General features: G+C 36.5%; 2 protein-coding genes across 2 annotated transcripts; one reads left to right on the top strand and one right to left on the bottom strand.

Moving 5' to 3' along the window:
* Positions 1-14,685: 14,685 nt before the first annotated feature.
* LOC127108029 (2-hydroxyisoflavanone synthase) lies at positions 14,686-16,487 on the top strand. Its single transcript, XM_051045391.1, has 2 exons — positions 14,686-15,633; positions 15,716-16,487. Exons 1-2 carry the CDS (start codon positions 14,731-14,733, stop codon positions 16,388-16,390), a joined length of 1,578 nt encoding a protein of 525 aa, XP_050901348.1. The 5' UTR covers positions 14,686-14,730; the 3' UTR covers positions 16,391-16,487.
* Positions 16,488-38,573: 22,086 nt separating this feature from the next.
* Positions 38,574-43,064, bottom strand: LOC127102921 (protein MAIN-LIKE 2-like). Its single transcript, XM_051040238.1, has 4 exons — positions 42,378-43,064; positions 42,250-42,293; positions 38,680-38,751; positions 38,574-38,590 (listed from the first exon to the last, which is right to left on the bottom strand). Exons 1-4 carry the CDS (start codon positions 43,043-43,045, stop codon positions 38,574-38,576), a joined length of 801 nt encoding a protein of 266 aa, XP_050896195.1. The 5' UTR covers positions 43,046-43,064.
* Positions 43,065-72,089: the final 29,025 nt, after the last annotated feature.

Here is a 72,089-nt window from a genome sequence, read left to right as displayed (position 1 = left end):
ATGTTGACGGGGTGGTGGATTTCTTCTGATCTGAGGCCTCCTCTGCCTCCCACTGATTACTGTGTTGGTCTCACGATCCTTCTTCTTACCAAAGTTGCTACCATATCTCTTGCTTGTTGACGCCTCATCTCTTGACAACCGTCCTTCACGGACTCCTTCCTCAAGTCTCATCCCCATATTTACCATTTCAGGAAAATAACTGGGGGCACTAGCGATCATGCATCCATAATAAAGTGAACTCAGAGTTTTCAAGAAGATTTTTGTCATTTCTTTCTCCTCCAAAGGAGGAGTGATCTGGGCAGCTAACTCCCTCCATCTTTGTGTGTACTCTTTAAATGTCTCTTTGTCCTTCTGTGACATAGACCTCAGTTGGTCTCTATCCGGTTCCATGTCCATATTATACTTGTATTTCTTCACAAAAGCCTCTCCCAATTCGTTGAAAGTGAGAATGCTTTCACTATCCAACCCCATGTACCAACGGAGTGCAGCACCAGTTAGACTATCTTGGAAGTAGTAAATAAGCAATTGATCATTGTCGGTCTGAGTAGACATCTTGCGAGAATACTGTAGCGGTGTATTCGTCACTTTATGATTTATTGATTAAATCAAAAGCAAAGCATACAAAGAAATCGAGTCGCCACCGCACTTTTATTTATCCAAAGGATTGGCTAAAAAGCGAACAAAAGCCTAAGAAGTTTTACACATAGAAAACTAATGAAAAGATCAGAGAATCTGGGTAAGGGGTTAATTACGCAATGGGAAGGTGTTAGGCACCCAAAACGTCCTAGGTACTCCTAGGGAGCCCTTTTCACACTTGTTGTATAAAAAGTTTATTTGTTTATGACATATTGTGCAAACATGATTGGGAAGATGAGAAAAGAATGTACAATTTATTATATTTGTGTTTGAACGGATGAACCCGTTGCCTACGTACCTTCCATGAAAGGTAAGGATCAAAACGCCGTAGTTCGGCTAAAAAATTTCCAAAAGGTAGGTGAATTGATTTTAGAACAAGAGCACTAAGGCTTTTCATTATCAATAGGAGAAAACTCAACCAAGACCAACAATCCACCATGCGAGGATAGCTTCAACATACTAGTGAGGGGTTAACCCTATAATAAGTATGGAAGACTCACAATCAACTCACTAAGGATGCGGTGAGATTTATATCAACCACTATGATAATTGAAACCTATGGCTAATGTATGAAAACATATCAACAATGGACAAAGCCACAAAACAATTGAATGGGTGTGATTAACCAATTATGAGTATTTACAAAATATGGTCAAAGTATGATTAGAATTCAATTCAAAGAAGTGTTATGAAATGGAGTTTGAAAAAGTCAAAGGCCTAAAGCCTAGGTTTCTAATTTGAAAAGAGATGAGAATGTTTGCACAATAGTTCAAAGTTTTTGAATTAACACTGTGAAAAGGGAGTTTTGGAAACACACACAAAAATGGGAGGGTGAGGAAGTAAAACTTCTTAGATGTTCACCTCTTGAAATCATACGGAAGATGATTCAAGTGTGTCCTTTGGAATAAGCAACAAAGCAAGTAAGCAAATGCAAAGCAAGGTGATACCGGATGCCAATCAATGGACTTACACCAATCTCACAAACAAAGGTGGATACCGGATACCAATCAATGGATTTACACCAATCTCCTAAAACAAAATAATGATACCGGATGCCAATCAATGGACTTACACTAGTCTCACAAACAAAGGCGGATACCGGATACCAATCAATGGATTTACACCAATCTCCTAAAACAAAACAATGATACCGGATGCCAATCAATGGACTTACACTAGTCTCACAAACAAAGGCGGATACCGGATACCAATCAATGGATTTACACCAATCTCCTAAAACAAAACAATGATACCGGATGCCAATCAATGGACTTACACTAGTTTCACAAGGCAAAACAAAATATGGATCTCAGATGCCAATCTATCTGGGCTTATACCAATCTCCAAAGGATGATCATAGGAGTACAAATGCCAACAACATGGACTTACAATTGCATCCTCACATACAACAAACAAACAAGAGCAATAAGCAAAGGGGATACTAGTTGCCAACAAATGGTCTTACACTCAATCCCTTCCAAATCATTGGATCAATGGCCAACAACTGGACTTACAACTGATTCCTCAATGGACAAACAAAGATGTCACAGAGATATGAAATGATGATCATGTAATAATGAATAATTAATGATGATAAATGCACAAAGCACACAAGCAAGCATGCACAGATGAATCAAGCAATCAATCAAACAAAGTCAATTAGCACCCACTATACACAAGCAATTAGGCTCAAGCAAGGGTTAGACTTTAAAGTCAACTGGAATGGGGTAAGTTGTGCTCTTAACCTTAACATTGAGAGTTAAGGTGAATTAGATGAAATGGAGATGAGGGGTGTGCCTCATAGCTTCTATCCCTGGCCTGGGAGAGCTTTGAATATTAGAAGGTGTGGGAGTTCAGAAAGTTGGAACTCTCTCCACAAGTGAATGACTCTCTAGATCTTGGGTTAAGATCCACAATGCATCAACATGTAATGTGAGCAAAGGGATGACACACTGAATAGTAAGAGATGGACTACACATCTCTTTTATCTACCAATTGCCTCATATGAGGACTTTTCCTGCTTGGGGACAAAAAGTAAACAATCACAAGCATTGCCTCTTAAGGAGGACTTCAGACAGGTGCCTGGCCACATAACAAACCAGGTCTTCCAGACTACATGAAGAAAAGAGATTATACCTAAAGTGGTTAAGCAACCAAGCAAAAGCAAGTTCAAAGTGAACTTAAGCAACTAATGTACCTGAAAACAATCCAACAAATCAGTATACAACTCAGATAAACAACCAACAGTTAATGCAACAGACAACCAATCTAGGCAAAGGCATAAGCCACAAGTCAATCTCAATTGAATCAACATCAACCTACAAAACACACATTAGTAATCAAAAGCAAATACCAAATGCTATCAAGATGAGGCATCATCAATTGTGTAACTTGCATGTGCGACCTGAAACAAAGCTTCAAACATGAGAGGCAAACCACTAGGACAAGGCCTAGGGTCAAAGGGGGAGAAATAATTCAAAACAGAACATGAAAATTGACATGAATCAACTTCAATCAAATAAGAAACTATTCCACAAAGTCACATGTCAATATCAATTACCAAATTCATTTCACACATCAAGTAAGGCAAAGCATGCAAGTTGAAAGCTCATTGAAGCAAACAGAATGATCAAATGCATATTAATTCAAAAATGACTCAATAAATCTCCAGAAAAATCAAGGCTAAACAGGACACATCAAATGATCGACACACCAAAAATCAAGGCATTTGGACAAGTATAAGCATGGCAATCAAATTCATCAAGTCAAGGTAAGCACAAACAAGCTCAAAGAATGCACAATTGATACATCAACTTAAGGCAATCCTAAAACAGAGATGACAAATGATAAATGACCCAAACCAAAGCCACAATAAACTTCAAAGTGTCTAGAAACAATGTGCAAAATTTCAAGTTCATATGATAAAGCATAAGCATTTCACAAATCATTGAAGTTCATGACTATTCAAAGGTCCACAAATGACAAGCTAGAAAAGAAAATCCCAAACAAATCAGAAATGAATCCAAAAATTCCATAAATATTCATGATCAATCCTAACATCCAGAAGAAGCATCATGCAAAAAATCACATCATTTGGCATTTAATTGGCATGGTAACGAAAATCAACAAGTTGAGCAAGCAATGGTGTGACACACATTGTCACACCTACATTACCCAGATGATATCTCAATAGCCATAAATGAGAAAAATGCAAACTCAACACCAACAGGTCCCTAAAGATGTCTAGTGTAAGCATGTCAATTTTCACATTCATTGGATCAACCATCATTATTTCACAACGAAAATGGCAAGCAAGGTACAAGATAGCACATGCATACATAAACCCTAGGCCAAAACATTTTTCAACCGAGCACAAATTCTGGAAAAATACTCATAAAATAGTAGACATCATGAGGAGCAAAGTGCAAAAAATCTCACATCAATTGGATCATTATTTATGGAGTTATGATTTTTTAAGTGAAGAGAAAAATTAAAAACACATAAGAACATGGTATGAACATGGATAGCATAAATGAGCTAAAATGCAAAAAAGCCAATTTGGAAATGTCTCAGGCTGGGATCGAATCACACGAATATTCAAATTGAGCGCCAGTTAAGTGAAACGCACCGTTTCACTTAACTGAGGTGGCACGGCCAAGCGCTCTCGTCCACTCAAACTGCCACACACGCGATGACTTGGACCAATACATGTCCAGAAACATGAAACTGCATGCAAACCACGCTTGGACAGATCAAATGAGTTCTGGAAATCTAAAACCCTAACATTCATACAATATTCATCGTGTTCATCATCCTCAAGAACAAACATGTCCAGAAATCCACAATACACATATCATTGGACTCGTCTCACATCATACAACACGGATCCATAACTAATTTAACCTAATTCAGCACATGTTCAAAGAATCGAGCAAGGAAAGTTTCACCTATCAAACTTATAATCATCATAACTAACTCATTACTGCATGAAATTCAAAGATCTAAAGCTCAGCATGATCAGCATTAAAGGATCTAAAGCATGCATACATCAATTTCATGAATCGTGAGCATCGAATTCTGACCTTAATTGAAGTGCAGAACTGAAATTAGTGGATCTAGGCCTAGAAAAGCTGAAACAGATCTTCCTCAACTCTTGAATGAATGAATGGATGAAGAATTGTAGCTCAACAATGCTTAATCTGGCCAGAAACTTCAATTGCCATGGATGAGCATAAACTTCAACAGCTTCGATTCTTGATGAATTCTTCTGGATCTTGCTTCAATCTACTTCCACGATGCTTATGGATGATGAACAAATCAAGAACAAGGCAATGTTTATGAAGAATTTTGATGAAAAGTTTGAGAGAAATTTGAGAGAAAATTTTCAGATCTGAGATTTGTGAATTCGTTTCTGTATTCTGTTAGGATTATCATTATATATGCTCTCCTAATGATGCTTATTAATCATGCTTAAGCTAATGCCAAGAGATTAGTGAAATGGAAGTGTTTATGCAAATTGGCCAAAACACCCTTATGTAATGCATGCCAATGGAATAGTACCCGAGTTTGGCTTGAAATGAGTTCAAAAAACTGTTTGGAGGCAAATGCAATTGGTAAAAGGTGAATGCAATGCATAATTTTCAAATTGGAAATTTCCCTCCAAAATTCAAATGAAATTCAAATGAAAATGCCAATATTTTTGTGATGGAAATGCATGGTATGTGATGCATGTTTTGGATAGTAGAGATCAAGAGAGAAATGTTCCAAAAAGAACCACTTCAATTGGCCATTTGGTTGAGAAGTTATGCATGTTTGAAGTTCAAATTTGCTTGGCCATGATTGATCTATATATTTTCAACCACAAATGAGAAATTCATGTTCTTGGACTTTTTGGAAAGGTGAGAGCAAGATCTTCAACTTTCATGTTGGACAAAATTTCATTTGAAGCATGCTTGATGATGTAATCTTGAGGAGAAGACCTTTCCATTTTTGGCAAATTCAAATTATAGGTCACTTTCTATTTTTGGAAAGTTTTCATCTGACCTCAAATTCCTCAATGTTGATATTTGAAATGTCAAATGAGACTTGTATGGACATGAATGAGGTCTCTCTAACCATCTCCCACCTTCAAATCCATGATTGAATGCACAGTTGACTTGTGTTGACTTTTCTAGGGTTTCAGTTGACCTGGCTATGCTCAGATGAAATCCAAGCCTCTACCACTTGAGATCTTGATTCAAAATGATGCCATGGCTCATATGAACTCTTGTAAATGATCATGGTGCCCAAATTCTTCAGAATGGCCACCATCTATAGCTCAATGACTGCCTTTGACTGTCTTGACCTAAGATTGCTTCATCTGCAAGTAACAAGGTTAGATGACAATATTTTTGTACTTTTGGTTAGTAATCAAGTGAAAAGCAATGATATACAAATTCAAAACATGCTTGGTGATCAAGAACCACTCTCAAAGGATAACCAAACCACAGGGAAGCAGGCAAGGTGCACAATGGTCCTTGAGGCAATGATATGATATGATATGATGCCATGAGGGATCTTAGGGACAAAATTGGGGTCTTACAAATACATCACAAGATGACTGAGCGGACAAGAATTCCCCTTATACTTTTCAAAGTCAGGCACTTTGAACTTCACCAGGATTTTGACGTTGGGCACCAAACACAACTCGACAACACTCTTTCCAAACAAATCTTTACCTCTCAGCGTCTTCAATTCCTTGCGCAACTCAAAAAACTGATCTTTCATCTCGTCCATCTTCTCATAAACATTCGGACCCTCAGACGGCTCGGAATGATAGATGGTATCCTCTACGCGAGGCAAAGTGTGAACAACGGGAGGTGGCACAGACATGACCGGGCTAGATGCCGACATGGAAGCAAATGTAGGCACAAAGCCTTCGGGCACAAAGTTGGGCGGCATTCCCCATGGGAATCTGGCAGGCATATTCGGCGCGAAGTGGGCGGTAGCAGCAGGCAGGGTAGAGGTAGTCACCTCTGAAGTAACAGCCCTCGCGGGAGGAGTTACGGGTGTTGGAGAAGCTTGATTTTGAGCAGCAAGAACTGACTCCATCATGGCAGTCAGGCGGGCGATCTCGTCCTTCAGCTCTTTGTTCTCTTTCTCCAAATGTTCCATGTTTTTCTGATGATTGGATCGGGTATTATACCGGTGAGTCAGCTTGGCTAAAGCACAGAAGAAACACCATTCAGTCATCTGGCGAAAACCTGCTTATGCAAATGATGCATGAAATGCAATGCTTGGTTATTTTTATTTTCAAGGAACTTACTATATCATTTGCAAATATATAATATTTAAATGGAAATTGCAACAATTTGATATGACCAAAAATCTCTTTTTATTTATGTAAATTGGAAGGATTACACTTAGTACAATTTTAGAAACCAAATGAAAAAGATACAAGAGATAAGGAGACTAGTCATCATAAGGATTCCTAACAACAATGTCAGAAGATCTGGATGAAGGCGCGTACTTCCTTCGAATGCGACGGATCTCGGTCTCAATAGAAGCCTTCATCTTAATCTTCTCGAGGATAAGCTGATCAACAATCTTCTTCCAAGCAACGGAAGGCTGAGGCATGCTAGAAGATGAAACCTCTGGCTCTCTCTGTCTCTTCGTCACTCGGTCTTCAAGTAGCTCGATAAGTGCATCTTTGTCCTTAGACTCCAACTACAACTCTTCATGCTTCTTTCTCAAAGCACGAAAACGCTCTTCCCACATATCCTTCTGTAGCGGGAAATTCATGACATCAAGCTATTGACAAGCTAGAGGTCAAATAACAAGAGTCGCCATCACGATTTTATTATTTCCAAGGGAAAAGGGAAAAAGTACGAACAAAACCCAAAAGTAAGAAGTTTTCAAATCAAAACTAATAAAAAGTCAGAGATCACAGGTAAGGGGGTTGGTTATACAGAGGGAAGGTGTTAGCACCCAAAGTATCCTAGGTACTCCTAGGGAGCCCTTTTTGTGTGCATATGTACTTGGTATAAAGTGATGTTTACAAACAAATAGAATGGGGGGATGAGAAAAGAATTCATTAATTATATTTTTGTGTTTGACAAGACCTTCGGTCTTGTGCCTACGTACCAACATAAAAATGAGGGATCAAAACCTCGTAGTTTGTGATACAAATTTCAAAGTGGATGCATTACTTTTAACAAAAATTAAGTTTGAAAGGCACAAAGGCCTAAAAATGGTTTGAATGTGTTAGTTCTTTTTTTTGCTTTTTGAAAGTTTAAGTCAAGTATAATTAAGTTTATTTACAAGTTTGATTTAAAAAAGAAGTTTGAAAATGCAATGGCATAAGGCCAAAGTTTCTATCTTTTTGCAAAAGTGGTCAAATTTTAGAACAAAAGTAGTTCACACAAAGAAGATTTTAAAAAATGGGGAGAAGATGAAGAGATTATCCTATGCACCAAATTAAAAGTTAAGAGTTGAAAAGATCTGACCAAGTGGGTAGCAATCCAATAGACAAGAATGGCAATAGAAACCCAGAATTCCCTTGGACTTTTAGAATCAAGCAACTCACAAATGCACAATTATATTAACTTGAAGAGCAAGGCATCAAATAAATATGGCCACATCCAAGCTTATCCATTCCATGATCTTCTTCAAAATAGCCCATGTAACAGATGAATTCCACAAGTCACAGATTCAAAATAACAGATTCACAATGATCATGTTGTAGATGAACTTAGGGATGTCTTCAAAGATGTATCAGATGAAGTTCAAATTGCAAGCACTTGATTTCTCAGCAAGTTGGCATTGGCCAAGTCCTTTAGCTTAGGAAGGTTTCCTAGATTCTAAGTCCATTTGTCCAAGATCAAGTCAACAGTCCACTCAAAAGTTTTTTAGGGTTTTTGTTATTATTATGTACATTAATGGTGAAAGACCACATAAACAAGCAAAGTATACACAAACAAAATATATCACACAATATGGTCCAAATGGACAAAGTGAAAATTGCATTAACATAAACAATTAGAATGATATGAACAATGGCAAATGAAATAGAGTGCTAAAAGTAAATTGCATTAAAGTAAAAGCTTGAAATTAAAAGTTAGTAGTTAATTGGTTAGAAGTTAGTATTATTTTGCTTTTTCTTTTCATTTCAAGACATTCTTTGGAGAACACTCTATCCACTTATCACAAGCATGAATCCTTGAGCCAAAACATCTTCCAAAGGAAGGAAAGAAGGCCAAGTTTCCATAAAATACCATGAAAGAGGGGAGACTTACAATCTCACTAACTATAATGCTTATGCCTTTTATGTCACAAATTTAGCGCTATGTTAAGCAATCGTAATTGCACTTATGTAGATGTCACAACTATTTGAGGTCGGGCAATAGAATTTTGGTGTTAATGCATGTTAGATACATAGTATAATGGACTATGCTCATGAAACATACCACACACAAAAAGAATATGCAAAAGGTGTGGCCTAGTCTCATCCATACTCATGTTAATTTTTCAACCATCTAGCATTAGGACTTTGAGATGTCAAAGGCCAAATGGAATGAATGAATGAAGAAGAGGAATGAGATGAAGAGGGAGGGGAATGGATCAAAACATAAATTGGTCAAAGGAGGACTTTTACCAAATTAATATCATCCATTCATTTTGGGAGATGGAATGTACATTCCATCAATCCCTTAAATCCAATGATATTAATTTGACAAAGTTAAATCAACCTTGACCAAGGCCCAACAACAAGAGTTAAACATAAACAAGTCATCACAACTGGTCAACAAATTTATTTGGCATTTTATTCAAATTAAAATACTAAAATAATGCATTTAAATTAAATATGGTTTGTCCAATTCCTAAAATCTCATCAAAATACCAAAGAAATGGCCATGAGATTTATCATAGGTCAAACAAGGTCAAAGGACCTTGGAGAAAAAATTTCATAAATTTTGGACATTTAAAAATATTTTTAAACAATTAAAAACAAATGAAAAATCAATTAATTCATGAAAAATATTAATAATGATCCAAAATTTTAATTCAAAATATGAAAGAGAAAAATATTTGAAATTTTTTGGTGAAAGTCCCATATTTTTTGGATCAATATTGAATTTAATATGAATTATTGAAAATAATGCAATTAAAATGAAAATTAAAATATCACAAAAACGTGGACCACTTGATCTCCCTCATTAATTAAGGTGGCAAATCGAGTGGCCAGAAACGCGCTATGCACGATGGACATGAGTCAGCGCGCCATAACATTGGTATTTAAAAGGGACGATCGTGATTAAAACAAATGAGATGGATCCTATGGCTGTGAGACATGCCAACGCATGGCCGGAGCTGTAGCTCTGGTCTTCTTATCCGGTGGACCTCACCGGACTGGTCCACCATCAACTATCACCAAAATTAAAAACAAGGACATGATTTCAAAGTAAAAATGGCACTGAGCTCGAATCTGGCCTCAATTCACTCTAACTCCAAGTATATTGAGAGATACATGGAGTTTAAATTTGAGGTATATGAACTAAGTTGCTTCGATTTGACCTCAAAGCAACTAAATCTTCTTGCCTATATTGGTAGGACTTCAGACAACCAAAGAATCAATAGAATTGAGCAAGAATTTGAGAGAATCGAAGAGATCAAAATTTTTGGAAAATACCTTCAATGGAGGTCTGGATTCAATGGAGGTCTGGATTCAATCGATCTTGATCTTGCTTGTGCTTGATCTCACTCCACTTTCTTGCAGAAGAAGGATTGGATGCTTACGAGGCTGTGGATTCCTGGAGATTTGAATTTCAAAACAGTGGAAATTCAACCTCAAATTCAAATGAATTTCTCAGGTTTATCCTTTGCAAAGTGAGGGTTAGAGGTGGGGGATCCAAGCTGGCGTGAATGTCTCTTCATTGCTGAGCATATGAGGCTCTATTTATAGCTGAAACCATTGATTTATGCACACTTGAAATCACTTTCCAAATTTGGTCATTGATGATGCATGGGTGCATGGGCACGCATAGGCCCATAAAATCATTGCCATAAGTCCACAAATGAATGTTAGATAGTCTGAATTCACCTTGGATTGCAAGGCAAATGTGCATTTGGATTTGATGTTTGATCCTTGCCAAGTGATGACACCATGTTCATGCCATGCACATCCTATGTATTCCTTGTCCAAAATGAATGAATTTGAGCTCTTTTGAAAGGTGAGATCAAGAGGAACAACTTTCATATTCAACACTTTTTCATTTGGAGCTTGGAACTTGGAGAAATTTGAGGTGGAAATTTGGAAATTTTTGACATATCAAAATTTTTCTAAGTGTCAAGCCATATGTCTCAATATTCCATCTTACTTAACTTTTTATATGAGCTTCAAATAAGAAACGTGTATTCATAAACATTGTATCTCTCTCAAATACCTTCAAAATGGTCACCAATTTCATGTCATTTGGATTTGAAATGATAGAGTTATGCATTTTTGAAGTTTGGAAAAATCACTTGGTCAATGGTATAGGTCAAAAGTGACCTATAATGTAGCCTCATATCACATGCTCAAAAAAGTTGAATTAGCTCCCACTCCAAACATCAAAGTTGAAGTAGACACATTGAATTTGATTGTGAAACTTGGAAATCTTTCATCTCATAAAAATTGAGCAAGTTATGGCCTTGGGAAGTTGACTTTCAAATTAGGGTTTAGACAATAGACCTATAATGTTTCAACATGAAAGTTGTTTGGAGTGTCATTTAGAGTAAGTTTTATCTTGCAATCATTTTCATATGGTGACAATTGTAGGAGATAGGGTCTAGGGAGACCCAGTTTTGATCAGATGAATCCATCTGGCCAACCACCATCAACCAACTTGCTAACTTCCAATTCTCTTGACTTTCTTGGCTCGTGGTAGATCATATATGCATAAGATGATGAATTTTGAAGTTCCCCTCGATAAATTTGATCAATTGGTGAGATAGCTTATTGGAGAAGTTACTCAAGATACCCAGTCAAACTAGGGTTTCCAAGGCAAATCACCCTCAAACTCTTGAAGAAAACTTGATCAATATAAATGTAGAGAACATTGGGACTCATATATGATGCTCATAAACATTATTGGATCAATTCTTGGTTGTGCTCTTTGTTCATGAGGGTCTCAAACCCTAGATGTGAACTTGATGAATCAATGGAATCATGCATTTCCTACAAAAGGGATGTCTTTAAAATGAAGGAGGGGTAAGGAGGATGCCAAGGTGTGATCCCAATACTAGTGCTTATGATGAAATTACATGAGGGATCTTAGGGTCAAAATTGGGGTCTTACACCTTCGACCTGCTTCCCGCATCCTTACTGAAGTTGTTCTTATGCTGCTTTGCCTGCACACATTCTTCACACACTTAGTTTGGAATGTCGATTTCTGGTAATCCTGAAACCATATTTCTTCTCTTCAAATCTATGATGTCTTTAAAATTGAGATGGCCAAGCCTGTAATGCCATATCCATTCATTTTTGTTGGCTGTTATGGCAAGGCACTTATGCTCCATCACATTTAGTTCAACCTTGAAGGTTATATTCTGAGACATTGGAGCCTTCAAGATCAACCTTCCATTTGAGTCGAGAACTCTCATCATCTTGTCTTCGATCGACACCTTGTAGTTCTTTTCGACCAACTGCCCTATGCTGAGAAAATTACTCTTCATGCCTGGTATGTACAACACATTTGAAATTACTGACCTCTTTCCATCTTTCCTCATAATCAGAATATCACCAACACCTTCAGCTGCTAAAGTGTTGTCATTTGAAAATTTCATCATGTTCTTCATTGAGGGCTTTATGTTGACAAACCAATCTTTTCTTCTAGACATGTGTGATGACCATCCTGAGTCCAAGTACCACTGGTCCTTGAATCTCTCTTCTTCTTTTGTTGTAACCATTAGTAACGTCTCTTCTTCTTAGTGTTTCGCCAGCTTTGCATAAGTTTCTTGATTCTTCTGCTTTTCTGGACAGTCACTAGAATAGTGACCATACCTTTGACAATTGTAACACTGAATGTGACTCTTGTCTGGATTTTGACCACCACCTTTTCCTCTACCTGCAACACCACCTCTTTGGTTGCCTTGGTTCCAGGGTTTTCTATGATTCGACCAGTTTCCTTCTTGTTGATTTCGACCAGTCGAATTGTTGTAACCTTCTCTGCCTTTACTTCCATTCCAGCTTCCTTTGCCTTTTCTTTCTTTTGCGGATTGAGCCTGCAAAGTCATATCACTCATTGACTTTCCTACAGCTCTTTCAGCCATTCTTTGTTCATGAGATTCAAGTGTCCCTTGACGCTCTTCCTTTGTCAGTTTTGACAAATCTTTCGACTCTTCTATGGCTACTACCACGTGGTCGAACTTTGGAGCCAACGACCTCAAGATCTTTCCAACAACAGATCTTGATGTCAACACTTCTCCACATACCTTGATTTGATTCACGAATTTCGTAACCTTAGTGAAGAAATCAGTTATGCTTTCATTGTCTTCCATCTGAAGCAATTCATACGTTCTTTTGTGAGTTTGTAACTTCACCTCTTTCACCTTCTTCGCGCCTCCAAACGATTTCTCCAGAATTTCCCATGCTTCTTTCACTGACTCTGCATCACTAACCTTTTCAAAGTTATCTGCATCAACATATTGATGGATTATAAAGAGAGCTTTATAATCTTTCTTCTTCAATTCTTTATGTGCAACCTTTTTTTGATCTGTCGCGGCTTCTACAAGCATTGTCACTCCTTCCTTCACAAGATCCCAAAGATCTTGATAACATAACACAACCTTTATCTACTTGCACCAATTCTCATAATTGTTGTTCTTGAGAATCGAAAGATTTGTTGGAAAATGTCTGTTTGGATGATTCGTTGCCATGGTGTTTTTCTTCCCATGAATCGATAAAATCGGAACTCTTGATACCAGATGTTGGAAATCCCCCAAAACCTATGGAGAATTTCAATCAATCTTGATGAACAATATTGTTATTACCCACACAATAGCAATGAAAAGAGAAGAACAATGGAGAAAGAGAAAGTGTATAGAATGATGAAGGAGAAGAAGAATATAAATTCTGCAGAGTTTCTCTCTGCCCACAAACTGTGGAAACTTGTTATTCACTTTGCAACTGCAAAATACTGTGAATACAATGTGTTGTGAATACTCTATTCACCTCTATATGAAAATAAGGGTTACTCCCTCTATTTATAGATATAGGTTAACTTGGACCTCAAGGCAAAACCCAAAACTTTAAAAATCCAAAATAGTTAACACTATTTAACACAATAGGTGGTTGAACACTTCCTTACTCTATCGAACAACCTGCTTTGACACAAGGAATTATAATTCAACATGATCAACCCATCATTCATTTATACTTGAAAATTAGTGTGTTTATAGGTGTTTTTCACATTTAAGATTGAATGTTTATAGGTGTTTTTCACATTTAAGATTGGATGTTTATAGGTGTTTTTCACATTTAAGATTGGATAAAACGCATCCTTATAGGAGATTGGAATTATGACATTAATATCAATCCATTGCATATAGATGAGTGTTGTGATTAGAATATGAAAATATTGGCATGTTGTGCAACAATGCAACCAATGTACATAAATGAACTTATTACGGTTACTGAACAAAACAAAATAAATTACTATCGAAATAAAATAAAATAATTTTTTTCCGGCCATTATGCAGGCTTTCTATATCTGTTTTGCTGCCTTGCACTAAAACCAAAATAATTTTAATATGTTTTCTTTTTCAACAAACAAAACAATTACTATCTAAATAAATTTATAATGATAGTAAAAACAAAAACATCTTAATTCTAAAAACGGACGAATTAGAGTGTGCAAACTAATCATATTTTTTCTGTGTTAAAAGCATCTTCTCAAGTTGTTTTGTTTGGATCCGCTGAGATAGAAAAAATGGGTGCCAAACGTCAACAAGAGGGAGAGTATATTGTTAGAGAATCATGCGGTTGTTGGCCTATAAAAAGGGAGTATTGCATTGTCATTCTCCTCAGGCAAACACACACAAATCCCATTTCGCAGAGATCAACAAAAAGCTGCAACCATGTTGGTTGAACTTGCACTTGCTTTGTTGGTGATTGCTCTATTTATACACTTGCGTCCAACACCAACCGCTAAATCAAAGGCACTTCGCCACCTTCCTAATCCACCAAGTCCTAAACCTCGTCTTCCTTTCCTTGGTCATCTTCATCTTTTGGATAATCCTCTTCTTCATCATTCTCTCATCCGTCTTGGAGAACGTTATGGCCCTTTGTACTCTCTTTACTTCGGCTCCATGCCCACCATTGTTGTATCCACTCCCGATCTCTTCAAACTCTTCCTTCAAACTCATGAAGCTTCTTCCTTCAACACAAGGTTTCAAACCTCTGCTATCAGACGGTTAACCTATGATAACTCCGTTGCTATGGTTCCCTATGGACCTTACTGGAAGTTCATTAGAAAACTCATTATGAATGATCTCCTTAACGCCACCACCATCAACAAGTTGAGACCCTTGAGGACTCGAGAAATCCGCAAGGTTCTTAAGGTTATGGCCCATAGCGCTGAAACTCAAGAGCCACTTAATGTCACTGAGGAACTTCTCAAGTGGACAAACAACACAATCTCTACAATGATGTTGGGTGAGGCTGAAGAAGTTAGAGATATTGCTCGTGATGTTCTTAAGATCTTTGGGGAATACAGTCTTACCGACTTCATTTGGCCTTTGAATAAGTTAAAGCTTGGGAACTATGAGAAGAGAATTGACGACATTTTCAATAAATATGATCCTATCATTGAAAAAGTTATCAAGAAACGACAAGAGATTGTAAATAAAAGAAAAGAGAGAAATGGAGAAATCGAAGAAGGTGAACAAAGTGTAGTTTTTCTTGATACTTTGCTTGAATTTGCTCAAGATGAGACAATGGAGATCAAAATTACAAAGGAACAAATCAAGGGTCTTGTTGTGGTGAGTTTCTTTTTCTTCTAGTTGCTTTGTTTTTATATTTTAGATAATACTATAAGATTGTATTTCTCTCTATTATATGCAGGATTTCTTCTCTGCTGGGACAGACTCCACAGCTGTGGCAACAGAATGGACTTTGGCAGAGCTTATCAACAATCCGAGGGTATTGAAGAAAGCTCAAGAGGAGATTGATTCTGTTGTGGGAAAAGATAGACTTGTTGACGAGTCAGATGTTCAGAATCTTCCTTACATAAGAGCCATGGTTAAGGAGTCATTCCGCATGCACCCACCACTACCTGTGTTCAAGAGAAAATGTAGTCAAGAATGTGAGATCAACGGATATGTGATCCCTGAGGGAGCATTGATACTTTTCAATATATGGGCAGTGGGAAGAGACCCTAAATATTGGAAAAGTCCATTAGAGTTCCGTCCCGAGAGGTTCTTAGAAAATGGTGTTGGTGAAGGTGAAGGAGGTTCAGTTGATCTGAGGGGTCAGCATTTCCAACTTTTACCGTTTGGGTCAGGAAGGAGGATGTGTCCAGGAGTCAATTTGGCTACTGCTGGAATGGCTACACTGCTTGCATCTATTATCCAATGCTTTGATCTACAGGTGCCAGGTCCACATGGAGAAATATTGAAAGGTGGTGATATTAAGGTTAGCATGAAAGAGAGAGCTGGTCTCACGGTTCCAAGAGCACAAAATCTCATATGTGTTCCCCTTGCAAGAGTAGATGTTGCAGCTAAACTACTTTCCTCTTAAAACATATACATGATGCTAAGGAGTCATGTCTGATGTTTTTATGTTGTAATATTATTTTCAATGACATATCAATGATAACAATAAACCCCACACACTATACATATATCTCAACTAGAATCCTTTTAGTATTACAAGACTTATGGCGGGTGAGATGATGGGTCTGATGCACATTATTTTTAATCATACGAGTTTCATGCACTAAACACCTGTTTTCTTCAACATGCATTATGACTCTCTCTCCACCATGCATTAGACAATTTCATGGTTAACTGAATTTTCTTTCATGTTGTATCCACTGATTGCCTTGCATTCTTCTTCTCTTATACATTTCCCATTTTGAACTTGTACATCCCAGGTAGGTCATCCCGGTATGGGGTTTAACACAAGGGTATCTCGTCTCTACCCTGATTAGTGAAGCCCTTTAGTCGACCTGGGGCGGGAAATCATCGTGTCCGAATACACCTTTATAAGCAATTAAAATATGGCATGTTTTTCTTATGTCCCCAAATCATACAACCTACAAACATCAGTGATGATCATTAATGGGTATTCAAATTGTCTAAACCTCATTCATCAATGTATGGTTTATATAAAAAAGTATAGCTCTAAAGAAGACTCAAGTCAAATACATAAAAGGCACCCACTGTGACTATCTTGTGGTCATGTCTGACCAAGTTCAGAGGAGTTATCCAATTGGTGTTCTTTACAGGAACATTTGACGGCGAACGTTGGGTCTAAGTAAAACTTTCCCAAACCACACAAAATTGTGAGTGGACGCACTCGCCACCCCTACTGGACCAGAACTAGCAGCAGCAACCAAGAATAAGTAACTGCCATGGAAGAACTAATCGTTGTCATAGAGAACCTGCGTCAGCAAAACGAACTGTTGCAAAACATCGTTCACACCCTTCAACAAAATCAACAACGTATCCAACCGGATGATGAGGATTCGGAAGACCCAATCGACACTCAACCAATATCAGAGGAGATTCGAAATGACCAGGTTACACATAATTTCAAGCCACCACTGCTCGCCACGTTTAACGGTAAACACGATCCACAAGAGCATATTTTGATGGTCAACACCCAAATGACAATCATCAGGGCAATAGATTCACTTAAGTGTAAGTTCATGACGGGTATCTTGAAAGAAGCCATCCTACGTTGGTACACGAGTCTTTCCCATTTTTCAGTGACTAGTAATCAGGACATGGAAAGAAAGACGATACACAAGTTTTTCACCAACAAGCATCACAAAGTGTCTACCACCAACCGTTTAACATCCGCCTGGACCCGGGAGAATCTCTCCGAGAATACCTGGCTCGATTCAATGACGAAATAACAAAGGTGTCCCATCCTATCATACTCTAACTTTGTCTTAAGAATTTTTCATCTCTTTAGCTTTAGGCAGATAGAGATCCTTTAAGATTGACACCATTTATAATTAATTTCTCCTTTGTCACATTTCATACCTTAAATCATCTTCACATACCATTCCATTTTTATCATTATAAAATCAATTCATTCTTCTCCTTGTACCCTTTATTTTTGGGGTTTTGTATGTAAGTTTACCTTACTTGTATGCATATTTATTGATCATGGTTGTTGTATACCATCTTTTATACAAATCTTTTTCAATGTTATCTTTGATTTCAATATTTATCTTAATGAGTTTGAATTGCTATAGACATATACGGTTCGAACTCGATCTAAGATGAACATCTATTAGATTCTAAACTCTAGACATGGATTTAGGTATAATATCCACAGTGAGTATCTAATCTTAATGCTTCGTATTATTTTATAGGCTGAGAGATCGTCGATTAGACAATACGTTAGAACTCTCATCAGTGTTGCAGACATGGACATTGATGTGAGAGATACATAATGATATTGATAAGTGTTTTAGGTTGTTTACAACTGATCGATAGGTTTAAGTATTTGATGGGAGGATGAAATTCAATTCCTGACGAGTTCTCTCGACTCAGAAGAATACATTTATTTTTGTTCATATGTTTTATTTCTTTTCTGCATTTTACTTTCAAACCTTTCAAACCCAATCTTAGTGACGTAGAGACCGTTGAACGACATTCTTTCCCTCACACTGATCCCTGTGGAGATGATAAAACCCCGAATATTTTCAAACTTAATTTTTGCTTATCGCTTTACTGCATTCAACAAAATGGCGTCGTTGTCGGAGATTGGTGTTTTGATATTGATCGCATTGCAATAGTTTCTATGTTTTTAAGCTCTGTATATACTTTTTTTATTTTTTATATTAACTTGTTTATATTGTATACTTGTAGAAATACTAGTAAATGAACTTTTCTATTTTGTGTCAATGCTTACTTTGTATATATGATTGTATAGTTGTATAAATATTTGTATAGTAACTTGTCCACTTTGTATATATGTGTTTTGATTTTGTTTTCCATATTTATATAGAATTATTTTTCATACTTGTTTATATTTGTGTTCTATACTTATTCACACTTGTTTTTCATAGAAATTTGTACGTATGTGTTTCTATAGCATTTGTGTAAATTGTTTGTATATATTTGTTTTCCATTATGTTTGTTTAAACGATGTATATATTTTGTTCTCATAACATTTGTTTAAGTGTTTGGTTAGGACACTTTCTTTAGGTTTGCACTTGAGACGAAGCATCAGTGTGTCAAAGAGGAGGTTACTAACCAAAACACAATAAAGGTGTCGAGCTAACGACGTAAAACAAGCGCTTATAGGAGACACCCAACGGTTTTTTATTTTGTATAGTTTTCATTTAGTATTATATAGTATAGTGTGATATTGGATGAATTATATGATAGGAAGAGATAATTTTGAAAAACCAAGTTTGCCTGTTCGCGCTTAGCGCGCACAGAGGACGCTTAACGCACCCTGCTGTATGATGAAAAGTCTCTCATTTTCCATCCATTTTCACCAATTTTGGTCTTTGTGTTTCGTGTTTAGTTAGTTTTAATTTAATTTTGTTAGCTTATTAGAATAAATTTTGTGTTTGTCGTAAGTTTTGTTTTTGCTTAGCTTGAGGATGTATTGTGTGATTGTTCAATTTTGATTGTTTCAACAAGGAAGTATTATGGTAGTGTGAACAGTTTAAAGAAAGTTGCATTGTCGCGGTTTGTGTTTATTTTTTTTATAGAACTTAAAATGCTTATGAACCTTAGGCTTTGTATAACTTACATGTCATTTATTCTTTTGCAGTTTTTGTTCAATTTTGAATCACTTTAGTTCATAACCAATGTGAGGAACCTTTCTATTGTTTACTAAATTTCATGGAGACCAACATTCTTGTTTAACTCGTTTTAATTATGTTTAATCTTTCATTTGTGTTTATTTGTATGATAGCACTAAAATGATCAAGGCATTTTGTTGATTTTGAGCACAACCACTTGACCAAATAGTCAATTTACCTTGTAAGTGAGCGAGCATTTGTTCACCCCTTTGAACCTTATGTTAGAATCCATGTTGTTGTTGAGCTTATTTTCGTATGGATTATAATATTTTTCTTGAACCATAACCATGATTTGTGGTTGAACTTTTACCATTGCCTTAAAGGTTGGGAGCATTCACATTGCATAATTGGTTGTATTTAAGTTGGGGAGAAGAAAGGTTTGTTGCTAAGAGGTTGAGAAAAAGAAAAAGATTGAAAAGGAAAGAAATAAATGAAAAAATAAAACAAAAAGAAAAGAAAATCAAAAAGGAAAAAGGAAAAAGACTTGAAAAAGGAAAAAGACTTGAAAAAGAAAAAAAATAGAATAGCATTGTGCTAATAAGTTGTGTTGATTGGTGTAGCAATTTGGAAAAGAGAAAAGGGTGAAGGAAATTCGTGAATACTTGAGAAAATGAGAAGTGATCATTCTCATTGGATTATGCAAAGTTTTTGTTTTATTTACCTTGAGAAGAACAATTATTTGTTATCCAAGCCACATTACAATCCTTTAAAGTCCTTGTGATTTTTGCTTTTATACTTTTAATATGAGTTTTTTTATATGAATGCATAATTTGAATTTATGTTAGCAAGATTGTTGTGTGTGACTTTGTCCCTCATATTTGTTTTTCATCCCTTGATGAATTTGTGTGTTAGGTGTGATTCATTGTTGAACATGTATTGCTTTTGGGTGTTCGACATGTGTTTTGTACTTATAATTTATTTTATAGCCATTGTGTTGTTGTAGTTTAATGGTAAGCATTGTCTTGCGTGTACTTTTGATATTTGTACCATACATTTGTTTCCATTTGTAAAGACTTGTTGATCATGATTTCTTGATAATTGTTTTTGTTTCTTTGAGTTGATTGATTCTTGTTTGAGGACAAAAAAGTCTAAGTTAGGGAGAGTTTGATGAGTGATAAGTTGTTGATATTTTGAGTGTGAAATAATTAGCACTCATCGACTTAATTCATTTGTTTTTCATTAATAATCCTCAGTTTTGTGAACATTGTGTATAATTTACGTATTAGTGTAAATATTATGTTATTATGTAATTATCATTGAGTTTGATTATTTTTATCTCATTTTTGTAGGTATTCAAGCAATTATATTTTGTCATTGTAATATAAAGCATTGAATAATCTTTCCAACGCTTCTAACCGTGCATAAATCGGAGTTTTGGTTCTCAAGTTATGGAAAAAATAAGATTATGATTTTTCGCATTGCAGCAGAGCGCGCTTAGCGGGATCTGCTACCACTAAGCGCGATTTCACTTTCCAGCATACTATATTTTCACATTTTTTTCATTCTATGGTCATGGTTTTGGTATTTTTTCTCCCACTCCATCACCAACATTTTTTCCGAGTAGATAGGCTTAGAAACAACATTAGAGATTGCATTTTGATGCTCCATAGTTGAATCTGCATCAATCGGCATTGACAAATCGAGAGATTCCTCTTCATCTTCATTCTTCTCTTTGTACCCTTTATTGTTGGGGTTTTGTATGTAAGTTTACCTTGTTTGTATGTATATTTAATGATCATGGTTGTTGTATACAATCTCTTATACAAATCTTTTTCGATGTTATCTTTGATTTCAATATTTATCTTAAAGGGTTTTGATTGCTATAGACATATACGGTTCAAAATCGATCTAAGATGAACATCTATTCGATTCTAAACTCTAGACATGGATTTATGTATAATATTCATAGTGGGTATCTAATGTTAATGCTCCGTATTGCTTTATAGGCTGAGAGATCGTCAATTAGATAATACGGTAGAACTCTCGTCGGTGTTGCAGACATGGACATTGATGTGAGAGATACATGATGATATTGATAAGTGTTTTAGATTGTGTACAACTGATCAATAGTTTTAAGTATTTGATGGGAGTATGAAAATCAATTCCTGATGAGTGCTCTCGACTCCGAAGAATGCATTTATTTTTGTTCATATGTTTTTCATTTTACTTTCAAACCATTCAAACCCAATCTTAGAGACGTAGACTCTGTTGATCGACATTCTTTCCTTTGAACCAATCCGTGTGGAAACGATTAAACCCAGAATTCTTCTAAACTTAATTTTTTCTTGTCGCTTTACTGCATTTAATAAAACCCCATGGCAAACATTATTGCCTCATGGCGAACACCATGAGTGAAATATATGCAGAACGTGGGGTTTAAGATCCATCGCGAACGCCATGGCCTCATGGGAAACACCATAAGTTTAGAAACCTGGTCCTTTGACTTTTCTTGCTTGCGAGGTATCGCCCATGGTTGCCACATCATGGCAAGCGTCATGGTGAACTCCATGAGTATAAATCTTGGTATTTTCTCCAATTTTTGTCGTTTTCGTCCCGATTTATCGCACGAATGCTCCTATCTGGAAAATACCTAAAACAAACACAATATACCATCATAACTCCATAAAAAGGAGACAAAATAAACTAAAATGTCATGTGCGTTGAGTCAGAAACGTGATGTGTTTCGTGGTTATCAAACTTTCTCATACTTGAACCTTCGTTTATCCTTAAGCAAGTTGCTTGCTTACATGATTTTTTTTTGAAAACGCAGCATTATAGTGTAAAGACTTAAAAAACCATAGCACTCAAATACTCATACGTGGCTACAAAATCCATTTTGGCCAAAATTAACTTGATAGGTACTAATTGTTCACCAAGGATATCGTAAAAACACAATTCCATATTTTACGGTCAAAAGTCTCCCTCCTATGCAAACTAATCTGAATCATGATATTATGCCTAAACCTAACTCATTCATCCCCTTTTTCATCCTATTTAATTCTAGTGCAATCATATTAAGCATGTTATCCTTTCACACTCATAGTAGGAAAGTTTGTTAGTGACTATGATCTGGTTTGATCAATCTGCACATTTTGGCTTTATTCATTATTAACTATAAGGATAAGATACTGTTGGGCTAATGATCGGGTGATGGTCACCTAACTTAGAAAGAACATTCCCTTTTATTCATTTATATTTTAAGAGCGTGATCATTCACTTATTTGCATCAACTTACCTATGTAAAGTATGCTTAGGATGGTGTTGACTGCTTACATAAACTACTCAAGGATTACTAGAGAACAAAAACTCAAGGTTATGGACATAATAGGTATTCAAATTGATCTCTATATTTGGGAGGCTTGAGGCGTTGGGACGATACCAATTTTGCAATAACTTTCCCATGTCTCCCCAATCTAACCTATATTTCATTTGCATCCTATATACTTTCTAATCATGTTATCAATTTCAAGTCTTATAAAAAAATTGGTATGGCTCAAGAAACTGGGAAATTCAATAAATAAAAAGAAACCACGCATAAAGACTCAACAACACATGCATTGACTCAACTAACATAATAATCAAACTAGAAAGCGATAAAATCCTAATTAACATGAATAAACTAGAAAACGGTAAATCTAACTAGAAAATAATAAAAGGAAAACAATAAAGTTCGCCCTCCACACCTGAACCGAACATTGTCCTCAATGTTTCGATAAAAATAGGAAAAGAAAAAAGAACCTGGATGAGAGAGCTCAATGTCGGCCACGACCTCGGCCACGACCTCGGCCTCGACCTCTGGGTTGTCCGTAGTGGAGAGGTGGATGAGGCATACCCATACCACACATATAATGTAATGTATCCTCGATTAGCTTGTCACAGTAATGCTGGTTTTGGAACTCTCTGGAATCTCTTTCTTTTAGCCCTCCCATCAACCCCTGCAGCTGGTCAGGAAGGCATGATATCATGCTCTGGTTCTGCCCCTGGGCATCTTGTAAATGCCCTTGTAGTTGCTGAATCTATTCTACCATGGCAGCCTGTGATGTTTGTATCTGCTGCATGTGATATGTCATGGTGGTCTATGATACTCGAAGGTGATGTACATGATCCATCAGGGAAGCCTGACAAAGGAGCAGGGTGGTATTCAGGTTCGAGAGGGGTTTGTGGTGGTGCTGGTTCCTCTCCCTGACCTTCCAATTGGTACATCCAGTTATCACGGTTGTGGACACTTGTTTGTTCATGGTTCTGGAGGACAAAATAGTGGACAACTTCATTGTTAATCTGTAGCTGGAATTCATTAGGCGTCTTAACTCTTACTAATTGTCGGTTCAGGAAGTGGTCAATATCTAGCAGTGTAGGACCTCCTAGAGGTACTAGATGTGCCACTTGGTTACGGAGTCCTATAGCTAAGGCTATGAAGGTGACAATTCCATCAACAAAAATATCTCCTCTTGTCAAATTTGCTACAACGTCCAGATTGGCAAGCAGGAAGGCTGCAAAATTGATAGGGTAGGATTGGAAAACATTGAACATGATAAATAGTTCTTCCTTACTGACGATGTTAGTGTTATCACTCTTTCCAAAGAAGGTTTGTGCTAAAACCATATGAGAATACCTAATAGTTGGGTTATGAATGGGAGTTTATTTTGCATGGTGATGCTACCCTAGAAATTAGCAAGCTCATTTTTGCATGAAGATGTCACTGGGCACCTCAGTGAAGGTATTAGGTCCAATCTGAAATCCTAATAAGTCGCCTATCTTAGTATGGTTAAATTGATAATCATGCCCAGACAGCCTAAAGACGGTCTTACCCCTATATATGCCCACTCTTCCATGTGGATAGTAATGAAAGGAACTAAGAAACTCGAGATAAAGGTTTTGATAGGTGGGGTGTCTTGCAACTGAGAACTGGTCCCAACCAATTTGATTGAACATATATATGAGGCTGTCACGTAGGCCTAATGAAGCTAGGGATTGGAAATCAGGGTACCTAGTCAGAGACATAATTCTCTATGATAAGTCTTCAAAGCACCTCCTCTGAGTGCCATTGTTGAAAATGATCCTCTGGTTGTAGACTTGTTGCATTCTCGAATAATTGTTAGTGGAAAAATGTTATGGAGAATGAAGGTGACCTGAAAGTGAAACATGAAAAATGTCAGTGATACTCAACAAAGTTTTATTTACCGCTTATTTTATTGGGGAAAAGGGAATTGAAAAGAAATATATGGGTTGCCTTCCACGCAACGCTTTGTTTTACATCGTTAAATCAACGTGTTTTACATTAATTCTTCGGGTAGACTAGCAGGTGGCTTATGTAGTTTTAAACTAGCATAGTAATTTATTTCCTCTTCACTATGGTATTGTTGGAGCCTTTGCCTATTCTTTATGAACGACCTAGTTATTTTACTCCATATTTAAATTGTACCAGATTGCATTACTTTTGTTACTTCAAATTGCCCCGACCATCGGGAATGAAGCTTCCATGGGAAGAGTCTTAATATGGAATTGAAAAGAAGTACTAGTTCCCCTTATGGGAATTCTCTCCTAGTGATTCTCTTGTCGTGCCATTTCGTGGTCATTTCCTTATAGATTTGGGCATTTTCAAAAGCATAAAGCCTTAACTTTTCTAATTCATGTAGGTCTAAGATTTATTTTCTGCCACCAGCTTTAAAGTCCATATTTAGGGTCTTAACAACCTAATAGGCTTTGTGTTCAAGCTTAATTGGATGATGATATGATTTTTTGTACACAAGTTTGATCGGTGTAGTTCCTATAGGTGTTTTGTAGGATGTCCTATAGCCCCATAGTACTTCTTGAAGCTTTGTTGAACAATCTTTTCTAGAAGTAGCAATTGTTTTCTCTAATATATTCTAATCTCTCTGTTGGATATTTCTACGTGGCCCCTAATTTGTGGATGGTAAGGGGTAGCTATTTGGTGTCACACTCCATACTATTTTTAAAAAAAATCAAATATTCTAGATATGTAGTGAAATCCACCGTCACTTATGACTAGTCTTGGAACATAGAATCTAGGAAAAATATTGTTTTTAAATATTTTAATCACTACTCGTGCATCATTGGTAGGAGAGGTGATGGCCTTTATCCATTTAAATACATAATTTGTTGCCACAATTATGTACTTGTTTCCCATTGAGAATGGAAATGGACCCATGAAATCAATCCCCAAAACATCAAAGACTTCCACATCTAAAATATTTTTCAATGAACATTTCATCTCGTCGGGAAATGTTTTTGGTGTGTTGACAACGGTCACATCTGACGACCATAGCATGGACATTACGCCATATGTTGGGCCAATAAAGGTCTACTTGGAGAATTTTTGTGCATGTATTCGATGTACTTTCATTCCCCCCATAGGGAGAGGTGTGGAAATGGGTTATAATGCTTTCAATCTCCTCCTCATGAACACAGCAACAGTAAATATTGTCGGCTCGTCTTTTGAAAATGAGGGGTTCATCCAAATAGAATTATTTCAGATCATGAAGGAACTTCTTCTTCTGTTGGTAAGTCATATATGGAGGTAGGACTCTGACTGCTAGGTAGTTTACGAAGTCAACATACCATGGAATTGTAGTTTGTGCTAAGGCGACTTCTTCTTCTGTTCTATTTTTAATGTTGGAGCTACCTTTCTCAAAATAATCAGTGAGGTAAGCATAACTAGGTTCTTCGGTTCCAACTAATGCTACTAGTTTATCATAGGGAAAATCATCATAAATGGGCACATGTTCAGGCTTAATATTATCTAGTCTAGACAGGTGGTCAACTACCACGTTTTTTGTTCCCTTTTTATCTCGGATTTCTAGGTTAAATTCCCGCAATAGTAGGATCCATTGAAGTAACTTTGGCTTCACATCTTTCTTGCTCAATAGATTCCTTATAGTTGCATGATTCGTGTAGATAATGATTTTAGCTCCTACCAAGTAAGAAAGAAATATATCAACTGTGAACACTACAACTATGAGCTCATTTTCAATTGTAACATATTTTGTTTGAGCTCTATCTAAGTTTCTTCTTGAATAATATATGACATGTAATTTTTTATCTTTTCGTTGTCCTAAGACATTGCCTACTACATAGTCGCTCGCATCGCACATGATCTCGAATGGTTGATTCCAATCAGGAGGTTGCATACTAGGTGCAGAGATCAAGGCGTGTTTAAGGAGTTGAAATAATTCAAGGAAATTTTTGTCAAAGATAAACTCATAGTCTTTCATCAAGAGACCAGTTATGGGTTTTGTGATTTTAGAGAAATCCTTAACAAAATGTTGGTAGAAACCAGTGTGCCCAAGAAAACTCCTAACTTCTCTAACAGTGTTAGGTGGTTGAAGGTTCTCTATAACTTCAATCTTAGCTTTGTCAACCTAGATTCCCCTTTCAGACACTATATGTCCTAGGACTATGCCCTCTTTCACCATGAAGTGGCATTTCTCCCAATTAAGCACTAAGTTGACTTTCATGCACCTTTCTAGTACTTTTTCTAAGTTAGCAAGGCATGCTTTGAAACATGATCTGCATATGGAAAAGTCATCTATGAATACTTCCATAATATCATCTAGGAAGTCTGAAAATATTTCCATCATACATCTTTGGAAAGTTGCAGGTACATTACATAGTGCAAACGAAATTCGACGATATGCGAATGTGCCATTGGGGAAAGTGAAGGTATCCTTATCCTGGTCATCAAGATGGATTTGGATTTGTAAAAGTCATGAATATCCGTCTAAGTAGCAAAAATATAAGTGCCTATCCAAACACTCAAGCATCTCGTTAATGAAAGGAATGGGAAATGGTCTTTTCTGGTAGCTTTGTTTAATTTGCTATAGTCAATACACATTCTTCACCCTGTCTCCAAACGCTTAGCTAAAGATTCATCTTTTTCATTCTTAACTATTGTTACTTCTCCTTTCTTTGGTACTACATGTACTGGGCTAACCCGTTGACTATCTGATATTAGATAGATTATTTGAGCTTCAAGCAACTTTAATACTTCCTTTTTAACTACCTCACTTATAATATATTAATCCTCATATGATGTTCTCTATAGATTTTAAAGTCCTCATTGAGCATAATTCTATACATGAACACAAAAGGGATAATCTCTTTTAAATCAGAGATGTTGTAGCCTAAAGTTCTAGGGTACTTCCTTTACACAAATAAGAGTTTCTTAGTTTCTTCTCTATCAAGATCAATATTAACTATAATTGGACAATCAAGTTGCTCATCTAGAAACTCATATCTCAGGTTTTTGGGTAGTTCCTTAAGTTCTACTGATGGTTACTTTGGGCTAGGCATAGGATTAGGAGTAAGTGCAAGACATTCTCTTAGGCTATCCTCTACATATCGGCGATAATATGCAACCTCATCTTCCTCTACTATGTCAGTGGCTGGAAGTTTAACTAACTTTGTAGTCGGCGGTGTTTCTGATGTAGGATCTTTTATGCATTCATCCATAATGTCTATAAAACAACAAGTATCATCAATAACTGGAGCCTTCATAAATTGGGAAAGAATAAAATCAATTTTCTGCTCACCAACTTCAAAGGTTAGTTTCCCTCGTTTCACATCTATGATCGCACATGATGTGGCTAAGAAGGTTCTTCTTAAGATGATAGGGATGTTTGAGTCCTCCTTTATGTCCATCACTATAAAGTCTATAAGAATGTAAAATTGTCCAATGTGCATTGGAATGTTTTCCAATATACCTATGGGGTACTTAACAGAACGATCGGCTAACTGGAGGGATATTCTTGTAGGCCTCAAGTCTCCTAAGTTCATTTTTTCACAGATCGAGAGGGGCATTAAGCTAACACTAGCTCATAGGTCACAAAGTTCCTTGTCAATGACAAGTATTTAAGGGTATGGTATTGGTGGCTTATAAGATGATGGAGGAATGTATGGCTTATCTTTCTCAACAGTTTCTTTGGTTATGGTCGTCTCCTCATTATCAACTATTGGTTTTCCTACTTAGCTCTTATCAGTCACTTTCTCTGGTTTTCTCTCAACTTTCCTATACATTGTAGGGTCTAAAACTCTTGGATTGAAGGGTCCATCTAGTTTTGTCCCAGTTCGTAGTATGATGGAATTAGCATGTCCCATTCGTATTGGGTTAAGGTTTGTCATACCCCAATTTTGTCCGGGCATTTTAAATTTTTATAAATTCGATTTAATTTTCAGTTTACATCATATGTACATCATAATATGCATTTTATCATTAATAATACCTGAAATATCAGTCAGGATAAACTTATTAAAAATACAAACAAATCGGTTGAATCTTTTCTCAAGTACGGCCAAAATCAGCAGATAAAAAGTTTCGAAATTAAAATTGCCGACGTCAGTATTATTAATCTACGGTTCACGTAGTTTAACCTGGTGAGCTCGTTGTATTTTTCAGCGGCTGTTTCAGTTGCATTTTGGTCTGCCTGAACCTTTTAACCGATGAAAATTTATTTCAACATTTGAAGAAACGCTGTATTTTTTCAATAAGTATATTTTGTGCTGATCATTTTAATGTGTCTGATTTAATTTTTCGAGCAAATTTTCATCCGACTCCTATTTATAATCGGTCCTTTTATTTCTTTGTTCTAGTATCCAAATTAGAGTTTGTTTTATTATTATTATTATTTAAATAAAATTACTGTTTAGGAATTTTTAATAAATATTTTAGCATTGGATTCCTATTGTTTTTCATAGCTAGCACATCTCCAACGGTACTGAAAATCTTCTCTAAGATTTCCTCACCCACACACGTTTTCTTGACCCGTTGCTCTCTCTCCAATTTCATTCAGTACTCACTATATCTCTCTTCTCATGCCACCTACCATAGACTCTCTCTCTCACCAACACCCATCATTGAATACACTTTCACTCACTATTCCTGGGGGAATCCCACACGCTCACCGCAACACCCCCTCCGCGCTCCACAACCTCCTGGCAAACGCACCAAAATCACCACCGAACAAACCCCATCACGCCTTTCTTCACTCTCCCTCCGGAAAACCATAATACAACCCCACACCAACATCTCATTTACGATTTCCGTCACCGAGAACCCTCTCCGTCCGACGACACTTCAATCGCAACGAGATCCACCGTCGCTCAATATAACTCACCGCCGTGTCCTAACCACCTTCCAACAAACCAACGACCTCCTCCGTACAAAACAACAAAACATTTCAGATCCGGTCATAAATCTTCAAGCTTGCCGTGAGATCAAGAGTTGCACAACAACTCTAAGCTCATCACACTTTCGACGCCTACAACCGTTTAACATCACAGTAACAATTTGTGCGGCATTTTCTTTGATATCATACTGATTGCCATAGTCATTACTTTAATTTCATTTCGATTGCGACATATTTATGCTCGATTTTGTTTGCTATTCGAATGTTGTAAATCATGTTAAATGTATAGTTGTGGTATTTATCCGCTATTTCGTCTTGATTGCCTATATAGTCGGTTTGAGTACGACTTTGGTTGCACTGTTATTTTACTGATTTCAGATTGTGTTTGGGTTTGTGAGTCATTATACGAAGTGGTTGCTGCTAGCGACACTACGATGACTTTGGGTTTATTGTTTAAAGTTATCATAATTTATGAGCATTGCCCATAGTGACCTTACTGGTATTTATTTTAATCATGATCAGTTTATTTGCTTTTTGGTAAGTGTTCTTTTTTTTTTCTCTCTCTCTCTCTCTCTCTGTTATAAGTAAAGTATTGGTTTACTATAACGTTCAAGATGTGTATGCTTGTTGTCCTCTATGCAGCTGTGCAAACCATACCATGATTAAATGGGCATATTAAATTCCATATTGATTTATATTGGAGCCGGTTAGTGTTAGCTATGGCAGGTTTATGGCGTGTTTAAATGTCGTTATTTCCTTGTTGTCTTGTTAAAATGGTGATATCACTTTCCATAGTGCCACTTTGTTGGGAGGTTACGTACATGGGAGTTTGACTCTTAATACCTCTTTTCATGGGTTGTTCTACTTATTATGATATATTATAGTGATGAAAGTAATTTTGTTGAGTGTGTTGGGATTGGATTAAAATTGTGTGTTTTTGGCAAATTGGCATAATATATGTTATAATTGGTCGTTGTCATGCCGTTGGATTTTCATTGCATTTAAAATCAATTTCTTTTATCCACGGATTCGGTAAATTCATGCCGATATACCGTCAAAGTTGCAATAAATCAATTGTACATTTCACCGCATTTTGATCCACATACGACATTCCAATTCCATTGTCGTCATGTATAAACCAGTTTGAGCACACCGACTCAATTCGATTATTTCATATTTTTTATATTATCATTTATTTCTCTTTTTTTAAAAAAATCAATTAATTAAAGTTTTGATTAAATTAGGATGATTTTGTTAATTAATTTTAATTAACTTAATTATTTGATTGTACTAATTTTAAAATCAAATAATTTTGATAATTAATTATAATTACCTTAGTTAGACGATTTAATTAAAGTTTAATCAAACAACTTTGCTAATAAAAAATGGACCGACTTATCTCATCATCAACCCAAACCAATTTCAAAAAATACAAATCACACAATTCTCGATTCAAATGTCGAGCCCATTTTCAAACACCTTTGTAAGTCGATCGCTTGTAAAAGCATCACCATCAATCTCACATGGCTTACTCTTGAGCCTTCTTACAATGAGACCTATTCGGTTTAATTGATCGATTAGATGAATCATTCACTAAAATAAAATCCATTTTATTCATAAACACAAAATTAAAACCTCGATCCGACACCGAATATTCTTTATAAAAGTTAAATTAAAATACTTAATCACATTTAAAACAACACTTCAATTGAAAATGAAAAGGGGGATGGCTTTGAGTTTTCAACTCCTCTCCTCGATTATTTGAATACGAGTTTTCTTACTCGGTTAGTCAAATAGTCGTCCTTTCTAATCCATTTAAGCACAAACAAATCAAATCCTTTTATAACAAGAAACCAAAAGGGAGATAACTTTGAGTCTTCAATTTTTTCTCCTCGACTATTTGAATACAAGTTCTCTTACTTGGTTAGTCAAATAATTGTCATTCCTATACCAACTTCCAAACTCCGATTAAATCGAAATATTTTCACAATAGGCTAAATGAAAAGGGAGTTGACTTTGAATTTTCAACTTCACTCCTCAATTGTTTGAATACGAGTTCTCTTACTCGGTTAGTCGAACAATTGTCATTTTTTACCAACTCATACTTAATCAAATCATTTTCATAACGAACTATACGAAAAGGGAGATGGTCTTGAGTCTTCAATTCCTCTTCTTAAATGCTTGGATATGAGTTGTCTTACTCAGTCATTCAATTATTTGTCGTTCATGCTAAAATACATCAACCATATGCAAACTTATTTTTGTAATCACTCAGATGAAAAAAGAAAGCGGTCTAGAGTCTTATATTCCCTTTCCCGATTATTAGGATACGAGTTGTCTTACTCGATTATTCGAGTATTCGTCATCCATTTAAAACACCTTAATTATTATCAAATCCTTTCTATAATTAAGGATGAAAAAGAAAGTGGTCTAGAGTCTTCTATTCCCTTTCCCGGTTGTTAGGATACGAGTTGTCTTACTCGACTATCCGAGTAATCGTCATCCAACCAAAAACATCTCAACCAATCGAAACATTCGACATATTAATCCAACTTGCCACCCCCGTGTGATTGAAACTCTTTTAAAAAAACACTATTTAATCCTTTCTAATGCGCACAACAAACTAATGCTTAAGCCTCCGCCGAGAGTAGACAAGTCAATGTTTAGCCTTTAGGATGCGACTTAAACAGTCGTTCGATAAAAGACACCAACCAACCGTAGTTCCCCGAACTACGAATGCTCTGATTTCCTTATTATACCATAAGGATACGTAGGCAGGAGATTGTTGTATCTTCACGAGCACACTAATAAAAAACCTCCCCTTTCCCTTTCTGAGGTTCTCATCCATTTCCATAATTTTATAACCTAAAGATAACAAACAAACATAAATTAACGCTCGAAACGTACATTAGAGCTAAAAGGTTCCCGTTGAATACAACAGACGTAAGGGGTGCTAACACCTTCCCCTCACGTAATCCACTCCCGAACCCGAATATGGTTGCGACGACCATTATTCCATTTCCTAAAGGTTTTATCGATATTTTCCTATCCCCTCATTGGGATAAATAAAGTTCGGTGGCGACTCTGTTCGAACACTATTTTTCCGCGACCATCGCGAGGAATCGTATTTTTCGAGATGCGACAAGGTTGGCTTAGAAATGTGCCAACGGTAGCAGCAGTAGCCGCTTGTTGCTGGGATACTTGAGAGATTTGCGTCTTAAGAATCTTGTTGTGTGTGGCCATGGCGTCAACCTTGTCCGCCAATTGTTTCACCAACTTGTTTGTGTGAACATTTTGATTCATGAATTATTTATTTTACTGGGTCTAAGTTATGATGAAGTTCTCCATCATTAATTCCAAATTTGATTTTCTAGGAGCGGAAGGAGAGGCAGTGGCTCCCTTTTGGAAACCTGGAGGTGTTGTTGTTGGTGGACTGGGAGCAATAGTTAAGTTACGGTAAGTAAATCGGCCTTAGCACTCACATGATCTAAGCCATTTACTTTGAACATGCCTCCCTTTTGTTGTGCTTTCTCCACTTGAGTATGTTCGGTTCCCCATTGATAATGGTTATGAGCCATGTTTTTGATAAGTTGGTAAGCTTCATTGAAGGGTTTGTCCATTAGGGCTCCTCCAGCAGCAACTTCTATGGTCATTCTGGTGTTGTAAAGCAGACCATTATAGAAAGCATGGATGATAAGCCATTTCTTTAGACCTTGATGACGATATAGACTCATCATGTTCTTATATCTTCCCACACTTCAAAGAGTGATTATTCTTCAGTTTGTCTAAACATAGTTATGTGATTTATCGGCGTTGTTGTTTTACTTGGTGAGAAGTATTTGGCTAAGAATGCCTTCTTGAGTTTTTTCCCAGTAGTGATGGAGTTTGCAGGTAGAGACTGTAGTCATGCTCTGGATCTATCTCTTTGGGAAAAAGGGAATAAACGTAAGTGAATTGCTTCTGGATCATCTCCATTACTCTTTAACGTGTATGCATAATGTACAAACACTGATAGATGAAGATTGGGGTCCTCAGTGGGATTTCCAGAGAACTGGTTTTGTTGCACTATCTATAGCAGAGAAGGTTTCAATTTTAAAATGTTCGCCTGTGTCACACCCTGATTTTGACCCTTAATCACGGATTCCGTACATTCATCATAGTTGTCACATCTCTACATAGCATACCATGCATTCCATACCGCATAGTGCCTAGAATATCAGTCGAAATATTTTTTTCGGATCTACAGGCAAACCGATTGAATTAATCGACGGATGTGCATCAAATCAGTGGACGGAATTTTTTAAAATCAAGCTTCCAGACATCAGCTTTATTAATCTACGTTTCGCGTAGTTTAATCTGGTATGCTCGATTTATTTTTTAGCTAATTTTTCGGCCACTTTTTGTTTAGCTTGAGCCTGTTTAACCGGTCAAAATTTATTTCAAAATTAAAAGAAACGCTGTATTTTTCCAATAAGTTTATTTCGCACTGATCATTTTGGTGCATTCATTTTAATTTTTCGAGCACATTTGCATCTGATTTTTATTCATTTAGAGTCCTTTTATTTTTATTTTTTTCAAAATATTTAAAATAATTAAATAGAATTAATAGTGTGTTTATTTTTATTTTATTTTATTTATATTTAAGTGTTGGATTTTATTTTAGTTTTAATTATTTAATTTAATTTTGTCTCTAAAATAACCAACATGATCGAGATTTAGTGCAAATAAAATCAAGGGTGGACCCAAAGACGCTTTGCACATCCACCTATTATAATCAATTCCCACATCACAAAGTAAGCACAAAGAAAACCATGGGTGTTATTGGATATGATTTACATGTTCATCCTTGAGTATTTGATCCTCCCGTATTTGCTCCCAGTGGTCTTTGGAGGAATAGAAGCTCGACCCTGTCAGCAACTGACAAGGAGGGAAACCTGATATATTCGGCAGGATCGGGGGCGTATTAAAAGAAACGTCACTCCCTGTCAGCCATATTATTTTCTTCAATAGGAGGAGATTACCTCATCTTTCATGTGGTTTTCACATCATTATAATCAATGTAAGAATGAATATATCATGGACAAGCACAATAAAGATAGAAAATCCAAGAGTTTCTAGAGCTTACCAAATATGAATTTTGTTTTTTCTTTGGAGCGAGCCTCCATCAACAATTAAACTTCAATGAAGTGCTACAAGCGCCTTGGTTCGATCTCGCCCGTGAGAGTACCTCTTCCGAGGTAACCTAGCTCACTCATGAAGTTCACCAACCTTTTCTTCTAGTACAAAGCTTCATCAGAAAGATCCTCCTTTGGATATACATACAAAATGTTCCCCATAAGGAAGTGACTCTCAGTCCAGTACTTGGGAAACAACTCGACACATCGTCCTTCCACTATATCCCCTACAACATAAATTGTGGCATGCACTTTGGAGGCGATGGGGTAACAAAAAAGGTCTTCAAAAGGTTGTGGCTTGGGAAAAGGCTCAAAGGCATGCACATTCGGCTCCACATAAATTAACCATCTGTTATAACCTTGATTCATATGACTACGACGACATTTCAAGAAATGAACGAAAAAGATCATATAAGGCTTTCCTTTCAGGCACTCACATAAAGACTAGTAAACCTTGATATACATCACATGATGAAGTTGCAAAGGATACATTACTAAATTCTTCAACACTTCTATCTCAAAGGCAATAAGACATAAATGAAACCCCAAGACATTAAAAGCATACTCATAAAAAGGAATGGTACAATCTCCATATTTGTTACATATCCTTTCATCCTTGGTGAGACTAAAGACTCCATAGTAGGAAGATGGACCAACTTCGGTAAATGCGTCATCAAGAATGCCCACTCTAGCGAAAAAAGAAGTGGTGGAAGAGTAAATAGAATTCACCATTATTCAGGGGTTTGTGAGCGTTATTCTGTGATTTTTTACCCATATTACACTAACTTTTTGGACGTAGGAAAGTGAAACGCCAAAGAAAAAGATAGTTGTTAAACTGAGGAAATTACTCAAAGAAAGCAACACTAACTCTTCAAAAGACTATATTCTAGCATGAAAAAGGCAATATATTTTATCAAACACATCAAATCACTCGCACGCAACACTCAAGTATTACGGTTCCCAAGAGTTGCAATGATGGCACTTCCAAAAATACACGTTTCAAAAATGGAGTGTAAAATACACGAAGCCCCAAGGGTCTAAAACCATTTCTTTTGATCTTTCAAACATAAACACGAGGGTGGTCGGAATCTAAATTCGGAGTAGCAAATCCATGCCTTGTTGAGCACAAAAATAAGCTTGAGAGGAAATTGTTATGGGCTAGCCATATGGTCCCCGACCGAACACTCTCATGGATTTTCACTACTTTCAGAATCTTCTTAGCACAAGTGATAACATTGAAACACATAGTTTATTTTGACTTGATTTTCACATGTTTTAGTGTCACTTTATCGCATTTTGTAGTGTTATGCTGGTAATTTGTATATGTTTCAAGTATGTTACAAGTAAGAGTCGATACATGAAGAGACCGGACGAAAACGACACAAAGCGGAGAAAAATGTCAAAAATACATTGATGGTCACCGACATCGCGTCCGCCATGGCACCAGCCATGACTGAGTCCACCAGAGAGAGAAAAGGAACGAAGAAGACACAATTAAAGAGGTGTGGAGACCTCCACACATACCATGGTGTCCTCCATGTAGTGCAAACTGCCATAATCCTCTTTTTACACTTGCGACGACCACCACAAGCATCATGGTGTCCTTCATGCAGTACGCCTCTTGAAAACGGCAATAGAAAGAAATCAGGAGCATCATTATCAATAGGAGCATCATTAGCTCACAGAAAAGTAATTCTTTCTTCAATCTTAACTAAGTTCACATTGGACGAAGTGAACAACACAAACAATTTCAAGTGTCACTTTCTTAACGGATCTTGAATTACAAGAAGTTTCAAATATACTATTTTACAAAGAATGCATGTAAATATACAATATCGACAACCATAAAAACAATATTGATACAAATGAAAAATGACAAAGACATTATTAAATTACAAAATGATTTTGCTCTTATAAAATGACAAAACATAGTTTCATGGAGACACTAATAGAAATACAAGTAAGGACCACGTGTGAAAGATTTAAAAACTTCAATGTGCATATAAAATATATAATATTACACCTGGTAAAGGGGAAACATAAAATGGCCTGGCATTGTGGTGATATGTTTGTTGTAAATGGTTAAAGGTAGTAAAACACATTGGTCTTAACTCAATATATATTTGGAAAAGTTTTATCAAACGGGCACAAGATTTTCATGTGACTCAAGACAACCTAAATTTGATTTTGCAATTTTTGTTGGGAGATTCTTTCATGAGCCTTCTTTCGCTTCATGGAAAAATAAAGAAGTGCATTAAACACAACCTTTAATAATTGACTTTTACTATCTTAAATTGTACACATTATTGGGGAAACCAACATAGAGAGAATAAAAGAACATGATCACAAACTCAATAACATAATGTAGAAACTCTAACATCAGAGAAAAAAACCATGACCATTGTTAAATGACAACTAGAGAATAACACTATGTAAAAATTATTACAACACATAATTTATCCTCACCCACCCTAGGCCCCTAGTACACCCACACCCCCAAAATAAATATTTAACTACATCTCACAACAATCTATCACAACAATGTAAGAGAACAAAAAATTTAAATACAAGATTAAAGTGATTTTTACTTGTTCATTTTGTAATGAAGAGCTTGATCCCTTTATATAGCCCAAGGCTCACACTTCCTTTACAAAAGTTAGCGATGTGAGACTTAATCAACATGTATATTTTAACCAATACCAATAATCTCCACCTTGATTGAAAATAATACAGAAAAATTCATTGTCTTCACCGACATTTATAGTTCAAAAATAATTATCATACTCCATCATAAAGAGTATAGTCACTTGAAGCTACATTACGCAAAGAATATATACTCTACCATGAAGAATTATGTACTCCATCATAGTTCAAAAACTATATACTCCATCATAGTTTAAAAACTATATACTTTACCACGAAGAATATATTTCACTTGAAGCTAAATCACTCCAAGAATTTCACATTGTAATCATCGACAATCACATACTCCATCATGAAAAATATATTTCACTTGAAATTAAACTCGTTCACGAACTTCACTTGTAAAAAATTTGGTTGAAAATTTATGGTGCAACTTCCATGTTGGCAGAAAGTTCTTCAACCATCGACATAATATCATACTACATCTTGCATCAATGTCAATCAATGCTCATGTACTAACCACTAACTAACACCATGTGTAATCCTGATTATATTAACATATCTTTGACTCTAATTTTTCACAGTCAAAAACAATTCTTCCATCAATTTTGTCTAGCATAAACTGCACAACAGTACTTGTAATTGAATCTCACCAACTCTTTCACAACATCACCTTTCTTTTATGATATGGAAGATCATACATAGCTGCAACTAGAGAGCATACTAAGAACTCCTATACATAGATTGAACTAAAAGTTATGATATCAGTTGTTGGGAAAAACCACCATAGAGAAAATAAAATAACACAAACACAAGGACATAACGTCGAAACTAAAAAATCAGAGAAAAAATCACGACCATTATCAAATGACAACCATTGAATAACACTATGTCAAAATTGTTACAATACATAATTTATCCAAACCACCCATAGGCCCTCGGTACGCACATCCCCAAAAGTAAATATTAAACTACATCTCACTACTATCTAATACAAGAGTATAAGAGAATAAAAACAAAAGTCAATTAACTTAACTTAATCAACATGTATATTTTCAACCAATACAAATAATTAACTTATAGGGAGGGTCTGGGAAGTCGGGAGCACCAATGGAACCAATGTTCCAGGACCACAGAAGAGGGACATACCTATAATTTTTTTAAATTGAAACAAACATGAAAATATTACATTCCTTAAAACAAAATACGCTAAGATATATCAAGTATCAAATACATAAAATAATAAAAGAATAATATATCTTTCTATTCATGTATGCATAGATTGCAAAGATATAATATATTTCTATCATGTTATATCATATCTTGTTTTATTTAAAAAAAATTATTTAACTATTCTTTATTGTATCATATTTTTATCATCTTCTATGCATCAAACGAGCAATACAATCGATTTCTTGCTTCACTAAGGCAAATTAACTAAGATATATAAATAATTAAAAATTATTTTCTCAAACAAATTAAATAAAAAAAAATTATATGTGCGCCATTTTTAATTAAACAGATTATTTTATTAATTCTATAAAATTGAATTAACATACATATAGGTCAAAAATCAACTTTTGGATGGGTCGAATTGTTAATATTTATAATCAAAAACTTATAAAAAAAAACTATTGTATATCGCACATAAACCGTCGATTTTGTATCATATGTAAAACGAATCATTGGAGGCATTGGCTTTAATTATCCCTTATGCATTTCATGTGGAATACAGGACAAATAAGACACTGTCACGGTAGCCTAAAATAGTACTATTGACAAGAAGCATCTCATTCATTACAACTAATTGATGCCATTACAAAGAATAAACCATTTAAAAATATGAGGATACACGGTCAATTATCATAAAACATATAATAAAAAGTTTTGTTAATTATTTTTAATATTTAATTCGTTAGTGTCAATGCTAAACTTTTGCTTATTTCATAATTTTGAACTTTTTTCTTTTTTCTACCTCCTCTTAAAAAATTTATATGTTAATATTAACTAATCAAGTTCTAATCTCTATTCATCTATTGCCTTCAAAATAAGATTTTTTTTACCGAGATAACCCACTTTTTCGAAAAAATTCTCAAAATACCCCACTTTTCAGAAAAATTCCCAAAATACCCCACTTTTAGGAGGAGGCGCCAATTGGATTGGCGACCCCTCTTAAAAATTGCAAGGAGGCGCCAACTGGATTGGCTAGGGCACCTGCCCTAGCCAATCCAATTGGCGCCTATGTGTAATTTTTAAGAGGGGGCACCAATCCAATTGGCGTCTCCCTTTAAAAAGCCTCAAATGAAAAAACCTCCAACATGAAAGTTGTAGATCTTTTCAAGACAATGAATTTGGATATAAATTTTGCATCATTTGGATTTTTTATGAGAAAGTTATGGGCAGTTGAAGTTGGACTTCTGAGTTTTTCAACTATTATCTGACCTATAATGTTTTGTAGTATTGCATGTGTTTCTTTTAGGAATATGAATTTTTGTCCAACATAACATTTGAATTAGACATCTTAAATTTTCCAATGCGCTTGGTCCCACTTCAAAATAATTAAAAATGAGTGAGTTAGGTCTTTGCGAACTTGACCCAAAATTAGGGTTTATGTCAAAACATGAGTATGTGAATTTTGCCAAAAGGGACCAACTTCAAGCCCTTCTGTTTGAATGATAAAATCCTCAAATGACAAAACCCTCAAAATAAAAGTTGTAGATCTTTTCAAGATAATGAATTTGGACTAAAGTTTTGCATCATTTGCAATTTTTATGAGAAAGGTATGGGCACCTGAACTTGGACTCTTTGACATTTTAACTGTTATCTGACCTATAATGTTTTGTATTATTGCATGTGTTTGTGTTAGAGTTATGAATTTTTTTCCAACATAACAAGTTAAGTAGACATCTTAAAATTTCCAATGCACTTGGTCCCACCTTAAAATAATTAAAAATGAGTGAGTTAGGTCCTTGCGAACTTGACCCAAAATTAGGGTTTCTGTCAAAACATGTGTATGTGAATTTTGCCAAAAGGGACCAAATTCAAGCCCTTCTGTTTGAATGATAAAAGCCTTAAATGACAAAACCTTCAACATAAAAGTTTTAGATTTTTTCAAGATAATGAATTTGGACAAAAGTTTTGCATCATTTGCATTTTTTATTAGAAAGGTATGGGCACCTGAACTTGGACTCTTTGACATTTCAATTGTTATCTGACCTATAATGTTTTGTATTATCATATGTGTTTATTTTAGAATTATGAAATTTTGTCCAACATAACAATTTAGTAGACATCTCAATGGAGTTTCAGTCAAAACATGTGTATGTGAATTTTGCCAAAATGGAGTTTAGACAAAGAAACCTAATGTTTGGAGTTTACACAAAGATAAATTTGATATAATACGAATTGATATTAATAAAATTTGGATTTTACACAAAGAATCCTAATGGTGATGACCGGGATCACCTAACCGACCTCCGGTCCCACATCCCCTAGCTACCCTAACCCTTGGCCCTAACCCACGTTGACGATTCTGCACCGGTGTTTGTTCATCTGATGGTCCAGGAGCGTCATTACCTCCTACAAGAGAAGATCCGTTGAGGTATTCAGCCAACTCAGCATAGTCTTCAGTATTCAATGATGGTGTACCGGCGTAGCTGAGCTCATGACCCATGCCAGAGAAGTTGGGGTGTGGTTGACTCATGGATGGGCGACCGGGACGGTTGAAGGGAGACATGGGTGTGAATGATGGGTCTAGGAACGATTGGAAAGGTTGTTGGGGTGTTTGGAAGAGACATGGTTGTGGGATGTTTTGGTATTGTGATGTTTGGGGTTCTTGGCTACGGTAGGAGGAGGGGCGGTTAGTGTTTTGGCTAAGGCGACTTTGGTAGGGTGATGGTGTGGGTGCGAAGCGATGTTCGGTCTGAGGTTGATGGTCCATTTGTTGGTGGTGGTATGGGGGATGTTCTTGGTATTGGGGTTGGGTGAATGGCATGTTTTGGTTGTATGTTTGTGTGTTTGTGGAACGGAAAGTTTGACGGATAGGTGGTTGTGAGTAACCAGGCTGAGAATGTTGTTAGGGGTTAGATGTTGATCCTTCTTGTGTGTAACTTGTCTGGCGTGGGTCATAGAGGTACATATCATCGGCGATGAATTGAAATCCAACTGATCTGTACCAAGCCATATAAGTACGACTTGGTTTTACCTCATTTGGCATGACTGCGTCAGTTAAGACATGGTCATGACGGTGCTTCCACTTGCGACACTCTGATCTTGCGAAGGTTTGCCAAGGGTTGTAGTTCCATTGGTCGTTCACTTTACGCATATGCCATTCTCCTAGGCTAGCTGGGGGGTCTGGGATATTCTGGACCATACCGAACTGTTTCTTCACACGATCGGTGTTGTGCATCTCCACTATTGTGGACCGTATTATCGGTGTACATGTTGTCCATACGGCTGCGTCTTCAGGGTTGACCTGATGCTCATGATCCATATTAAGGTATGGACGCCAAATGAACTGAAATGTTAAAGACGATAGGATTTAAATGAATGTAGAAAAAGTCAACATAATATGACGAATTAATGAAGTTATTTTGCTTACGTCTGTCGGTCGAAGGTGATCCAACAGGTTGCGATACTGAGTAATACAGTGTCTCGGACATCTACTGTAATTCATACCACGTGCCGACCATCTACACCAAAAAGTTAAAATAAATTAGTTATGGGTACTAAACTGTAAGGAAGTAAGTAAAGATATAGCAATTTAAACAACTTACTTTTTTGCATATGGAAAAGTGAAGGGGTTGTTATTGACCGGTGCTAGAGACGGTAGTCTTGACCATCCCCATGCTTGTAGCAAAACAGCACATCCAGAAAATGTAGATGTGTCTTTGTGGGAGTTTTTGCACAACGAACTATAGAGATAGGCTAGACATGCGGATCCCCAACTGTAACTACCTATTCTATTTATATGTCTAAGTAAAGGTAAGTACATAATATGCATGCTAGAACCACTACTTTCGGGAAATAAAAAGGATCCTAGTAACAACATAATGTAACATCTAGTTTTGATTATTCGAGCATCTTCGGTAGAATGCTCATCTAAATATAAACTATTATAATATGACTTTAGGCGTGAGAGTAGTATACCTTGACCTCTAGCATTATCATCTAACAAATCAGTGTCTAAAAGCTCCATGCAAATTGAATTTGCATAGTTGGTCTTACCATTAACAGCTTTGCCTTCAATTCGTAGTCCTAAAAGCATGTAGACGTCTTCTAACGTCACGGTACACTCACCGGTTGGAAACCAAAATGTGTGTGTCTCTGGCCTCCATCTTTCGCATAAGGATAGAATGAACTTGTTATCTATAGACCAAGACATAATCTTGCTAATGTGACCAAAACCGGCGAGTTCAACATAAGGTTGAATCATCGGGTCCATTGGGACAAATTCGTGGACTCGAGTTCCAAACCTTGATACATACTATAATAGAAATAATATAACACTTGACTAAGTTGGTATTTCAAAATAAAATGGGGTTGGTGGAGATGAAACATAAAAAATTAGTATAAGAAAAAACTTACGTATGTTGCGATGTTTGCAACTGTTCCTCTGTGTGCTTCGCCCATTGTGAGTAAAGACATATTGTTGGGGAGTTGGTGTAGATGAAATTGGAAGATTTTGTTGAAGATGAAATTGTAAAAGAAGTAATGTAGATGAAGTAGTGAGAATGTTGGTGTGGAAGAATTGTTGAAGGAGTGGATGAATTTATAGGCAAATGGAGGAGAGCATAAAAAATTGTGTTTGCATGGTGTCTCCACCTCATTTGGCGACCATGTACAATAATAAAGAGGGGGCGCCATTCAAATTGGCGACACCATAGGGTACATGCAAGCAAGGCTAGTTCTGAATGCTTGGTTTCGAGGACTGACTCCATGGGGGCGCCATTCAAATTGGCGACCATGTACAAGCCTTAAGTGTAGGCGCCAAACCAATTGGCGCCACCATCTGCATGTCTGACACGTGGCATTGTTGTCTCCTGCATGCTGAACAACTCACTTATGGATGGCTTGCATGATTGACACATCATCTCTGACCATCTTAGGTGTCCGACACGTGTCTGTCTTGTCTCCTGCATGCTGATGACTAGCTTCTTGATAGCTTGCATGGTTGACACATCATGTCTGACCATCTTAGGTGTCCGACACGTGGTTGTCTTGTCTCCTGCATGCTGGTGACTAACTTCTTGATAGCTTGCCTGGTTGACACATCAACTCACACTGTCTTGCAGGATTGACACATCATCTCAGACACGTGGCTCTCTAGTATCCTGCATGCTGAAGACTCACTTCTTGATAGGTTGCCTGTCTGACACATCAACTCACACTGTCTTGCCTGACTGACACATCATCTCAGAACTGTCTTACATGTCCGACACATGGCTATCTTGTCTCCTGCATACTGAAGAGTCACTTCTTGATAGCTTGCCTGGTTGACACATCAACTCACACTGTCTTGCAGATTGACACATCATCTCAGTCACGTGGCTCTCTAGTATCCTGCATGCTGAAGACTCACTTCTGTCTTGACTAGCTAGCATGCTTGACATATCAACTCACACTGTCTTGCATGACAGACACATCAACTCATGACTAGCTAGCATGCTTGACACATCAACTCACACTGTATTGCATGCTTGACACATTATCTCAGAGTAGCTTCAATGTCTGACACATCATCTCAGAACTAGCTAGCATGTGAGACACTGATACCATCTATTTAAGTGTCTTACTATCAACATCCAAGACACTTCACTCACATTCATCTGCACTTGCAAAATAGTTTTCATCTCCAAAATGTCATCTTCATCATTATACAGTGTCAACGTTCACTGCAATGGTGAAACTTTTGAGTCTGAGCTTCATGGTTTTTGTTTTAGAAACACTGATACCATTAGAGTCACGATGAAGAGAAATGCAACATTTTTGCATTTGAAAAAAAGAATACAATCCTTTATAGGATCAGGTATTGTGTCAAAGATGACATATCAAAATCCTATATTTTTTGAGAATGGTCAATGCAAGTTTTCCCCCCTTAAGATACGAGACGATGAAGATGTTCAAAACATGTTTCTTAGTCATGAACATTCAAGCATGGATTGTATCGAGTTGTACATTACTCTACAACCATGTATACCGTCTCAACAGTCTCAACTAACCGATCAGGATGCAGCTGGTGAAGATGCTGCAGATGATGCACAATGGTCAGATGAACTCAACCCAGAAGCAGAAGTAGAAGCCGACGTTGTTGATGAAGAAGAAGAGGAGACTGAGATACAGGTTGATCACATCCTGAACAACGACGATGAAGATGAGGCTAACCCACCACCAATACCCCCTAGTCATGCCTACAATCCTCCTCAACATATGACAAATATGGATCTTCACGACGATGAAACGTCCGACAGTGTCTTCTATAATCCGTATCTGAGACCAGTAGGCGAATTAAAGGTGGGAGACATGTTTCGTACCAAAGAAGAATGTGTCTTGGCAATCAAAAAATTCCACATGAACAACTTTGCTGACTTTATAGTGAAACGCACTGATTCTAGAAGGTATGTTATCGAATGTCGTAACATGCTTTGTAAGTTTCGTTTGGCTGCATCTTACAAGAAGAAAAATGACTCTTGGGAGATCGCTTCAATAGACCCACCACACAGTTGCGTTGCAACTAACGTTGAACAAGATCACCGTAAACTGAGCACAACTTTGATATGTCAATACATTCTGCCATTGGTAAATAAAGACCCATCAGTGAAGGTGAGTATAATTATATCCCACATCCGAACAACATATAATTATAATCCATCTTACAAGAAAGCATGGATTGCGAGGACAAAGGCTGTTGAACAGGTTTTCGGCAACTGGGAGGATTCATTCAAGGAATTACCACGGTTTTTATGGGCACTAAAAACTTATGTCCCAGGAACTGTGGTAATTCTGGAGACAGTGCCAGCAATGATGCCAGACGGAACCTGTGCTACAGGTAATAGAATATTTCACCGTCTCTTTAGGGCATTTGACCCGTGCATCAAAGGTTTCGCTTTCTGCAAACCTCTCCTGCAAATTGATGGCACCTGGTTATACGGAAAATACAAGGGTACTTTGCTCATGGCAGTTGCACAAGACGGTAACAACAATGTATTTCCCATTGCCTTTGCTCTTGTTGAAGGTGAAACGGCTGGTGGATGGGGTTTCTTTCTTCGACATCTCAGAACACATGTCGCTCCACAAGCCAATCTATGTTTGATTTCTGATAGACATGCTGCCATCGAAAGTGCCTACAACAACCATGACAACGGATGGCATGATCCTCCTTCTACACATGTCTACTGTATCAGACACATTGCACAAAACTTCATGCGTGCTATAAAAGATAAGAATCTTCGCAAGAAGGTGGTGAATGCTGGGTATGCTTTAACTCAACCGTCATTTCAATATTATCGTGATGAGATTCGACTGTCTAATGAAGACGCGGGGAGATGGATAAATAACATCCCAGTAGAGCAGTGGACAAGAGCATTTGACGGTGGTTGTCGATGGGGCCACATGACAACAAACATTGTGGAATGCAAGAACGGGGTTTTCAAAGGGATTCGAAATCTGCCGATAACCGCCTTGGTAAGATCAACCTATTATAGGTTGGCTTCTATGTTCGCAACCAGAGGTGAAAGATGGAGTGCAGTGTTAATGTCCGGACAAGTATTCAGTGAGTGTTGCATGAAGGTCATGAAAGAGGAGGGCATAAAAGCTACGACACACGCTGTAACAGTGTTTGACCGTCATAGACAAAATTTCAGCGTCCAGGAAACAATGGGCAACAACGAGGGGAGACCAAATTTAGCCTACGCTGTTAGACTACACAGAAGTTAATGCGATTGTGGAAAATTTCAGGCCTTCCGCATACCTTGCTCCCATGTCATTGCAACATGCGCTTATACTCGTCAAGACGCTTACACCCATTTATATGATGTGTACAAGGCCAACACCATCATGAATGTATATAGTCAAAGCTTTTTAGTACTACCAATGGATGATTACTGGCCTCCATATGAAGGAGATATTGTTTGGCACAATGAACAGATGCGTAGAAAGAAGAAAGGAAGGCCAAACAGCACACGTATCAGAACAGAGATGGATTCCACAGATAAAATGATAAGATTATGTAGTATCTGTCGTCAACCAGGACACAACAAAAACAACTGTCCCAATCAAGGAGCATCATCTAGATCTTAAGATTTTTGTAACATTTTATTTAGATCTTAAGCTTTTTGTAACATTTTATCTAGATCTTAAGCTTTTTGTAACATTGTATTTCTATAACAATCAATCATTATATATCATTAAGTTCTTGTTACAATGAGTTTCATAACCAACATCAGTACAAAACATCTGAAAACATAAATAATTCTAACTGATTACAACAATCAAATTAATGTCGTCTCGACCGAACATCATTTCCCTAGCATCCTTATCAGTCTTCATTCGCACCCAACCAAAGATACTGTCAAGTCTCTCAATACTTCTGATTTTTTCCCCTTCTGGTATTTTCCCGTCTAACCATCGAACCAGCTCCCTCTTCAGTTGATCTAACATGGTGATGTTCCAAAACAGCATCACCAATTGAGGTTTGTCTCTCGCATAAATCACCTTACCGTATCGGCGACGAACACCAAACATGATAGCCAAATGATTATATGAGTTATGGAACAATAGGTCACACAACGCATCTATTTATAAGACAAAAAAGGCATTTTATGAGGGACTCGCCAATTGAGTTGGCGTCTCCTTTTAAAACCTACACAAAGGCGCCAATTGGATTGGCTAAGGCACCTGCCCTAGCCAATCCAATTGGCGCCTCCATTCAAGTTTTAACAACAGTCGCCATATGAACAACTTTCATGTTCATCAAAAATCCATTTGAAACTTGGAAGCTCATCATTCATTTCAAAACATTATAGGTCATTTTGACAGAAACCCTAATTTTGGGTCAACTTCGCAGGGACCTAACTCACTCATTTTTAATTATTTTGAGGTGGGACCAAGTGCATTGGAAAATTTAAGATGTCTACTTCAGTTGTTATGTTGGACAAAATTTCATAACTCTAAAAGAAACACATGAAATAATGCAAGACATTATAGGTCAGATTATAGTTGAAAAACTCAGAAGTCCAACTTCAATTGCCCATAACTTTCTCATAAAAAATCCAAATGATGCAAAATTTATATCCAAATTCATTGTCTTGAAAAGATCTACAACTTTCATGTTGGAGGTTTTTTCATTTGAGGCTTTTTTAAGGGAGGAGTCAATTGGATTGGCGCCCCCTCTTAAAAATTACACATAGGCGCCAATTGGATTGGCTAGGGAAGTGGGGTATTTTGGGAATTTTTTCGAAAATGTGGGTTATCTCGGTAAAAAAATCTCAAAATAACGCGGTCGTTATTTTAATATTTAATATATTTTTTCCATCTCCGTATTTTGTATTTAGAATTTATTTTAGTTTTAAAAAAATAATTTGAATCATTTAACTATTCAATTTGAACCATATTAGTCTTTTGTGTCAATAATGTTAGTCAAAATTAATCAATAACGTTATGTGGTAGTGACGTAAAATGTCAAATGATTTAGATTAACTTTTTAGATTGATTTAGCAATGAATTGCGTTTGTTACTTTAAATATTGAGTATTTATAGAGTTCGAATTTTAAGCAATTAAATCGAGCAAGCTATTTGCAAGAATAAAGGTTTTTGATGTCTTAATCGAGAGGTTTTAACTAAATTTTTTATTCAAATAACTCAGTTTTTTTTAATAACTCACACTTCACATGATTTTTCAAACTAGTGCACTTTAAAAAAAATACGTTAGAGGAGACGACATTTGGATTGACTTCTGTAGTTAATGCTGTCAATTCAATTGACGCTTATGTGTTAGATTTAAGAGGTGACGCTAATTGGTCTGTCACATATGTGTGTTGTGTAATTTTTAGTATAAATAGAGGTGTGATGTGATTCATTTTTCTACACCTTTTCTCATTATATTGCAAATATGGTTCCCCTTTGTCGTCGCAATGGGAAAGTGATTTATTTTAGAGACAAACCTCTAATGGAGATTCTCTCCTGGAACATCTGTAGTTTCGAGCAACTACAGAGAGAGCTGCTTTGTTGGTTAGACGGAAACATACATGAAGGCAAAAAATTAGAAGTATTGAGAGACACAATGTCGTGTGTGGGTGGATGTGAGTTAAAAATGACAAGGATGCGAGGTAAATGATGTTGGGACCAAATCATATCAGTTTGATTGTTGTAATCAATTAGAAATATTGTGTTTAAATTTTGTGGTTAAATATTTATATTTGTTTTGATATCTGTTGTATGTGTTGTTTATCTAGACTTGTCACCAATTTTCGTTTTGTTATATTTGGTTTCTTGTTGAAAAGTGTTGTTATTTTTAAGTGTGTTTAAGTTGGGGTGATGTTTGTTGTTAACATTGTTGTAACAAAAAGTTATTAATATATCAAAATCAAAGGTTACAAAATTAAAAGGAGAAACTAAATTATGATGAAGAGGTTGCTCAGAGATTGGGACAATTTTTCCGATTGTGTCTGGTTGATGACATATACTATATAATCTTATCATTTTATCAGGTGTATCCATTTCTATTTTAATATGTGTGTTATTTGACCGTCCTTTTTTCTTTCTTCGCATCTCATCATTGTGTCAAACTATGTCCCCTTGATATGGAGACCAATATTCCTCCATTGCTAGCACTGTGAAAGCTTTCGTTGTAGACATTCATGATGTTAATGGCCTTGTAAACATCAAATAGATGGTCGTAAGTGTCTTGGTGAGTATGTGTGCATGCCGCAACGACATGGGAGCAAGGTATACGAAATTCCTGGAACTTGCCACAGTCGCACCAACTTCTGTTTAGTCTGACAACATAGGATAAATTTGGCCTCCTCTCATTGTGATCCAATGTTTCCTGTACACTAAAAGTTTTCCTATGATGGTCAAAAATTGTAACCGCATGTGTGCTAACTTTGATAGTTTCCTCTTTCATCACTTTCATGCAACATTCACTAAATAATTGACTTGACGTTAACTTTGCACTCCATCTTTCGCCTTTGGTTGCGAAGGTCGATGCCAACCTAAAATAGGTTGTTCTCACCAATGAGGTTATTGGTAGATTTATAATGCCTTTGAAGACGTCATTCATGCATTCCACAAGGTTTGTTGTAATATGGCCCCATCGATATCCTCCGTCAAATGCCCTTGTCCACTACTCCAATGATATGTTATCCCCCAACATTCCTGCATTTGCATTTGATAATCTAATTTTGTCACGGTAGTGTTGAAATGACAGTTGAGTTAGAGCATACCCTACATTCACAACTTTTTTGCAAAGGTTATTGTCTTTGATTGCACGCATGAAGTTTTATGCGATATGTCTAATGCAATAGACATGTGTAGAAGGAGGATTATGCCATCTGTTATCATGGTTATTGTAACCACACTCAATAGAAGCATGTATGTCTGAAATAAAATAAAGATTGGCTTGTGGAGCGACATGTGTTATGAGATGACTAAGGAATAAACCCCAACCACCAGCGGTTTCACCTTCAACCAGAGAAAAGGCAATGGGAAAGACATTATTGTTGTCGTCTTGTGCAACAGCCATAAGCAAGGTGCCCTTGTATTTTCCGTATAACCATTTTCCATTAATTTAAATAATAGGTTTGTAGAATGCGAAACCTTTGATGCATGGTTGAAACGCCCAAAAGAGTAAGTGAAATATTCTATTTCCACCAACATAAGTTCCGTCTGGCGTAAATGCTAGCAATGTCTCCATAATTGTAATAGTCCCAATGCGTATGTCTTAAGTGCCCATAAAAACCATGGCAATTCTTTGCATGAATCCTCCTAGTTGCCGAATACATGTTCAACAATCTTTATCCTTGCAATCCACGCTTTCTTGTACGATGGAGTATAATTATATCGTGTGACAATATGAGATGTTATTATACTCACCTTCACTGACGGGTCCTTATTAACAAGCGGCAAAAAGTCTTGATATATGAATTCAATGCTTAATTTTTGGCGATCCTGTACAATAATAGTGGCAGTGAAACTGTGAGGTGGGTCTATACAAGTTATCTGCCAAGAACCACTTCTCTTCATGTGAGACGCGGACACCCGAAACTTGCAAAGAATGTTACGACATTAAATAACATGCCTTCTCGAATCAGTGTGTTTCACATTGAAATCAGCAGAATTATCCATGTGAAATTGTTTGATAGCTCAAACACATTCTTCTTTAGTGTGGAACCTGTCTCCCACTTTAACTCACCATCTGACCGCATATACGGGTTGTAAAAAATTTCGTTGGATGTGTCATCTTCATGCAAGTCCATGTTTGTCATATGTTAAGGCAAACAATATACATCACTTGGAGGTAATGGCGCTCGATGATCTTCATCTTCAGTGTTGTTGTTCAACATATGATCAACATGTGTATCGATTTCTTCTTTATCTTTGTTTCCATCGACGAGTTGATTCAACCTTATGCCGACCTTGCCGATTTTGAACATGTTAGCAAAATCATGTCTTGGTCGGTTGATAATAAGTTTATTCTAGATTTATGTGAAAGATGGCATCCTGAGACACACACATTCAGATTTCCAACCGGTGAATGTATCGTAACGTTAGAAGATGTGTACATGTTATTGGGGCTGCCTATCGAGGGTACGACGGTAAATGGAAAAACCAACTATATGAATTCAATTTGCATGATTCTTGGATTCCGAGTTGTTAGATGATAACTCGAGAGGTGAAGGTATACTCCTTTCGCGCCTTAAGGTATATTACAAGATCTTACAATTAGATGAAAATTCTATCGAAGAATCTCGAATAATAAAAACTAGGTGTTATATTATGCTTTTAATTTGTTAATTTTTATTTCCCGGAAGTAGTGGTTCTAGTATGCATGTCATGTATTTATCCTTATTAAGACATGTAGATAAAATAAGAAGTTATAGTTAGGAGTCCACTTGTTTGGCTTATTTGTATAGCTCTTTGTGTAAAAATGCACATAAAGACACATCTATATTTTTTGGATGCGTTGTTTTGCTCCAAGCATGAGGTTGGTCCAGACAACTGTCCCTAGCGCCCGTCAACCACAACCCGTTCACATTTCCGTACACAGAAAAGTAAGTTCTTAATATTAACTATATTTACTTACTTTACCGATTATTATCGCTAAATAATATAATTACTTTTTTGGTGCAGATGGTCGGCTCGTGGTATGAGTTAGAACAGATGTCCTAGATATTGTATTAGCCAGTATCACAATCTCTTGGACCACCTTCGACCAACAAATGTATTTCCATTAATCAAATTAATTTGTAATAATTTATTTTTAATATCATCCATTATATAATCTAATATATTTTCCCATTTCAGTTCATTTGGCGTCCATATCTAAACTTAGATCATGAACATGAAATCAACGAATAAGATGCAGCCGTTTGGACTGCATGCACACCGATCATTAGGTTCACCATTTTGGAGATGCACCGTAGTGACTGTGTTAAATTGTAGTTCGGTATGTTTCAACACATCCTATATACCCTGATAAACCTCGGAGAATGGCATCTACGAATAGTTAACGACCAATGGAACTTCAACCCTTGGTAAGGCTTCGCTAGATCTAAGTGTCGAAAATGGAAGCACCGACAAGATCATGTCTTAAGTGGCGCTATGATGCCACCCGAAGAAAAATCAAATCGTAATTATATGGCTTGGTACAACTCAATTAGATTTGAGTTCCTCGCCGAGGATATGTATCTATACGACCCATGACATGTCACTTACCCACAAGAAGGTTCAACATCTAACCCCCACAATATTACCAGACTGGTTACTCACAACCCACTATCCAACAAAATTATCGGCCCACAAACAGACAAACATATGACCTTAACATGCCAAACACCTAACCACAATACCAAGAGCATACCTTATACCACCACCAACAAGAAGATCATCATCAAGATATCCAACATATCACCCTACCATAGTTGCCTTAGCCAAAACACTCGGCGATCATTTAACACCAACCATCCCTCTTACTATAGCCAAGAAGCTCAAACATCACAAAACCAAAACATGCAACAACCATATGGCTACCAAACACCACAAAAATAATTTCAACCTTTCCTCGATGCATCGTTCACTCCAATGTCGCCCTTCAATCATCCTGTTCACCCTCTAATAATTCAAACACACCTCAATTACTCTGGCATGGGTCACGAATTCAGCTATGACGGTAGCGCTTCATGGCATACACAAGACTACGTGGATTTATCGGAATATCTTAAGGAATCTCCTGTAGATGGTGGTGATGTTCCTGGGTCCTCAAATCCTCAAACACCTGGGGTGAATCATCAACGTGAGCTAGGGTCACGCGTTCGGGTAGCTAGGGGATGTGGAACCGGAGGTCGGTTGGGTCATCCAAGTCAATGACATTAGTATTTTTGGTATTCGTATGTAAACGTATATTAATATTAATACGAATTTGTACGATTTCGACTTTTATATAAAATGTCCACTATTTTTTTCAAAAAATTACACAACACACATAGACCAATTGGTGTCACCTCTTAAATCAAACACATAGGCGCTAGTTGAATTGACAACGCTAGGTGCAGAAGTCAATCCAATTGACACATCCTCTTTAAATTAAAGAGTAATCGTTAATTGAACTAACACAAGTGCTTCAATGTGGGGTAGTTTGAGAAATTATCTAAAACGTGAGTTATTTTCGATTTTTTTTGAAAAGCTGGATTATTTGGGTAAAAAATATCATTTTAACTTGTCACTCCCACACTTATACCCGACACCCCATTTAAAGCACTTTTACCACTATACCCTTTTGTAAAAAAGGGTATAGTATTAAAAAAATTATTTTATTTTATTGAATATAAATTATCGGAAATTTTAATTTGGTTGAAATTTTTGGTATAAATTAGAATATTTAGAATTTCTGATGATATTTGTAAGTTCATGTAAATTTCATAAATTTTGATATATCAGAAAATATAAATACATTATCAAAAATTTAATATGTATCGGAAATTCTAATTTGCCTATAAAAATTCCATACTAAAATTTGTTTCAAATGTTATTTAGAAGCAGTTTTAAAATTATACTAAAATTTATGGTTTTTCTTTACAAAAATAACCCACTTTTTCAAGGAAATTCCCAAAATACCCCTGGTTTAAAAAAAAAACTCAAACTACCCCACTTTTAGGAGGAGTCGCCAATTGAATTGGAGACTCCTCTTAAAACTTGAATGGAGGCGCCAATTGGATTGGCTAGGGCAGGTGCCCTAGCCAATCCAACTGGCGCCCCTATGTAGGGTTTAAGAGGAGTCGCCAATTCAATTGGAGACTCCTCCTAAAATACAATTTTTTTTGGTAAATGGTATACGTGATATATAAATTTGATATAGGACCACTTGATATTAATAAAATTTGTCGTTTACACAAAGAAACCTAATGGTGATGACCGGGATCATCTAACCGACCTCCGGTCCCACATCCTCTAGCTACCCTAACCCGTGGCCCTAACCCACGTTGACGATTTTGTACCGATATTTGAGCATCTGAGGGGCCAGGAGCGTCACTACCAACTACAGGAGAAGGTCTGTTGAGGTAGTTAGAGAATTCGGCATAGTCTTCAGTATGCATCGATGGTGTACCGCCGTAGCTGAGCTCATGACCCATGCTAGAGAAGTTGGGATGTGGTTGACTCATTGATGGGCGACCGAGATGGTTGAAGGGAGACATGGGTGTGAACGATGCGTTGAGGAAAGGTTGGAAAGGTTGTTGGGGGTGTTTGGTAGAGATAGGGTTGTTGGATGTTTTGGTTTTGTGAGGTTTGGGCTTCTTGGCTACGGTAGGAGGAGGGGCGGTTGGTGTTGAATGATCGTTGGATGTTCTGGCTTAGGCGACTTTGGTAGGGTGATGGGGTGGGTGCGAAGCGATGTTGAGTCTCAGGTTGATGGTCAATTTGTTGGTGGTGGTATGGGGTATGCTCTTGGTATTGGGGTTGGGTGTATGAAATGTTTTAGTTGTATGTTTGTGTGTTGGTTGAACGGAATGTTTGACGGACAAGGTGTTGTGTGTATTCGGTCTTTGACCGTCATAGGCATAGAAAAATTTTCAGCGTCCAGGAAACAATGGACCACAACGAGGGGAGACCAAATTTAGCCTACGTTGTTAGACTAAACAGAAGTTGGTGCGATTGTGGAAAATTCCAGGCCTTCCGCATACCTTGCTCCCATGTCATTGCAGCATGCGCTTATACTCGTCAAGATGCTTATAGCCATTTATCTGATGTGTACAAGGCCAACACCATCATGAATGTATATAATCAAAGCTTCTCAGTACTACCAATGGAGGATTACTGGCCTCCATATGAAGGTGATATTGTTTGGCACAATGACGAGATGCGTAGAAAGAAAAAAGGAAGGCCAAACAGCACACGTATCATAACAGAGATGGATTCCACAGATAAAATAATAAGATTATGTAGTATCTGTCGTCAACCAGGACACAACAAGAACAACTGTCCCAATCGAGGAGCATCATCTAGGTCTTAAGCTTTTTGTAACATTGTATTTCTGTAACCTTCAATCATTATATATCATTAAGTTTTTGTTACAACGAGGTTCACAACAAACATCAGTACATCATAAGCTATCTGAAAACATAAATATTTCTAACCGATTACAACAATCAAATTGATGTCGTCTCGACCGAACATTATTTCCCTAGCATCCTTATCAGTCTTCATTCGCACCCAACCAAAGATACTGTCAAGTCTCTCAATATTCTAATTTTTTCCCCTTCTGATATTTTTCCATCTAACCAACGAACCAGCTCCCTCTTCAGTTGATCGAACGTAGTGATGTTCCAGAACAACATCAGCATCTGAGGTTTGTCTCTCGCATAAATCACCTTTCCATATCGGCGACGAACACCAAACATAATTGTTAAATGATTATATGCGATGTGGAACAATTACTCACACAGCGCATCTATTTATAACACAAAAATTGCATTTTAGGAGGAATCTCCAATTGAATTGGCGACTCCTCTTAAACCCTACACAAGGGGCGCCAATTGGATTGGCTAGGGCATCTGCCCTAGCCAATCCAATTGGCGCCTCCATTCAAGTTTTAAGAGGAGTCTCCAATTCAATTGGCGACTCCTCCTAAAAGTGGGGTAGTTTGAGATTTTTTTTGAAATCAATTTTGGGAATTTTCTTTAAAAAGTGGATTATTTTTGTAAAAAAACCAAAATTTGTTTCAAATGTTATTTAGGAGCAATTTTGAAATTATGAAATTATAGAAGTGTCAAATTTAAATGAGAGATGACAAGATAAAATTAAAACCCTGTATCACATCGAGTATTTTTGCAGCATAGTTGAACGAGTTTTTCAAGCAAATTATAGTAAATTAAAAGCCTGTAGTTGATTTCAAGTTTGTATGAGTCCATATTGCGATCATGATTTAAGAAAAACACAGTTTTAAGACAAATGGAGACAAACTCACGATGACATTTAAAGGAATTTAACTAGCGATTTGGCATAACATACAAAACAACAAAATAAAATGCACAATCAGAGAGTAAATTTAATGGTGTTGGATGATTCTGAAATGGTGGTGGTGGGGTATTGAATTTGGATTTCATCTTGCTTAAGAAGAAAATGAATAATTAGGCATAGATTTAGGGTCCGTTGTTTTGATTTTTTTTAAATGATTTTTATAGTGTGATATATTTTGGTGTAAAAGAATTTTATAAATTATTTTTTATAAAAGTTTCAAATAAAAATTTGGTTTGAATAGTTATTTTTAAAATATTATTTTAGATATTTCTTCATTTTATCGGAAAAAAATTTGGATATCAAAATTTTAAAAAATCACTTAATTTTGAAGCTATTTCAAATAGCTTTTTATAAAAATCATTTTCGAGATACAATTTTTTGAAAAAATTATGATTTTTACTATATTTTGATCTTCAATAATTTATATTTATGTTATAGAATGTCAAAATTAGTCTTTTAATTTATAAAAAACAAATTTAGAAAAACTTGTAATATTTAAAAAAATATTTTTATACAATCCATTTTCAAAAATACAAAGAAAAAAGATTTTTTTTTATAAAGCTAAAACAAACTGACCCATAATTATCTATAAAACTTATTTTAGTTAGTGATTTTTTGTATAGCTAAATTGATTACTTAAAGTTCAATGTCTCACATTCATTATCAAGTTAGCAAAAATTAATGATATTTTCATGAAAATAACTAATATATGTTTGGCTTAAATGCATTTTGGTCCCCTTAATTTGAGCGTTTTAAACAATTGGTCCCCCTATTACAAAATCTGCGATTTTGATTCCTTAATTTTGATGGTATTTGGATTTTTATGGTCCCCCTCCACTTTTGCAGATGTGGCATTGATGATTGAGATAAAAAAATATTTTTTAATTATGTGGCAAGGGTGACTAGGATAATTATTAATTAATATATTTTTAAATGAATTAATATTTAATAAATTGAATTAATATGTTTCTACACTAATTAATTAGCTAAAACCTTTAAAATTGAAGCCCATTAGATATATCAATAGTCCAACAGACCCATTATCATTCTATTTCACTTAAGCAATAACTTATGTATGTTGAAGCTTTATAAACACTTCCAATATTTGAAACAAAATCAACATGGGACTAAGTAAAATTGCATCAGCTTTAATTTCTACTTCTTGCTTCCTTTCTCCTTAACAGCAACAACAATACATGGCGGCTATGATGATGCAACAACAACAACAAGCGAATATGAACAACATGTATCCACCGCACATGATGTATGGAGGAGGAATGCCACATCCATCAATGAACTACATGTCACCACCACCAATGCCATCACACCCTATGGCAAATCCTATTACTCATGTTTACTGATAAGGAAGTTTCATAAGAGTATGAAACATTGAACAAAAAAAACTATTACTAGATTTTGGCTTAATCCATCAGGTATCGCAGTCAGATATGTAAAGAGATTGTGAATATTATTCAAGTTGCGATGCCAATTCTATATGCAATATTACAAACTCTCCAAGAACATGTCAATGCTTGGAAGGTTTTGTTCCCAAGTACAATGAAAAGTGGGATTCTTTAGATTGGTCTGGTGGATGTGTTAGAAGAATAAGGTCAAATCGTATTGGAGATGGATTTCTAAAGCACTCAGGAGTAAAGTTGTTGGACACCGAGTCTTGAAGAATGTGAGAAAAATTGTTAGAAAAATTTCTCTTGTGCAACATATGCAAGTTTAGATGTTAAAATTAATACTGTCTGTTTGATTTGGTTTGGAAATATAACAGACTTGACAAAACATATCGACCAAGGACTAAACCCCAAATCCTTTAATTCCTCGATCAGGTTCAGAAGACCATTTGTGTTGAGTACCTTTCTATTCAACCAAAGACAAAATAATAGAACCTGAAAAACAAACTAGCCACTAGTAAATAATTACTAATTACTTTACATGATGCTGCAACTCTCAGTGTTCTCATCACTGAAAACACGAGTAATACGATTTTCCATAGGGTGTGTTGGCATTGGTGGTGGTGGCATGTATTTCATTGATGGATGTGGCCTTCCTCTTCCATACATCATGTGTAGTGGATACATGTTGTTCATATTCGATTGTATCGCGATGAGAATCAAAGACCAAGCTATTGGATTAACTTGAATCGCAAAATATTGATATCACCACCGAACTTTTATTTTTCTAAGGGAAGGGGAAAATATTCAAAATAAACCCAAAAATAAACATACATAACGAATAGTAAAGCTAGAAGCAAAGCAAGTAGAGATCAAAGGTACGAGGGATGATTATGCAAAGGGAAGGTATTAACATCCTAAGCATTTGTAGTACTCTACAAGAACCTTTTGAATTTATCTATGTTTTGGTTTAAAAGTTGTTTGCATTTTTGAATGAGGCAATAAAAGGGGTAAAAAGTGTTTTGGAAAGTGTTACTTGACTAAAGGTAAGTCAAAGTTTGAGTTTGAGATGCTTCATGTGTACTAAAGCATTTGAAAGTGTAATTGAAAAATTCATTTACTAAAATTAAGTCAAGGTTTGTGTGGGCGTTTTAGCTTGAAAAAGGGGTAGGTTTTGGTTTAGGGTAAATGCATGAATGGACAAACAAAGTCAACAAACAAACACACAGTACATGACTAGGAAGTCAACATAGGATCATTTCCCTTGGATTTAGATACATAAAGATACATAAATTGGTAAGACATGAACAAGCTACTTACATGTTTTTGAGGCATGATGAACATAAACACGATATGAAAAAGGTTTACATGACACCACAGGAGATAGCACATGAACAAGTATGAGATACATATTCAATATTATGGAAGTTTATGAAGGAAATACTTGAATGAAATGATAAACAATTACATGACATGGATATAACACCACAAATTGAGATAGAATACAAGTGTAGTATCACAAGACATGATTAAACAAGTGTATATTCAAGGTGACTTGTGAGTAAAGTGTAGATGACATGTACAAAGCAAAACCCTAAATAGGGAGGCATCATTGTGAAGCAAAGACATGTGGGAGACAAGTTAAGTCCTAAGTCCTACCAAGGTATAAACATGTTTACATTTAGGCAACTATGAATGCTTGAACAATCAAGATATAAACAAACAAGCCATAGATTAATTCAGAGACATGAAGAGGAACAAACTCAAGTGGAAGCTCTAGTAATGGATCAAGGTGTTGTTGCAAAGTTCTTAACCAAAACCCTAATCTCAAGATTGTTTAATCAACATACTTTTCGAGTTTAAGTCATTTTAATAATGGTATGGAAGGCACCAAGTCAAAACAATATGTCATAAACATAGAACAAGGCCTAAACACAACACAACAAAGTTATACAAACATTTAAGGTCCATTAGGTTAAGGAAAACATCAAAAGAAAGTCATTTGAAATGCATAAAACACTTAAAAAGGACCAATTTTCAACCTAGTAAAAATACATGGAATAAATATTATTTTTGGCATTTCTTTTGTGGAATCATAAAATAAGGAGGACAAATAAGAAGCGTGAAAAAGTATGGCTCAAAAAGATTAAAAATACTCATAGAAATAAACATTTGAAGTTGTGAAAAAGATAAGAAAAATAAATTTGGTAAAAGAAAAATAATAAAAGTTTTGGGGCAGGGGGATTCAAACCCCATACCTAAGGCTCACAAACACACTCCAAACACATGCTTCATCAACTACGGCACAATGCCCGAGTCATGGACTAATTGGAAGCGAAACAATATATATCAAATTAACATTTAAAAAATAAAAAATGGCGTCACCTTCTTCCTTCGTCCTCATTCACAATTTTTTCTTTTTTTTTTCTTTTTTTCTTCCAAATTTCCAACACTCATAACTCCCCCATTTTCCCATGAAAATTAAAGTTGTAAAAACCAAAATTGCTTAGTTTATCACAAGGAACACAATGGTATAATTTTCACAAGCTGAAACTCAAAGAATAATGCACACAAACCTTAAAACCAGTCACAAATCATAACTATTCAACTATCAACAACTTCTAACACAAGCATGACAAATTGCAAATAGTTGAAGGAACACAATTAATACATTAATGTCTACATTTTCACTTTAGAAACGAGCAATAATGATGTATGTATGATGAGTTTCAAAGTGAAAGAATCCTTACCTATTGGAGCAAGGTCCAATGGCTTTTCTCAAACTTCCAAAAGCAAGATAGTGGTCCCCTTAGCTTTGTTGAACCTTAAGGAGAGCGTTTGAGTGCTTGGTTTATTTTGCAACTGCTCCAACGTTTCAGTCTGAATCTTCTCGCAAGTGATGATAATGAGGTTTAGAAAGTGATGATCTTGATGTTACATAAGTGGTTTAAGTGTTTAGACAACTTCTAATGGATGTTTAGAAGATATTTGGATGGTTGGTTGAGTGAAATTTCAACAGAAATGGAACTTGGGATTTTGAGGTAGAGAGAATTTGATACAAAGGTGTTATTGTGCAAGTTCTGGTGTGTGATGATTTGAGGCTTGACTCTATATTTATAGAGGCTCCACATGGTCTAAGTAACTTTCAGAAATCAAGTTTGGTTCATATGGAATGGTAGTTTGATCATTTGGTTTCATTTTGCACAAAATACAAAAATTGATCATGATGAAAGGTGGAGTGAAAAGAGGAGATGAGTCATGCTTTTCTAACTTCTAGAGGCCGCTTCTATCCTCTAAGGATTGCTTGTGATCTATAGAAAAAAAATTGGAAGCTCCAAGCAAGAGTTGTCGGAAAAGTTTCCCCTTTATGAAAATGGATATAGAGCTTTATGCAAATCTTTCCAAATATGGCATCAAGTTTTGGTTAATCGCTCAATTCATTGTGTAATACACCAAGTACTTGTGTAACTTTTTTATTAGAGTGTGATTGAGAAGCAAAGTAGCCTTCAAAGAAATAGTATGTAGCATTGGCTTGGATTTGAACAAGGACTTGCTATGAAGAATGACCTAAATTTTAGTTTTGGAAGGCTATGTTCATCTCTTCGAAACTCAAATCTCAAGTGTGATAAATTTGTGATCTTGGACTTTTTGGAAAGCTAGAAACATACTCTACAACTTTCATGTTTTAAGTTTTCCTTGAATCAATTGTAATATTGATGAAGAATTGGCATAAAGTTGGTCATTTGACTAGGTTAACATGCTGAAAATTTCACTAAGTGTTTTATCACTTTAAAAGAAACAAATCCTCCACTTCATGGCCCCATATCTCCTTATCCATGCATTTTTTGGGGGGTTTCATCACCTAGGACAAAGTTGAAGTATGAAGCAATACCTTTAATTTGATCATTGTATCAAAGAAAATGGTGGCTTGGACCACAAGTTATGGCCTTGGAAAGTTGGTTCTTGGACATGATTTTTAGGGACACAGTGAAAATTCCAAATTCTCCATCTTTGCCCCTTTTGCAAGTAATCTTGATTTTATTGATTAAACTTGATCAAATGACTTTATTGATAATATTTTCATGATCCTTGACTTGAAAAGTCCATAGTTGACCAAAAATCTTAAAAGTCAAACTTTGACTTTAGGTATCTGTTGACTTTTCATCAATGTGTTCAAAACTTTCATCTGCTCATGAACCTAACTTCTTGATCCATTTAAATTATATGAGTGATTTATGAGGATACATTTGAGGACCTTGGATCACGCCTCAAGTCATAGTATCATGCTTTGGTCAAAGAGTCAATATTAAGCTGACTTTGACAAAAAAAACCTAATTTGGAGTGTCAGATGAATTATGGCTTGATGAACTTGAATTGATGTGAGTACAAACTTTGATTGTAGATGGAGGGAGACTCTTGATCATCTTAAGATATTTATGATCATACTAAGCCTTGATTGATCCATCCCTTGAACTTCTTGATGCCAAAACCCTAACTTATAAACAAAGCAAAGCAAGACATATATTTTTTTTTGTATTTTTATGGGGTTAGCAAAGCATAAGGATATACACAAAACTATTTGATGAACTTAATGTTATGCAAATGATACAAATGGTAAGGGATCTTAGAGGTGAAAATTATGGTATTACAACTGCCCCTATTTAAGTTTCCTCCATCCGGAGATATGAAGGTTGAAATCTTCGTCTCGACGAGATTGGAGAGACTTAAATATTAAAATGCATAATTTTTTGACCCTAAGATACCGCAATGATGCTTATGATATGTGTAAGACCCCAATTTTGACCCTAAGATCCCTCATGCAATTTCACCATAAGCACTAGCATTGGGATCATACCTTGGCATCCTCCTTACCCCTCTTTCATTGGGTTTGTTTTGGGAGAGATCACCAAGCACCATGTGATTGTATCATACTTGTATATTATCATTTTACTAACCAAAATACCAAAATATGTCTTTGCATTTGCCTAACTCTTTTGTAGGTAAGGCATGATCACATTGATTTATCAAATTCATATCTAGGGTTCGAGGCCCTCATGACAAAGAGCATAACCATGAATTAATCCAAGAATGGTTATGAGAATCATATATGAGTTCCATTGATTCCTACATGTTATATTGATCAAGCATTCTTCAAGAGTTTGGAAGTGATTTGCCTTGGAAACCCTAGTTTGACTAGGTATATTGAGTGACTTCTCCAACAAGCCATCTCACCATTTGATCAAATTTATCAAGGGATACTTCAAAAATCATCATCTTATTCATATATGATCTACCATGAGCCAATAAAGTCAAGAGAATTTAAGGTTAGCAAGTTAGTTGATGGTGGTTGGCCAGATGAATTCATCTGACCAAAACTGGGTCTCCCTAGATCCTATCTCCTACAATTTTCACCATATAAAAATGATTCCAAGAGAAAAGTTACTCCAAATGATATTCCAAACAACTTTCATGTTTAGACCTAGATCTAGTTTTGCTTGAAAAAACATTTTCTATGTTTAAACATTATAGGTCATTTTGTCTAAACCCTAATTTGAAAGTCAACTTCCCAAGGCCATAACTTGCTCCATTTTTATGAGATGAAATATTTCCAAGTTGTAAAATCCAATTCAAGATGTCTAATTCAGCTTTGATGTATGGAGTGAGAGCTAATTCAACTTTTATGAGCATGTGATATGAGGATACATTATAGGTCATTTTTGACCTATACCATTGAACAAGTGATTTTCCTCAACTTCAAAAATGCATAACTCTATCATTATAAATCCAAATGACATGAAATTGGTGACCATTTTTAAGTTTTTTGAAATATCTACAACTTTGATGAAGACAATTTTCTCATTTGAAGCTCACATATAAAGTTAAGCAAGATAGAATATTGAGATATATGGCTTGACACTTAGAAATTTTTTCAACATGTTGAAATTTCCAAACTTCCACCTCAAAATTCACCATGATCAAAGCTCCAAATGGAAAAGTGTTCAACATCAAACTTGTTCCCCTTGATCCATGCTTTCCAAAGAACCCAAGTTCATGCTTTTTGGATGAAGTATGCTAGGTCTGCACATGGCTTTAATAGAGTTGCACCATTTGAGGAAATCAAATGTCCAAAACTCCATTTCACATTGCCTTGCCAATCAAGCATCATTTGAACTTCAGTATAATTGCAATTGGATCAAAATGGATTGCTTCATGGGCCTGTACACGTCCATGCAAGCTTGTGCATCACATTGCCAAATTTAGCAAATTTTCAAGTGTGCAATTATCAATCCCAAATGATATAAATACATGGCCTCTGAGCTCATTTCAAACACACCTTGTGCACCAACTCTGCCCCCCAATTGAAACCCTTTCATTCTAAAGGAAAACCTGATAATTTTCAATTTGAAAATTGAGTTTGAATCTCAATTGTTTGGAGATTCAAGAACTCCAGGATCCAAAGTCTTGCACCATTGCTAACCACTCCCTGCAAGCTTCTCAAGTGTGATCAGATCGTGTTTGAAGCAAGCAACCTCAAATTCTGCACAGCATTGAAGGTAATTTTCAGAAAACTTCATCTCTTCGATTCTCACTCAATTCTAATCAATTCTCTTGGATCTTTGGTTGTCTAAAGTCCTACCAATGTAGGCAAGAAGATTGATTTGCTTAGAGGTCAAATTGAAGCAACTCAGTTGACACACCTTAAAATTCAACTCCTCATATCTTTATATATATGTGAAGTTAGTTAAAATTGAGGTCAGATTCGTGCTCTACGATATTTTTTCTTTCAAATCATGTCCTCCTTTTTTATTTGGTGATGGTTAAGGATGGACCAGTCAAGTGAGGTCCACCGGAGAAGAAGACCAGAGTTACAGCTCCGGCGGTGCGTTGGCACGTCTCCCAGCCATAGGATCCTTTCAAAATGTTTTAATCCTGAGCGCTCGTTGTGATTACCCTTGGTACAACGCGCTGACTCGTGTGTTTGGTGGAACGTACGTTTCACACCACTTGATCTGCCACCTCAATTAATGAGGGAAATCAAGTGGTCCACGTTTTTTTGATTTTTTGATTTTAATTTTTATTTCTTTGTTTTTCATTAATTCATATTAATTTTAATATTGATCCAAAAAATATGAGAGTTTCACCAAAAAATTTCAAAAAATTTCCTCTTTCATATTTTGAATTAAAATTATTTTTTGGATCATTATTAATATTTTTCATGATTTAATTGATTTTGTGAATATTTTTAATTGTTTAAAAATACTTTTAAGTCTTTAAAAATTCTGAAAATTTTTCTCCAATGTCCTTTGACCTTGTTTGACCTATGATAAATCTCATGGCCATTTCTTTGGTGTTTTGATGAGGTTTTAGGAATTTTACAAACCATATTTAATTTAAATGCCTTATTTTAGTATTTTTAATTTGAATAAATGCCAAATAATTGTGTTGACCTATTATGATGGTTTGTGTAAGTTTGACTCATGTTGTTGGGCCTTGGTCAAGGTTGATTTGACTTTGTTAAGTTAATATCATTGGATTTAGGGGATTGATAGAATGTACATTCCATCTCCCAAAATGAATGAATGATATTAATTTGGTGAAAGTCCTCCTTTGACCAATTTGAGTTTTGATCCATTCCCTTCCCTCTTCATCTCATTTCCCTTCTTGATGCATTCATCTCATTTGGCCTATGATATCTCAAAGTCCAAAAGCTAGTTGATTGAAAAATCAACTTGAGTATGGATGAGATTAGGCCACCTCTTTTGCATATTCTTTTTGTGTGTGGTATGTTTCATGAGCATAGTCCATTATACTATGTCTCTAACATGCATTAACACCAAAATTCTATTGCCTGACCTCAAATAGTTGTGACTTCTACATAAGTCCAATTACGATTGCTTAATATAGCGCTAAATTTTTGACACAAAAGGCATAGCATTCTAGTTAGTGAGATTCTAAGTCTCCCCTCTTTCATGGTATTGTATAGAAACATGGCCTTTTTTCCTTCCTTTGGAAGATGTCTTGGCTCAAGGATCCATGCTTGTGATAAGTGGGTTAAGTGTTCTCCAAAGAATGACTTAACATGAAAAGCAAAAGTAAAACAATACTAACTTCTAACTCGTTAACAACTAACATTTAATTTCAAGTCCTTTATTTTAATGTACTTTAATTTTTAAGTTCTATTCATTTGCCATTATTCATATCATTCTAATTGTTTATGTTAATGTCATCTTCCCTTTATCCATTTGGACCATATTGTGTGATATATCTTGCTTGTGTATATTTTGTTTGTTTGTGTGGTCTTGGACCATTAATATACATAATAAGAACAAAAACCCTAAAAAAACTTTTATGTGGACTCTTGACTTGATCTTGGACAAATTGGACTTAGAATTTAGGCAACCTCCCTATGCTAAAGGACTTGGCCAATGCACACTTTTGTGAAACCAAGTGCTTGTAATTTGAAACTTCATCTGATACATCATTCAAGATCCCTTTGAGTTCATCTGCAACATGATCATTGTGAAGCTGTTATTTTGAACCTATGACTTATGGAATTCATCTGATACATGGGCTTGATTTGAAGGAGATCATGGAGTGGCTAAAGCTTGGATGGGGCTATCTTTATTTGATGTATTGCTCTTCAAGATAATTTTGTAAGCATTGTTTGTTGCTTGATTCTAATATCCAAGGGAATTTGGGGTTTCTATATGGCATTCTTGCCTATTGGATTGCTTCCCATCGGTCAGATCTTTTCAACTCTTAACTTTTAATTTTGTGCATAGGATTAGCCTCTTCATCTCCTCCCCATTTCTTTAATTTTAAAATCTCTTCCTCCTTTCAAAAAACTTCTTTGTTTGAACTTGTTTTGTTCTAAACTTTGACCACTTTGCAAAAGATAGAAACTTTAGCCTTATGCCATTGCATTTTCAAACTTCTTTTCTTAATCAAACTTGTAAATAGACTTAACTACACTTGACCTAAAACTTTCAAAAGCAAAAAAGAACTAACTCATTCAAACCATTTTCAGGCCTTTGTGCCTTTCAAACTTAATTTTGTTAAAAGCAATGCATCCACTTTGAAATTTGTATCACGAACTACAAGGTTTTGATCCCTCATTTTTATGTTGGTACGTAGGCACAAGTCCGAAGGTCTTGTCAAACACAAAAATATAATTAATGAATTCTTTTCTCATCCCCTCACTCTATTTGTTTGTAAACATCATTTTGTACAAAATACATATGCACACAAAAAAGGGCTCCCTAGGAGTACCTAGGACACTTTGGGTGCTAACACCTTCCCTCTGTGTAACCAACCCCCTTACCTATAATCTCTAGCATTTTATTAGTTTTGATTTGAAAACTTCTTACTTTTGGGTTTTGTTCGTACTTTTTCCCTTGGAAATAATAAAAGCGCGGTGGTGACTCTTGTTATTTGACGTCTAGCTTATCCATAGCTTGATGATCATGAATTTACCGCTATAGAAATTAAGTGGCGACTCTTCGGGGGAGTAGTCTCCAGTGGGTTTAACCTACTTTTTTGTGTGTATATAATTGTATATATGTGATGTATGTATATTTGTGTGATATAATCTTCTTGTTGTGCTTGGTGATCTTTGAGTGGTGAGATAAGTTCTAACCCGAACTTCAGTGCAATTAAGATAAGAGGATGTTATAGTCGTGTTCGACTTGTGTGGAGTAGCCCTTAACAAGTTGGCTTGAGATCCATCTACTCAGTGGAGATCCTTTTGGATTTGGAAATGTCACACAAGTATTTGTGGTTAGGCATTACTATCTCTAATTTGGGTCCGAGAAGCTGAGGACCATAGAACATTTACCTCCTCTTGGCCTATTTAGGACGTAGTGCGGAGACTGTTCAAGTGTAGACTTGATAACAGTTGTTACGCGATACTACACTCCGACGAGTTTCTCTTGAGAATATTATGGGTCGATGAGTCAGTCGTCTTAACCTGTAATATCCGATAGATGGAATTAAGACTCTGGGAACTTTTTTAGAACATGATCTACAAGTTTTTATCCTTAGTTCACTCCTTTGGGATGGTTCTTACCCAGACTCCATGCTCGTGACTTACAACAAAACCTTGATTCTTGGTTGATCCAATCAAGTCTTGTCAATATCAATGGAACTTGGGTGTTGATAAGGTGAAAACTGTAATCCACCAAAATGGATGATTGATCTTGACAATGACTTGATTCATCCCTTAACCTTTGTTTGTTTGCCTTGTGTGTGATCCCTTATTTGTGATTGTTGCATTCATGCATTCATGCGCATCATAACTGTCATCACACGAAAATTTCAAGGAACTGAGGTATTATTTGCAATTATTTTCAGACCATGGATTGTGGACGAAGGATAACTAAGAAGTACAGTTTCAGATGTCCCGACTTGAAAGAGTTAAGGAAGCTAACATCTTTTGTATTAGATCCATTGGACTTCAAACAACTCCATGAGAAGCTTCTGTCTATCTTGTCTGCTGATGTGGTTGAAGGACTTTTGAGTGTACAACTGTAGTTCTATGATCCTCTCTACCATTGCTTCACTTTCCCAGATTATCAGCTTGTGCCTACATTGGAGGAGTATTCTCATCTCTTGGGGATACCTGTTTCTAGTAGAGTACCTTTTCTTGGATTGGAAGAGATTCCCAGATCTCATCTTATTGCTGAAGCTCTTCACTTGAAGAAGTTTGAGATAGAGGCTTATTAGGTGAAGAAAGGAGGATTGTTTGTGTTGCCATCTGATTTCCTCATCAAGGAAGCTACTGCTTTTGCTCAAGCCGGTAGTGTGGAAGCTTTTGAAGCTATCTTTGTGTTGCTCATTTATGGATTAGCTTTGTTCCCTAACATTGACGATTTTGTTGATGTTAATGCCATTAGACTTTTCTTGATTGGGAATCCTATGACTACTTTGTTGGGTGATATGTATTTCTCTTTGAATCTAAGGAATTCTAAGGGTGGTGGAACCATTGTCTGTTGCATTCCTCTTCTGTACAAATGGTTTATTTCACACTTACCTCAGACACCTGTTTTTATGGAGAACAAACAATGTCTACGGTGGTCTTAGAGACTTATGTCTCTCACTAATGATGATATAGTTTGGTGTGATCCATCTTTGAGCAGTTTAGAGATTTTTGATAGTTGTGGTGAATTCTATAATGTGCCTCTCATTGGTACACAAGGAAGAATTAACTACAACCATACTTTGGCTCGTCATCAACTTGTGTTCCCCTTGAGAGACAAACCTAATAACACTTTGTTAGAAGGTCTTTTCTATCAAGAGGGTAAAGATTCCCAACATTTGAAGCAGAAGATTGTGCATGCTTGGCATAATGTGCATAGGAAAGGAAGATCCGAGTGTGGTCCGTGCAATTATGTAGCTTTGGAAGCTTACACTCTTTGGATGAAGAAGAGAGCTTTGGAGTTGAAGATGCCTTATCCTTGTGAAATACCTATGTCCACGGTTGTGATTGAGTTATTCATTCTCCCTAAACAAGATGTAGAGGAGATGGAAGACGCACTCGCCAAGACGAAGTAAGAGAAGGACATGTGAGAAGAGCGTTTATGTGCTTTGAGCAAAAAGCATGAAGAGTTGCAGTTGGAGTCTAAGGACAAAGATGCACTTATTGAGCTACTTGAAGACCGAGTGACAAAGAGACAAAGAGAGCCAGAGGTTTCATCTTCTAGCATGCCTCAGCCTTCCGTTGCTTGGAAGAAGATTGTTGATCAGCTTGTCCTCGTGAAGACTCAGATGAAGGCTTCTTTTGAGACCGAGATTCGACACATTCGAAGGAAGTACGCGCCTTCAGCCAGATCTTCTGACGTTGTTAGGGATCCTTAGGATGACTAGTCTCATTTCCCCTTGTATTTTTCATTTGGTTTCTGAAATTGTACTTAGTGTAATCCTTCTAAATTATATAAATAAAAGAGATTTTTGGTCATATAAAATTGTTGCAATCATATATATATTTGCGAACGATATAGTAAGTTCCTTGAAAATAGAAATAAACAAACAAGCATTACATTTCATGCATCATTTGCATAAGCATGTTTCTCTTTCGCCAAATGTCTCATTGGTGTTCTTATGTGCTTCAGCCAAGCTGACTCATCGGTAAAACACTCGCGCCAATCATATCAGAATCATGGAACATCTCGAGCAAGAGAATAGAGAGCTGAAGGACAAGATTTCTCGACTGACTGTCATGATGGAGTCAGTGCTAGCTGCCCATGATCAATCTTCTCCAACGCCCGCAACTCCTCCTCCTCAGAGGACAGTTATTTCAGAGGTGGCTACCTCTACCATGCCTGCTGCTACTGCTCAGTTTGCACCTGCCATGTCTGCCGGATTCCCTTGGGGAATGCCGCTGAACTTCATGCCTGAAGGCTCCACGCCTACCTTTGCTTCCATGTCGGCATCTAGCCCGGTCATGTCTGTGCCACCTCCCGTTATGCACACCTTGCCTCGTGTAGAGGATACCAATTATCATTCCGAGCCGTCTGAGGATCCGGATGTTTACGAGAAAATGGATGAAATGAAGGATCAGTTTCTTGAGTTGTGCAAGGAATTGAAGACACTAAGGGGTAAGGATTTCTTTGGGAAAAATGCTGTTAAGTTATGTTTAGTGCCAAATGTGAAGATCCCGGTGAAGTTCAAAGTGCCTGACTTTAAAAGTATAAAGGGAACACGTGTCCACTCAGTCATCTAGTGATGTATGCCCGCAAGATGTCTACCCAAACTAACAATGATCAACTGTTAATTCACTACTTCCAAGACAGTTTGACCGGTGCTGCGCTTCGTTGGTATATGGGGTTGGACAGTGCAAGCATTCACACATTCAATGACTTGGGGGAGGCTTTGGTTAAGCAATATAAGTACAATATGGATATGGCGCCTAATAGAGACCATTTGAGGTCTATGTCTCAGAAGGATAAAGAGACATTCAAAGAGTACGCGCAAAGATGGAGGGAATTGGCTGCTCAGATCACTCCTCCTTTGGAGGAAAAAGAAATGACAAAGATCTTTCTGAAAACCCTGAGTTCATTTTATTATGAACGTATGATTGCTAGTGCCCCCAGTGGCTTTACCGAAATGGTAAACATGGGGACGAGGCTTGAGGAAGGTGTCCGGGAAGGACGTTTGTCAAAAGATGAAGCATCGTCAAGTAAGAGGTACGGCGGTAGCTTTGGGAAGAAGAATGAGAGAGAAACAAATGAAATAATCAGTGGGAGGTAGAGAATGCCTCAGATCAGGAAGAGTCAACCACCCCGTCAAGACCACCATCAAGTATCTTCACTCATTCAAGTATTTTCCAATAATTAATCAGTACCGATTCAACAACAACATCAACAACAACAACCGCAACAACGAGCAAACACCTACAACAACAACAATACCAACAATCATCATCAACAAAACTTCGAAAGAAAGAAGATCTCTTTTGACCCAATTCCTATGTCATGCGCAGAACTCTATCCATCTTTGGTTCTCAAGAACCTAATCCAACCAAGAAACTCGCCGCAAATTCTAGAACCACTTCCGTGGTGGTATAAACCTGAACTCTATTGTGCTTTTCATCAAGGGGCACCCAGACATGATATAGAAAATTGCTATCCACTCAAGTATGAGGTTCAGAAGCTGATGAAGAGTGGAATGGTGTCCTTTGAGGACCGTGCGCCAAACGTGAAAGCAAATCCATTACCCGCCCATGGAAATTCTCCTGTTAATATGGTGGAGGGTTGTCCTGGTGAGTTTATGGTTTTTGATGTTGGTTTAATCTAGAGGTCCTTAGTGCAGATGCATAAGGACATTTACTTGGTGAGTGATTGTGAACATGACCACGAGGGTTGTGTTGTTTGCAGTGTTAATTTAAGGGGTTGTGAAGTTGTGAAAAGGGTTATCAATGACTGATGGGTGAAGGCATGATTCATATTGTTCAATCCCGTCATATAGATGACGATGTCAATGTCATAGTGACCATTTTCTAGCAGCCAGAGAGATTGATAATTCAATACGACAGCAGCAACAGTAACAATGTCAGCAATAGATCATTATCATCGTTGGTTATATGGTTAGCGGGTCCAGTCCCGTATTCATCTGATAAAGTTGTTCCGTATCAGTATAATGCTAGGATGATGAAGGATGGTCAAGAGGTCCCGTTGCCTACAACCAGTTCTGTGGTGAGCATTGCTGGTGTTACCAAGGTGACCCGAAGTGGTCGTGTGTTTGGGCCGGTGTTCCCAAAGGATAAAGAGGAATCAATTGTTAGTAAGAAGGTAGAAGTGCCTGCTGTGGATCCGATTAGTGCTTCAAAGGGTAAGTCTGGTGAATCCAGCGATTTGAAGG

The sequence above is a fragment of the Lathyrus oleraceus genome, chromosome 7 (assembly GCF_024323335.1).
Source record: "Lathyrus oleraceus cultivar Zhongwan6 chromosome 7, CAAS_Psat_ZW6_1.0, whole genome shotgun sequence".
Taxonomy (NCBI): Eukaryota; Viridiplantae; Streptophyta; class Magnoliopsida; order Fabales; family Fabaceae; genus Lathyrus; species Lathyrus oleraceus.
The sequence above is the reverse complement of the archived record's forward strand: the minus strand, read 5'-3'. Positions and strand labels throughout refer to the sequence as shown.

Excerpts from the sequence above, each read along its gene's own strand:
- LOC127108029 (XM_051045391.1), top strand. The coding sequence starts at position 14,731 with ATGTTGGTTGAACTTGCACTTGCTTTGTTGGTGATTGCTCTATTTATA. Across the intron at positions 15,634-15,715 it reads AAATCAAGGGTCTTGTTGTG|GATTTCTTCTCTGCTGGGAC; the intron begins GTGAGTTTCTTT and ends TATTATATGCAG.
- LOC127102921 (XM_051040238.1), bottom strand. The coding sequence starts at position 43,045 with ATGGACCCGATGATTCAACCTTATGTTGAACTCGCCGGTTTTGGTCAC. Across the intron at positions 42,294-42,377 it reads ACTTTTCCATATGCAAAAAA|ATGGTCGGCACGTGGTATGA; the intron begins GTAAGTTGTTTA and ends TTTTTGGTGTAG. Across the intron at positions 38,752-42,249 it reads CAGTAGATGTCCGAGACACT|GTATGTCCCTCTTCTGTGGT; the intron begins GTATTACTCAGT and ends AAAAAATTATAG.